The sequence below is a fragment of the Apium graveolens genome, chromosome 4 (assembly GCF_009905375.1).
Source record: "Apium graveolens cultivar Ventura chromosome 4, ASM990537v1, whole genome shotgun sequence".
NCBI classification, from domain to species: Eukaryota; Viridiplantae; Streptophyta; class Magnoliopsida; order Apiales; family Apiaceae; genus Apium; species Apium graveolens.
Window position 1 is genome coordinate 122,435,365 of NC_133650.1, and position 72,089 is coordinate 122,507,453.

The following is a 72,089-nucleotide window of genomic DNA, read 5'->3' on the forward strand; positions in this document are numbered from 1 at the left end:
GTAGGAGTGTGTATAGTTATGTGAGGACGTTTGAGCTCATATCGAGTTCATGTTGGACTATTGGATATAGTACCAACGAGTAAGTTAAGATAAGGCGTATTCGGTTGAGTTGGTTGTGTTGAGCTGGATAGAACTCCTGTCAGCTGCGAATATCTATTATGGAATCTTCCGAGGCTACTACGGTTCGATGACGATGAAGATTATCGATATCCTTGGAACATGAAGAAGTGTGTAAGTCATATGTCATAGACCTATTTGTATATTCGAGGATTCAACTCAACTCAAATAAGAATGTAATAAGTAAATAGTGGATCTACCGTCAGAGAGATCTCGCAAAGTAATATCTGTCAAAGGATTCAGAGACAATGTTCATCTACAGACTTGAGGAGTTAATTCACTGGAAGAAGTTCAAGAAATTGATCATGCCTCAGTGATATAAGTCAAGATTGTGGATTTATTCAAGTGACAGAGATCTCGTCAGAGTATCAATTAATTACAAGGATTTAATCTGAAGAAAATCAAAGTGTCAGAGTCAAGACATGAAGAAACGTCACGGAAGTTAGTCACTCATGAACCAGACAGTACATCGAGTGTCAACGTTGAAGTGGTGGAATTGATTCATAATTTTCAGTGATTTTCAGAAGATTTGCAGAAGATTGGTTGCTGCTCAAGACTAGAATTAATTCTCTATTAATTAATTAAGTCATCTAATTTAATTAAGAAAATAAATTATATCTGCGAAGAATAATTTATTTATTAATTGAATTAATTGATTAATTAATTCTGAATTAATTCTAGGAATTTTAGGAATTTTCAGAAGCTTAATTGGATTAAATTCAAGCATTAAATCAGCAAGACAATTGAAAATGAACTAGCATGACAATCTGGATTGTCATACCGATTGTCATGCTAGGCCATTTTCCATTGTCATACCGAAAGTTACTCTAGGAGGATGATTGTCTTGCTAGTTCATTCTGATTGTCATGCTAGTTCATTCTGATTGTCATGCTAGTTCATTCAGATTGTCTTGCTAGTTCATTCAATTGTCCTACCGAAAGTCTTGCCAGCTATAGGATTGTCATGCCAAGTCAATTCTATTGGTTTTGTTGATTTAAATAGAAGCAGATAAGCAGCATATCAATCTATCATTCAAACAGAAGAACAAAGAACAAGAAAAGCAGCCGCCTTGAAATATTACATTTTTCATCTGTTTAATTCAAGATCAATTTCTAGATTGTAAAGTTAAATCCAATCAACTAGAAATCTTTATCTTGTTCTTGTGTAACAATCTAGCGGATCAAAATCCCTAGAACTTAATCTCAAATTGCGTTTAGCATTTGAATCTTTTTATTACAAAAATAGAAAAAGTTCATGTCGAATTTATTCTAGATTTGTGATAATTAATTTGAGATTAATTCCTTGTAATCGATACAGTTGTTGTAACACCTTTCAAGTTTAATAATATTTTTATTTAACTTGAATTTTGTTTCACATTTTTTATTCCGCATTTAATTCGATTATTCGGTACTGTTTGTATTCAACCCCCCCTTCTACAAACACATTGGGACCCAACAATTGGTATCAGAGCCTTCTGATTAACGAACAAATCAAGATCCTAGACTTTTGTGATTTTTCAACTCCTTGAATTTTTATTTATTCAAAAATTCATAATGACTTCACATAAAGTTGGAACCGTTAAAATTCCACAATTTGATAAAGAGAATTATATCATGTGGAAGAAGAAGATGCTATTATTTTTACAAGTTGCAAATCCCAAATATTCAAACTTGTTAAAGAAGGGTATAAAAACTCCGATGGTTATTGAACCGGAGGTAATAATAGATGGTGTGGTGACTACTGAAGCTAGAACCTATCCAAAAGAGCCTGAAGATTTTACTCCTGCTGAGAAGGAAGAAGCCTCCTTGGATGCCAGCCTTCAATTAATATTAATTGATTCCCTTGATCCCTTGATGAACAGACATGTGATGAACTGTAAAAATTCCAAACACATGTGGGAAACTATTGAGGTGATTAATGAAGGCACAGAGGAAGTTAGGGAGAACAAGTTGGAAATCCTAACCTCTGAATATGAACATTTCAAATCAAATCCAGGAGAAGGAATTACTGAAGTGTTTGAGAGGTACAATGCGTTGATCAACAACCTGAACATCAATGGAAAGTATTATTCAATCAGGGAGGTCAACAAAAAGTTCCTTTTAACACTGCCAGCTCATCTTGAACATAGAATCACTGCCATTAGAGAAGCTAGAGATCTGAGTGAGATTTCTTTGGACAGGCTCTATGGAGTGTTAAAAACTTATGAGTTGGAGCAGATTCAACAGAAGGAAGTCTACGGGAAGGATAGAATGGTCAGCACATCTAATGCACTTGTAGCTGAAGGTCAACAACAACAACAATCTCAACAGTTAGAAAGAATGGTACAGTTTTCCAAGGGTGAGGAAAATGAGTTAGTAGCAGAATATGATCCTCCTACTACAAATCAATCAAGTGATGATTTTTATTCCTTGGAAGAGCTGGAGCAATTGGAAGACGAGTCAATGGCCCAAATTGTCAAGAGATTCTCCCATGTCAGATTCAAGAGGAATCCCAAGCTTAAGTACAAGTCCAACTACAACAAATTCCAGAAAGGTGGATCTTCATCCTCTAACACCAGCAGTGGTGGATACAAAACAGGGATGGTTGATCGAAGCACCATTAGATGCTATAACTGCAATGAGTTGGGACACTTTGCCACAGAATGTAGGAAGCCAAAGCAAGTAAGAAAGAACTCTGAAAGGGCTTATCTGGCAAAGGGAAGAAGCTGGGATGATACTGACAGTGAAGATGAAGATGAAGGAAATCTTGCTCTTATGGCTATTGATGGAAAAGCTTCATCGTCAAGAATAGAGGTAAAACTTTCTGATGCTGAAATGGTTTATCATCTAAGAGGTAACTTAGATTGTGCACGTCGTGATAATGAACTGTTAAGTTTACAGATCACAGACCTTGAGAAAGAGGTCAATGAATTAAGACTTGTGCACATTAATCAAGACAAATTAAAAGAACAGGTATCTTTTCTAGAGAATAGAGTTGACTGTTATAGAAAACTCGAAACTATTCTCAAAGACAAGATCACCGGTCTTGAGACTAAGGTTAGAGCCTACTTCAATTCTTGTTCGAAGGCTAAAGAGTTCTACAGTAAGCAAGCTGTTAATCAAACATCTGGAATAGGTTATGATTACAATGCTGCTATTGGAGAATTAGGCATAAACTCCCCTCCTCATGTCTGTGCTAAAGGGAGGGAAGTACCACATGTGCTTAAGGGTGTTGATGAACCCCTCTATAAAGCATCAATTGCTGAACCATTTGATGCGACCTCTTCTGTTATTCAAGAAGAAATACGTGCTGAGGATCATGCTTATGAGAAGATTGTTTCCAAGTCAAGTGAGTCGAAAGTTCCAGTCAAAGTTGTGAAAGCAACTGAGACTAACTCAGACACACATGAGTTGGATAACAATAATGCCATGTCTACCATGCATAAATTACCTGCTGTTAATCACTCTCATAAAGCATGTAGTGTTGCTAATTGTATGTCTTGTGCTTTTAATATGATGTATGCTTATTTTAATGGTAAGCATGTGTCTAATGATAAGACTACTCCTCGTCAGCATGTGAATAACAAGAAACATGATAGGTCTAAGACTGCTAGTCCTTCTAAGGCTAGAAAGGAGACATTTGTGCCTAAGCTTAAACAGAAATTTGTTAAGGCTGTTTACAAGGTCAAATGTTCAGTCATTGAGAAAGTTGAGACCATTAAGATTAAAAATGTTGTTTTGCCTGACAAAGGACAGTTCTACAAGTATGCCGGGCCCAACCAAGTTTGGGTTCCGAAGAAGGGTTAATCCATTTGTGTTGCAGGGCATTAAAACAGGTGAAACCGGAAGTGTGGATTCTTGACAATGGATCATCAAGACATATGACCGGAGATAGAGCCCTGCTATCAAATGTGGATTGAGAAAGCTGGCCCCCTGATTACCTTTGGAGATAACAGCAAAGGTTTATCTGAGGGATATGGCTGTTTGCAAGCTGGGAATGTTATCATTGTAATTTTGTATATTGTGCTAGGTTATTATCAGGAAGCAGTATCTAACATATAGCACCAGTGACGAGACTTGAGAATATTACGACATATCAGGCACCTGCTGCACATTACACTTGGAATTGGACTCTAGTAAGATGTGTACAAGTGTACTCCTGGTTGGTAAGTCAAAAGAGGAAGTCAATGCACCACAGTTCATGGACTTTGCAGCTGCAGATCTATTGGACTATGCAATTTCTTCTTCACAATCTCACTTCAGGTTGGTATGAACTAGTATACTGCTCAAGCAATCGTCAAGAACATGGTATGGCACTCTAACAGAAGTTATAATTTTATATGAATAAGTAGAGTCGTCATATTAATAACTATCTTATCACTAAGCACAATCATATTGTTTTATATGTGCAGTGATATATTGATTATGCAACATAACAATTAGTATCTAAAGTACTTGACAAGTATCGGTCAATGATATCTTGTTAACATTATGTTGCAGATATTTGTAAGCTTTTGACATGAATGAGAATTACTTAGACTTTACCCTAAGTGATCAATGTTTTATCAAAAACTCATTCATATTGAAAAACAAAATCAAACTTCTTTCTACATTAGTGATTTCTTATGTCATGTAAAATCTTTTGAAATCACTATTGTAAATCATTTTCTCTCTATTACCATATGTTCTATGATACAGGTTCAGTCTCCAATGACTTTCTTTCATTGACAGTCATGAGGTTGAAAACCCACAACGTCTATCCCAGACTGTAAAGACAAACACAAAAATAGAACCAACCAACACTCTTTTACCACTAAAAGTAGTATGAATGAGCGTGAGGGAGATAGTGCCTAGTGCACCACATAAGGAAGGTTCTGTAGTCAACCCAGTAGCTCTGTCTCCTACATAGATGAGTAGTATTTAAACCGAGACAACTGCTAGCCCCCATACATCTTCTCAAAAAGATGTAATGGCTGAAAAGGCACAAAAACAGTTACTAGATTCATTCTCTCAACAGGGTGAGTCTATTGAATTTTGCCTGTCGGCCAAGGTATCCGATGTAGTGTCACCACTTCAAACATAATCAATTCTTGATGCACAAGGAGAGGTTACACACACAAAGGATGAGTTGACGGAAACAAGAGTTTCGACCATTTTAAGGTCAGATTCGATTGTTCAAGGTTCGTTAGTGGACCAATTGCCTTTACAGGTGTTAGGAGAGGATACTGATCCAAAAGCCATATGTCAGTGGTCAGTGTCTACCTCCCCAGGCTTAAATCCCCTGGATGCATCTGCGGATAGTGGATCTGACATAGGTGCAGATCGGCAACTTGTTGACAATGATTCAGATATTACCTGATAAGTCACAAGGAAATGTCTTCACAGACATTAGAAGGGAACTTTGATCTTTATGCTAAATTCGTTGGATCATTGTTTACCTTCCCAGAATTCAAATCTGGAACCCTAAAAGGGAAACTAGCAACTTGTAGATTATGACTCAGATTTATCTGACGAGTTTAACAAGGATGGGGATTTGTGAACTCCCATTGCACCACCTGTGACCTCCTTAAGGATGGCTAAGGTGATTTTCCTTGCAGGTACAGCTGGATTATGGAGCTATGAGAGAAGAGTGATACACTTGTGAGAATGAGTGTAAACACGAGTGGAGAGAAGAGTGAAACACATGTGAGGTACACTAAACAGAATCACACACTCACAGTGAGGAAGAAAGAGAAACTACTTGTTATTTCTTTTCCAACCAAGTGAAATATGAGAACTCCTTCAGACGATGACATACATTCCTTCTTTAAGGGGGAGATAAAAGCTTAAGTAAAAGTTTGGAGGATTCCTCAACTAAGGGGGAGAAATAGCAGGGAGTAAGAAAAAGATCCTAAAAATGTACACTACACCACACCATTGTTGTTTGTAACTACGGATCCTATTGTACGGGAGAGGTGGTAAACACAAGGTGATTTCCTAGTAAGGGAAGAAGCTGTTAGGGGAGTACCATTGATTTTATCTGCGGATCCTATTGTACGGGAGAGGTGGTAAAACGAAGGTGATCTTCTTTAATCAGTTGATTCTCAAAGGGGGAGAAGCAAGAGATATGGGCTTCTCAACAGGAAATGTGGTTGTGCATGTGAAGATGGAACTACTTGAAGATATGTTCAGTCTAGAGGAACATCTACTTGGAATCTGGAAAATGTTAAATCTCATCCAGAAATTTTCTGCTATTTACTTTGCATGTATGTTTATATCTTTTTCTTATTTGTTAGTTGAGTTATCCTCTAGGTATTTGTGTGTTATTGTCTAACAAACAAATAGGGGGAGATTGTAAGTCATATGTCATAGACCTATTTGTATATTCGAGGATTCAACTCAACTCAAATAAGAATGTAATAAGTAAATAGTGGATCTACCGTCAGAGAGATCTCGCAAAGTAATATCTGTCAAAGGATTCAGAGACAATGTTCATCTACAGACTTGAGGAGTTAATTCACTGGAAGAAGTTCAAGAAATTGATCATGCCTCAGTGATATAAGTCAAGATTGTGGATTTATTCAAGTGACAGAGATCTCGTCAGAGTATCAATTAATTACAAGGATTTAATCTGAAGAAAATCAAAGTGTCAGAGTCAAGACATGAAGAAACGTCACGGAAGTTAGTCACTCATGAACCAGACAGTACATCGAGTGTCAACGTTGAAGTGGTGGAATTGATTCATAATTTTCAGTGATTTTCAGAAGATTTGCAGAAGATTGGTTGCTGCTCAAGACTAGAATTAATTCTCTATTAATTAATTAAGTCATCTAATTTAATTAAGAAAATAAATTATATCTGCGAAGAATAATTTATTTATTAATTGAATTAATTGATTAATTAATTCTGAATTAATTCTAGGAATTTTAGGAATTTTCAGAAGCTTAATTGGATTAAATTCAAGCATTAAATCAGCAAGACAATTGAAAATGAACTAGCATGACAATCTGGATTGTCATACCGATTGTCATGCTAGGCCATTTTCCATTTTCATACCGAAAGTTACTCTAGGAGGATGATTGTCTTGCTAGTTCATTCTGATTGTCATGCTAGTTCATTCTGATTGTCATGCTAGTTCATTCAGATTGTCTTGCTAGTTCATTCAATTGTCCTACCGAAAGTCTTGCCAGCTATAGGATTGTCATGCCAAGTCAATTCTATTGGTTTTGTTGATTTAAATAGAAGCAGAGAAGCAGCATATCAATCTATCATTCAAACAGAAGAACAAAGAACAAGAAAAGCAGCCGCCTTGAAATATTACATTTTTCATCTGTTTAATTCAAGATCAATTTCTAGATTGTAAAGTTAAATCCAATCAACTAGAAATCTTTATCTTGTTCTTGTGTAACAATCTAGCGGATCAAAATCCCTAGAACTTAATCTCAAATTGCGTTTAGCATTTAAATCTTTTTATTACAAAAATAGAAAAAGTTCATGTCGAATTTATTCTAGATTTGTGATAATTAATTTGAGATTAATTCCTTGTAATCGATACAGTTGTTGTAACACCTTTCAAGTTTAATAATATTTTTATTTAACTTGAATTTTGTTTCACATTTTTTATTCCGCATTTAATTCGATTATTCGGTACTGTTTGTATTCAACCCCCCCTTCTACAAACACATTGGGACCCAACAAAGTGTCTAGAATCGGATAGCGAGGCAACAGAAGAGTTCAAATAGAAGATAAGTATTAAAACTTTGGTAATACCTTCTATTTTTATAATTCCTTTTTGATATCTCTCAAAAAGAAGTAATTGTTAGAGGATATATTCCCTAACACTCATTTTCAATCATAACTGTGTTTTAAATATGCCAGAGGCTGTCATGAAGCCTATTTTTCAGGTTTTGATAGCTCTGCCAAATTATGATAATTTAACTTCCACTATTCTTATATGGCGGATAATTTATTGGTGATATGACACCGCTTGCTCATTTGGTGTTAAAATTTTTATTCTCTGGATTTCATTCCTTCAGAAATATCAGCTTTGAAATTTTTTCAGTTTTATTCATTTGATTTTGAATTCCTTTGATATTCTTTTATTCTGACTGAGATGAACAACCCTAACTATAGGGGACACAAGGTATACCTGTCTGTGTGATAGGAGTTGGATGGGATGCCATCACTTGTGTGTGTTGTGAATACATGAAGTTTAACAACCTTTAGTAGTGTCTTAATTTGGACACGCAATACCAAGTTCATTTGATCATATTGATCTCTCAGTTATTCTTTCATTTCGACAATACTTTCTAAAAAAAATCGAATTTTGGTAACCACAATCGTGGGACATCCGTTATGATATAAATTTCCTTTCTCTTTGAACTTCCATGATTATATTATTTCAAATATTCGAAGGTATGCCAATCAAGTTAAGCTGAGTTATCCTGGGCAAGTCAAAGCAGGGTTATGTGATGGGATTACCAAAAGCAGCAGTGGACTTAATGCAATCAAAATATCAGTGGTGTATAGCAAAGTCAACTCGTTTCTTCATTTCTCTCTCTATTTATCTTTATATCTCTTTCTCTCTGTTCTTCTTTCTCGCGATCAGTAAAAGCGATTCTATTGAGGAATTGGTCAAATGATATGTGGAAGGAACAATGGTAAGGAGGGAAGCTCCCGCGATCATTATGTTATATAAGGACTCCAAGCTTTATTTGAGATTTAAGAAAAGTTACTTTTGCAAGATTGGGAAGTTGGTTAGAAGACCCTTAGTGCTTTCTTCTGCTGATTCTGAGGACGGAATCCTTATAAGGGGGTAGATTGTAATATCCCATATTTTCAGATATTATTATTATTATTTGAAGTTGTTTATGTAATTTTTATATGAATTTTAGTGAATTATCTGATAATTGGAATTGATGTTTTGGATGTGTATATGTGATATTCTTTGAGTATTCTAATTATTATATGTCCAGAATAAAATATAGATAATTGTGATATTTTTCTGGTAATTTTTGGGCTGTTATATGATTTTATAATAATTTATGGATTTAATAATTATTTTCTGAGTAATTATAAAACTATTTTATAAAGCCGGGAATCGTCCAACTTCAACCGTTTTTGCGTTTTTACAACCTGGAACTCTTCGTAAAACTCCTTTCTAACCCAATTTGATTATTTAGAACATTTTCCGCGTTTTGACTTTTACGATCCGGAGTACGGTTTGACCCGTACGAGTCCCAACATAAAATTTTCGATACGATAATCATTTCGGTAGATCAATAAAACCCGTATTCTCGAGAGACGGGATATTTTTACATTATTTTCTCATATGGTGTTTTATAAGAAGCCCGGTTTTGATAATTATCCAAATCAGATATTAAATTATATCGTTTTATAGTTACTTAGCGGCTAAGTAATCTATTTTTGGATCCGATATGATCCAATGGGATACGGGGTATGTGTTTTAAATGAATCAATTCGTAATTTGGACGTGTGTTTATTAGCATCTTTATCGAAGTATTCGTTTTATCTCGGTTATGTGCATCTGAATGTATTTTATACGTGTTCGGGTTTTTCTGTTAATTTAAGTATCGTTTTTGTTTTTCAAAAATAAACAGACCGCGACCCCATCGGGACGTCAAAGCCAACAAAATTCACGTTTTTATTTTTAGAGAATTACTCTTATTTCAAATATCCCGTATTGTTGTATTTTTGAATTATTCGCGAATTTTAGGAAATTTCGATACAAATTTTTTATTCGTTCGCTTTTAAAATTATTTCCCCGAAATTAGTATTTTCGGGCCTAATTATTTTTATTAGGGGATAAAAACACCCTTGATTTATTTTACAGTATTATTTTTCTGAAAAATATAAATAGCTGCCCATATTTATTTTTATTCATTTTTTTAGCAAAAATTCAGAAAAATAGAAAATGTAAGAACAAGGGTTAGGGGTGTTCTTGAACAGCAAGAGTTAATCCAATCGCTTTCCTATGATTCTGATTTCCGTTTTCAAAACTCGAGTAACAGAATTAAAGCTCTCTTCGGGCTCTTTCTGTTCATACCAATATCTTCGAATAAGGTGGGATATTTTGAAAAATCATTTTTTTCATCGATATGAACAAAATTGGGATTTTGATTTTGGATAATTTTTGGATGTTTATGGTGTTATATTTAGCTTTATCTTGATTGTAGCAATCGATTCATATAATTCTTCATGTTGTTGTAGTCCCGGAGTATCCAAGTCGAGATAAGGAGTTTTATTTAGATTTTTAATTCGATTTTTCAACCGATTTGTTAATCGTATGATGCTATATGATCTTGGGATAGATTCTACATAGTTTTAGCTTTGATTTGCTATGTTGCTCGTCATTTTTAGTTAAGTTTTTGTCGAGTTGATTGTTGTCGTCGGAAAACCAACGAGTTCGCCGGTTTTTGGATGTTAATTGGCCGGAGTTTGTGATTAATTGACTGGTTGTTGGTGTTGTTTGCGTAAATAGATTGTAGGGATTGTATCGAAGTGATATGGGTTAAAAAATGACAGGATTCGAGTGATTTTGGAATGGGTGGAGAACTCACCGGCGCCGGGGGAAGGCTTCCGGATTTTGGGTTCATTCCCCAGTTTTCGGTAGGGTTCTTACCCGACCCGGTTTATTCATCTTTGACCTGATTAGTTTTTACCCGACCCGGTTTCGTTCTTTAATTCCCAAAACCTGTTTCCAAAACTTGTTTATGCCTTTTTCTGATTTAAAATAAAGACAAAAATCCATGTTCTATTTATAAAAATCATTTATTTTATGTTCAAAAATCATTTATTTATTATTTTAAATTCCAAAATTATTTACTTAATCATTTTCAATTCCTAAAATTATTTTTCTTTATTATTTTCAAAAAACATTAATTTCATTTAATTATTTATAATTTGTTTTAGGTAATTATTTATTAGTTTAATTAATTGATTAAATTATTTAATCAATTAATTTTATTTATAAATAGTTAAATAAATGTAAATTATCTACAATTAATTCAAATAAATCCTAAAAATTGTTTTTAAGCTTTTAAAAATTATATTTTGGTACTTATAAATCAATTAATGTTATTATTAATTGATTTATTCCCATTTAATTCTTATTTTATTCGTAATAAATAAAGCGTTCTTCTGTTTATATGAAACGAACGCGTATAGACTCAGAAAAATATTCCGCTTTTCGTAAAAATACTATTGAAACCTAAATTCTTTTGTTTCGAAAGGTCGCTTGATTTGCAAGTCAGTTCTGAGTTGTGTATTTATCGAAAAGTCATATTTTTGACCCGATTTTAGTTTTAAATGTATCGAGTCGAATCTTTTGGCGAACCAAGTCATGTGTTATATGAATTATGTGATACGTAGGATGTGTTTACATGCTATGTGAATTACATGCGTACGTGGGTCATGAGTCTTATCTTTGACTGTTTTCTTTATGTGTCGGCTATCGTATGGGTAGACGATAGGATTTTGACGCGCAGTTCGTCGAGTAATTATCGTTTAGACGATTAAAATGTTATTTTCTAATTATAGATACGAGTCTTTCGAGACGATCAGGACCAGATGGAATGGATGAAGACTAGAGTTAAATAGTACGGAATATAGGGTTGCAGCACTGCATGAGCAGCAAATCAAAGATTTAGCGAAGTAAAAGACGGTGATGTTTTGAGACAGGATGTTAGAATATATACGTTTTTGCAAGTGTGACTAACTGCTAAAACCCAAAGGCAAGTATCCCTATCATCACTTATTGTTCAAGCGATATTTATATTGTTTAAGTGATATTTATATTAAATCCTATTATGGAAGTATTGCTTTCCCTATTCTCTGTTCTGAATAGATAAATATTTTACATATCGCTGAAATAAATAATTTCGTTTATGCAAGTACCAATCTGCTATTCTATGTTCAGAATAGTCAAGTGTTTTACTTATCCAACTATCGGATTTATAAATGTTTTGGATTTTGAGAAAGATGACGTTGTTTTGGGTTTCCTGCCCAAGTAAATGGGCGAATAAAATTTATAAGGGTGTCGAGTATTATGACCCCTCTCAATAAAACATTTTAAGATTGGATGATCACAAAGTGCGTAAGAGGCCATGGAGGTGGTCCAGTGGAGATTTAGGTATTATACAGGATGCCCTGTTTGTTTAGTTGGATATGCTTTGACATACCGGTGTTGCTCTGCGGCTGATCACCGGCGGCAACACACCGTTGTTCGAGAATTCCAATCTAAATTATTATATTGTTTTCGATAATCAGAGAATAAATGATTTATTAACTGTTTATTTTTTGGATTAATGGTGAAATGCAGTTTTGATTTAGTTTCTGATTTATGCTGATTATACTTTGTTGTTAAATATCATAGGTGGTAATAGTATAGATGATTGATGTTGACTTCAGTATGGAATGTCGTGAGCATCAAAGTTCGTATTGATATCTAATTTGATATGACAACAAAATGAGTATTAATATCAAGAATTCAGTTTTGAATAAAGTTTGTGATTCAATCCATAATCATTGTTTCATATTATTGTTGTTTATGACATTTCCGTAAACACAGTTTTACGAGTTTTATTCTCGTCAAGAATCAAAGTATTGCTGAAGCATTTCGCTCGAAAATATCAAAAAGAGTTTTGAATACAGTGAGAAACAATTATCCGATTCGTTAATAAATTTATGTTTCAGCAATGATGATTTTAAAAGGTTTCTGCACTATTGCAGATGTCGGTTTAATATAAAAAAGACCCTATATATGTTATTATGATCTTGCTGAGCATTTCTTTCGCTCATACTTTCCTATTTTTAAATTTAACCCCCAGTGAGGATTAGCTTGCGCTGTTTAGCCGCGTAACTCGAGGAAGCAAAGAAGAAGCTTTGGAAAGGTGGTGGGTCCAGGGTTTACGGACTAGCGTAAGTTCTATTGTGTAAAGTTGTTTATATTATATTATATTATAGTTGTGTAATGTATAATTGGGCCTAGTATACTTCTTTTCAAAGTTATACTAGCGGGTTAGTATTGAATTGGAATTTGTTGAAAAGAGTTTTAAAAGAAAAAGAAAGTGAAAAATTATTTTTGGAATTTGGAATTCCTATTTCTAGAACTGTAACCTTAAAAGATCTTGGATTAGTGTGGGGTCATTTATGATAAATATCTTCCGCTGACATTTGCATTTTGATTTAACAGGTTGATTTGGATTGAGGTTTCATAGTGACGACCAAATCCTTTGACCCCGGATTTGGGGGCGTTACATCCTACCCCGTTCATACAGGCATTAGACTCAATAATAAATTCTTGGGAGAAGTCGGGAGTTGTCAAAACATGGGTCTGACTCATTGCCTTCTTTAAAATTTCGAAAGCGTCTTGTGCCTTATTATTCTAACAAAAATCCCCTTTTTCAGGAGGTCTGTTAATGGTTTGCAAATAATTCCATAGTTACGCACAAACCTACGGTAATAGCCTGTTAAGCCCAAGAAGCCACGAAGAGATTTAATATTGCGTGGAGTTGGCCAAGATGTCATGGCCACGACCTTTTTGCTATCAACTTCTACGCCATTAGTGCTGATGATATGGCCCAAGTAGTCAATAGATTTCTAACCAAAAGCACATTTACTAAGTTTGACGCAGAGTTGATTCTTTTGAAAAATCTCAAAAACTATCTTGAGATGATACATGTGCTTAGATTGTGTCTTGCTGTAAATGAGGATGTCGTCAAAAAAGACACAAATAAAGTTTCCCAAATACACACTAAAAATCTTATTCATTACACATTAAAACATGGATGGAGCGTTGGTGAGGCCAAAAGGCATCACCAAAAATTCGTAATGGCCCAAAGATATTTTAAACGCTGTCTTGTAAGTATCCTTCGCCTCAACACGTATTTGGTGGTACCCACTGCAGAGATCTAGTTTAGTGAATATAGTGCCTCCATGTAATTGATCTAACATTTCTTCGATCAATGGAATTGGAAAATGATTTTTAATAGTAATCACATTAAGGGCGGGATAATCAACGCAAAATCGCCAACTATTGTCTTTTTTCTTGACTAAAAGAATAAGGGAGGCATATGGCGACTGACTGTGCTTGATTATGCCACTCTCGAGCATTTCTTTGACCATTTTTTCAATTTACATCTTTTGCAGGTACGGGCATTTGTATGGATTGATGTTAACTGGTGCACTGCCTTCAACAATAGGAATGAGATGGTCTTGTGGCCTGTTGGGAGGCAGTTCTTTTGGTGGCTGAAACAACTGGGAGTATTGCTTAATTAGAGGTTGTATAGCTGGTGGAACAATGATTGATGGCTCCTGGTCAAAGGTGACTTCCAGAGCAGCTAGTTGTACCAAAAAATATGCTTATTCTCCGATTGGCCCCAACTTGTCATCGTCTAAAACCATGTCAGAATGGACTGCCAATTTCTTGGATTGTTTCAGCAAAACCTTCCTGTTTTCCCACCTCACTGTCATTTCTTGGTCTTTAAAGTCAAAGCATACAGGGCTGACTTCTTGCAGCCACTGGATTCCTAAGATAAAGCCATACCCACCCAAAGGTAATACTAAAAAGTCAGATTGGAAGATAGTGTTGCCTGATTTCCACTTTAAACTTGTCACTAGTTTGGTGCATTGAGAATGAGAGCCATCTGCTAATGTAACCTTCATTTTAGAGCATGTAGATGTTGGAAGGCCAAGTTTCTTGACAAAGGTTTGTGATATGAAGTTGTGGGTGGATCCCATATCAACTAACATGGTAAACGATTGTTGCTTGACTAACCCTTCCAATTTCAATGTATGTAACCATTGTGTTCCTTGCAAGGCATGAATAGATACCCCTATATATTCCTGGTCCTCCAGCTCAACTCCTAGTTATGGTTCCTCGTTATCATCTCCCACCATAAGGTATAGTTGGGGCCGTTGGAATTTGTGTGCCCTTGAATATACCTCATCACAAATATAACATAACCCCTTCTCTCGTCGTTTGGCCATTTCCTGGGGTGATATTTTTTTGATTTCAGGTACTTAAGAGAAGCTTGATGGATAAGTTACAGATAGTGAGGCACTTCAGACTGCTGCTTTGTGGCTTATCCAATCCGTAGAAGTCTTATAAGGGTTTTTGGTGGTATTTTTGTGTCGCTTCTCCATAATATCAACCAAGGTTTCCTGTTCCCTTGCTTTCTCCATAGCCTCAGTAAGAGACCTTGGTTTGTACACAGACAAAGCCTGTTGAATATTAGTTCACAACCCACTAAGAAAGCTAGAGAGTTAGAAATCCGGAGTATGAATGTTATGGTGCGTAAGGAGGTATCCCCTTAATTCTTCAAATTCAGCGATATATTCAGCCACAGTGCCCTTCTGCACTAGTTTATTAAATTTTCCCACTATATTTTCTTGGTTACCCAAAGAGAATCGTTACAAAAAAAGTCTACAAGGTTTTCCCAAGTGAGTTCGGGGTGCTCCACATGGATGGTCTGAAACCAATAATCTGCTGGGCCTTCGAAGTACAGTGAAGCAAATACAATTTTGGTGTAAGTATCCATTCTCGGATTTAACATGAAAAACTTTTTAGCTTTCACAACCCAGCTACGAGCGTTAGTACCATCAAATTTGGGAAACTCGACTTTGGGTAGTTTATACGGAGCTAAGGCGTTGGTTCTATGGGTATGATTATCAACAGAGTGTGTGTAAGATGGGTGGTAAGGTTGAGAATTTTGATGTTGATTCAAAAGGTGGAAAAGGTTAGTTGATGTTTAACCAATGGTGTTGGTGATGGAGGGTGTGTGGGGTTTGGGCAGCAGTGTAGTGACCTTGGGTAAATGGAAACAGGGTGGTTGGATTGGGAACGAACAAGATGGGTGGAGTTTGAGTATAAATTGGTGGTGGTGTCATGAACAACGGTGTTGAAGTAGCTGTGGTTCTATGAAGGATATTAGCACTATATTGTGCGTGTGGGGAGTTGACTTTAGGTGGTGTAGTATGGGTATTGGCAGATGAAAATGAATTATGCAAAGCACTACTGGATGAAGATGCATTACCTTGTTGTTGTAGCTTCACCGTTTCAAGGAGATCTCAAATCTGTGTTGTTTGATCCAATTTATCAGACCTCATCTCGGTTGCAAAGGAGTTAAACTTTCTACCCATATCCTGCATCTGTTTAATGAGATCTGATATCTGAGTTCGATATTGAGCCTCCTTTGTCACAGTACCTTGCCGTACCTTTTCGAGATGAGACTCTAGTTTTTGCAAATCTTTTTCATGTTTAGCTAGCGATGGCCCAGCCATGGCTCTGATACTAATTTGTAACATATCAACTTAGATTAAATTATTTAAATTCAATTAAAAAAGGAAGAAGATATTAACTAAGAAGATAAACTTTCAATATTTATTTTACTCCTCGTTCTGTTACAATGCGGAATGATAGTGGATTCACAAGCCCACTAACCGACTACTAAGCCCAATGAAATTAAAAATTAAATACATAATTGCTGGTAACTACTACTATTCAAAACAATATCGTTAGCTTTAGGATATGATTAGTCAGAAATAAAGTTATACGACGTCGTTATTCTTCAATTCTACTAGTACTTCGAATTACGGTTATCATTCCCAATTGTAACAAAGGACTTGCTTACGGGTGAGATTGTGGACAACGATATGAGTTCTCATTACAGAAAATGGGTCAACTTTGAAACCGAAGAATGCCAAAATGGAATAGAGGTAGGTGATGAGATATTAAGTTTGAATGAAATAACGATAGATAAAATAATGGTAGAATTATAGGCATACAGTCATGAAATCAATTAAAAGCTTTTGTTCAAGTTTATGATAATCAACAGCTTTATCTGCTTCAATTTTCTGATCCTCCCAGAATAGAATAAATATGTACTTAAACATACCTGACCCAATACATAATCATCTAGCTACAAGTCATATTTGCTTAGTACTTCTTTAGTGGTTCCCGGGGTCTCGGGTTCCGGTGATTGCTCGAATTTCTATAAGCCGGCTTACAACCTCTATCTTTTTTTTCACGCCACGCCCCCAACAAATTAGAAATATAAGTTTTTTTTATATATAGTCAAATTAGAAAGAAAATTGGTAAAGCCCCCCCCGTTAAATGGTCAAGCTTGGAAAAGACTATAATGCCCTCAACTAAATTAACAGTGTTAGACCGATTTGACGGAATCATGCACTTTGCAAGTTTTTTTTAATATCAGTATTGAAAATGATAGTTTTTGAATGTTAGTATCCGAAATGTCCGGCAACCTAAGTGTACGTTGATGATGTGCACTTTATTCTTATATTTTATTTTAATAACTTGTACAATGAGTATAAATACAACGAGTATATGAAAAATTAAATAACATGCTACAAATATTTAATAATTAAATTTCTAACGACATCATTAAAATTAAACTAATATTTCTTTTAAAACTAAAATTTAATCAAAGCATGTCCCTCCACATTTTTAAAGCTTTAATTACTTGTACAATCACAAGTACATTTAATTTACTTGTATAATAATAAATTGCAGCATATAAACTGTTGGGGCATGAAAGATAAATCTACTAGAGGATATTAAAATGGTGGTAGCCTGGGGGAGTGGCGGGGACACAAAAATCGAAAAATTACTTAAATAAAGGTAGTGTTAGAAAAAATTGGATTTTTAGATCATAGTTTTATTATGGTCTTGATGATAATCCTAAAATCTAATGATTGAAAGTTGTTCCATGATATGAGAACTTAAACTTTCATTTATGGTTTTAAAAAATTTTCTTAATAAAATTTATAGAGAATTGGAGTTAAACTTAATGGCTTGAAAGGGCTTGAAAAAAGAGAATGCCCACATTGAAAATAAATAAAGGGGGTATTGGCTTTATATAGTATCACACACATGGGTAGTGTACAACTACTAAGGTGTGTGATGGTGCATTATGTTCTTGTGTGCTTCCTGCCCCGCCACGCACCGCACCACACCGGACCAGGTCGAAAGGAGATTTAGGCGAATGTTTCGGCATCTCGTGAGGCGACCTGGGCGAGGATTTTATTTATTTGTGATTTAATATTTTAATTAGAATTTATTTATCAGTTTGGGCTGGGTTATTACTGTTGGGCTGGGTTCAGTTTCTGAATTGGGCTAGGTCACTTTGTAAGTAGGCTTAGTCAGATTCATTGAACCTGGACATTTGACAAATAACTTTGTAACTAATAATATATTCAAATTAAAATTAAATCTGAAATAATGTAAGGGATTAATGAATAAGCTCCTATAATTTTATTTTAAATTTAAATTATAAGTTTTGATTTATCTATTAATTGTACAGTTTAATTTTGATATTAAATGGGGTGGCCGATTACACTTAGTCTCTACTATAAATAGAGGACTAAGGTGCTGAGTTTTTTACACCATACCCCACATTCTTCTTCTCCTCTCCATACTCTCTGCTCTCCCATATTCAGATAGTGGTCTTCTGGCGAAGTGAGATTCCAGTCGAAGTTGAGTTTTCGAGGTGTTGTCAACTCAAAGTTCGGAGTTATTTTATCCTGGAGGAGTTGTTGCATAGCATCCCAACGCAGCCAGGTGGGGGCAACTATCTCTTCAAGAGCAGTCAGGGTTTCGAGCAAGACCTGACGACTCAACTGTTTCGTTACTTTCTGCATTGTACCAGTTGCACATCACTACTTTCTGTTCTTTCTTTATGTGTTAAAGCTATGGTTACTGGTACGCTCTCTTGTTTTTTTTTGTTCTTACAGTTTCTGACTTGCATGTTGTTTACCTACATGCTTTATTGCGTTAACTGTTATCTTGGCCTTGCCTTGCTAAATACAATATATAATAGTTTATATGTTGCTGTAATAGTTAGTATTATTTCCAACATTCTTGAAGAGATAGTTCGTTATATATTATTTAGCGTGATAATGGTTAGCGAAGCTGAGGTTCCCATTGGTGGTGGTAGTAGTTCTGGTGCAACTGCTGGGGTCATAGATTGGACCACTTATAGTTTTCCACAAGCTGTAGAATTAACTGGTTTACCGGAGAAATTCAACGGTGGCATCGGCTTTTCTCGCTAGCAGAAAAGCATGAAATTGTGGTTTCCTATAAAGGGTTTGTGGCCGGTTGTGGAATATGAGAAACCAGTTGTAGATCAAGAAAAGGCTGAAACGGTTAAGGCTTTTGCGAAGTGGGCTGAGAAGGATGGGGTGGCTAGGGCGGCCATTTTGGCTGCTCTAACAAATACTTTGTTTGATGTTTATTCTTCTGATGCCTACTCTGCAAAACTCTTATGGGAGAAGCTGGACTAAACACATAACACTGACTCATAAGGTATGAAAAAGTATTCTATGGCAAGGTTCCTTGAGTTCAAGCTGGTGGACAATAAGTCCATGACTGAGCAAGTGCATGAGTTCGAGATGATAGTGCATGCTTTGAAGGAGTCTGGAATGGACCTCCCTGAGAAGTTCAAGGTTATGAGCGTGATTGAAAAGCTCCCGAAGTCTTGGGAAGAGTTCTCTCTCTCCCTGAAAAGACAGAAATAAGAGATCACCTGGACCAACCTTATGCTGGACATCTCGGTCCAAGAACAACACAAGTCCAAACAGGGACATGTGATGCCAACTGAGCACGGTACCTCGAAGGTAAACGTAGCAACTGTAGGACAGAAAAGGAAGGTTGTTGCTAAGAAAGTGAATAGTAATAAACCTAAGAGTGACAAGGACAAGGCCAAGAAACCCAAGGCAAATAAACCATGTTGGTCTTGTGGGCAGGTTGGGCACTGGAGTAAGGACTGCCCTATAAATAAAGCGAAGAAAACCGAGGTGGTAGCGCAAGCGAATGTTGTGCTTGGAACTGCAAGTGGGCCCATAGTGAACATGGTTGTTGGTGAGGCTACGGCTTCTGAAACCAATGTTGACCGGTATGTATCCTACAACCCTGTCAAATGAATGGTTGATAGATACTGGAGCTAATGTGCATATTTGTGCTGATATTAGTTTATTTGTATCTTATCAACAGAGTCATAGCTTGACTGTGAAGATTGGGAATGCTAGTGCCGCTCAAGTACTTGGAATTGGAAACGTGGATCTGAAGTTCCTTTCAGGACGTATACTATCTCTGACTAGAGTGCATCATGATCCTGACATGCGTAGAAATATAATAAGTGGAAGCTGTTTAGTTTCTAGTGGTTTTGAAATTTCTTTCAAGTGTAATAAAGTAGTTCTTATTCATACTGGTACATTTTTTGGCAAGGGTTACTTGTTAAATGGTTTATTTGTTATTAATGCTGAACCCGTTTTGGGGAATTTAAATAATAATATTATTCATTTTGTTAACTATGTTGAATCCTCGGATATATGGCATGCTAGACTAGGTCACTTAAACTTTGGTGCTCTTAAGAATATGATAAACTTAGAGCTGATTCCAAAATATACCATAGAAAAAAATTCTAAATGTCAAGTATGTGTGTCTGCTAAACAAATAAGGAAACCTTTTCATAACATTGTTAGGGATTCGGACTTGTTAGATTTAGTACACACTGATATTTGTGAATTTGGTGGTGTGTTGACCAAGGACCAGTTTAGATACTTCATTACTTTTATAGATGATAGTAGTAGATATTGTTATGTTTATTTACTTAGACATAAGGATGAAGCACTTAGTAAATTCATTATATATAAAACTTAAGTAGAAAAATAAACTAGTAAGTTACTTAAACGGTTGAGATCTGATAGATGTGGTGAGTATACGAGTAACGCTTTCAATGAATTCTGTGCAAACAATGGTATAGTTCATGAAGTTACTCCACCATACACACCTGAGTCTAATGGGGTTGCTGAGCGAAAGAAAAGAACGTTTAAAGATATGATTAATAGTATGCTGATTAACTTTGGGTTTCCTAAATACATGTGGGGAGAGGCTTTAAATACGGCGTGCCATATTTTGAATAGAGTCCCTCTAAAACACATGGATAAGACACCCTTGGAGTTGTGTAAAGTCAGAATGACTAGTATTAAGTATCTTCGTGTGTGGGGGTACCTTGCTAAGGTACTTGTTCCTGAACACAAGAGAAAGAAACTAGGTCCGAAAACTGTTGACTGTATCTTTCTGGGCTATCTTGAAACCACTACAGCTATGAGATTTTTGGTATTAAAATCTGACGTAGATGGTATAGTGGCAAACACGATAGTTGAATTTCGAGATGCTACATTCTTTGAGGATGTCTACCCTATGAAGATTGGAATACCTGAAACGACTTCTAAGGAAGATCCTATGTTAGGTCACACACATACTGTAGAGGGGGGGTGAATACAGTGTATAGTACAATCAAATCGAACTTTAATAACTCAAGTAACAGAAAACAAACTTTATTGAAACAATAAACTCTGTTATAGTATGGAACTGTTCTCTCTCAGTGATGAACAAATATCACGAGAGCTGCTAGGGTTACAATGAATAATCTTCTCGATTGTGATAACACTTATAGTGTAAACCCTATGTCTGTGTTTATATACTACACAGTTACAAGATTATCGCTAATTGATATGGAATATAATTCTGCTTCCTAAAATATATCAATCAGATATCTTTTCTTCCAAGTATTCTATTCTTCATAGAATTCCTTCTTCATGCATATCTCTTCTTATGTTTGTCTCGATCTTCTTTCCTTTAACCCGCTGCCTTCCTTATCTGAACGTCCTTCAATACTTAAGTTCTGATATCCATCTTCTGATGATTATCTCCTGATAATATAAGTACCGATATCCTTAAGTCCTGACTTCCAGTAAGTACTAATTTATCCTGTTTAAGTAAGATCTGAAAACTAAACATAAATCACATTAGCCATAACATTATCAAATATATCTAACAATCTCCCCCAACTTATAAATTAGCATAATATACAAGTTTAACAAATATTTGATGATGTCAAAAACATTAAGTACAAATGCATGAGAATTTGACTAGATAACTACAATTTACAGTCCTTAAAGCTTTACCAATCTTTAACTTCTGATAACAACTTCAGTCTGTATTCATATCAGAATTTAAGCAGTTGTAGATCTTGACTTGGCTTCATCTTCTGATCTCTCTGATATCAGGAGTTGTTCTGAGATAGTTCTTCAACAAACATCTCTCAGCATATCTGAGTTCATCAATCATCCTCCTTTTAGCATCTTTAAGTTCTGCAGTACCTTCACCAATTTGAAAGATTGCAGCCCTGAGATCATTAATTTTAGCTTTCTTTATATCCTGATCCAGTCTGATCAAATATGCCTTGTCAGACTCAAGATTGAATTCCACAGCTCTGTAACCCAGAAATATAGTTATAATATTGGCAGTGTTGGGCTTCATCTCACCAATATCACCCTTGTGATCTCTGTACTTTGGAAGATATGAGCTTTCAGACTTAACAGAATAAAGCTTTTTCTGTTTCTGAATTTGACTCTTCAAAAAGTTTGCAGCACTTTCTGTTATTTTGTCATTCACTTGAAGTAAGAATAATACATGTTCCAGCTCTTCAAAATACTTCAGTGGAATGGCATTTTCCCTTATATGATAAACCCTACCATCTGTCATGAAATACAACAAGATGTGTTCTTTCAAGTAGGTATGGTAAACCATTTGTACAGATTCTAGTTGATTCAATCTCTCAGGAGTTGCTCCAATACATGGTTCACTTAAGGAAGTTGGATCATTGGTTGTGTTCTGTATTCTTCTTTCATCAGCACTTCCCAATCCAGTTTTATATCTTGCTTCCTTTCCAGTAACCACTCTTGCTTCAAAACCACTTGCAGCAGTCTTCAAAGGTTGAGTCTGTTTGGCTTTAGTGAATCCTGGTAGAGTATCTTTGAAGGTTTAACATGAGCAATGTTAGAGGTTTCCTTTGATTTATCTTCTGATATCAAGTTAACTTGAGCTATGTCAGAGGTTACTTGCTTCTTTGAGATATCAGAACTAACTATCTCTTGACTCTGAACAACTTGAACCATGTCAGAGGTTGTCTTAGAAACTTTTCTTGAAGTCAGAGCAAGATCAGCATCTTCATCAGAAATTTCTTCATTCACAGGAGGCACATAAACCTTGATAGGTTCACCAACTTTCTCTTTGCCCTTGGACCTTGGATCTATCTGCAGTTGTGATTTAGCCATGATTGCTTCAGGATTTGTCCTTTCTTTTATCACAATGCCTTTGAGTTTTGGAAGTTTCTTTTTACCAGAAGCTTCAGATTTAGATTTGACTTTTTCTGATTTAAGTGTGGCTTCTTCTTCCATCAGACTCTCCAAGTCCATTCCTGGATTTTCCTTAAGAAATAACTGTCTTGACATTTCTTCATCAAGGTCTAAAAGTTCATCAGAACTTATCCTTTTACCAGTAGCAGAAGTAATTCTTTTTCCAGCATCAGAACTTATCCGGTGACTTGTGATTTCAGCTTTTCTTGATGAGAAATCTCTACCTTGACTATGACCTCCACCCATTCCAGAGTTTCCTTGGTCATCTTTTTCATCATCCTTCCCCTTCAGTGTCTTATCAGTTTTGCATTTGGACTTAATTACTTTCTCCCCCTTTTTGGCATCAGCAGGTAAGAGAAGAGAGACAAGCAATTCCACTGAGGCTTGGATTTCATTAAGTTGAGATTGCTGAGAAGCTTGATTTTTCAAAATATCATCAATCTGAGATTGTTGTTTCTCTTGAGTCTTCTCAATATAAGCAACTCTATCAAAGGTAGGTTGGAAGAATTTTTTCTTGTCAAGTTTCTGAACTTGTTCTTGCTTGATTAATTCTTCCTGAATTTTATGTAACTCTGCATGAGTAGTGGAATGGAGACCTTGTATATGTTTAGTACTCAATGCAGTGACTCGAAGCTGTATTTTGAAATCATCAGTAATTAACATCTCATCAGCTTTTGTCAAGTGCTCAGCAAGATTCTTTGCAGATGGAACACAGGTAACTGAGTTCCATTCTTTAGTCCACTCCTGTCCTGCAGGAGTTTCACTCCAAGGCACTGGTATTTCTCTTGTAACAAACTTCTTAACTAGTTCAGATTTAGGAACAGTTTGTTGAGGTGCATGTCCTGAAGGACCTGCTTCATCAGCATCTGCAGTTAGAGCAGCATCACCAGTATCATCAGCATTTGCAGCATCAGAACTTATAGAATCAGCATCTTCTGATAAAACAACAGTATGAGAAGCAATTGAGGCATCAGCATCATCCTCTAAGTGCTGATCTGGTTCCAAGTTCTGATCAACAGCCATATCCTGATGCTCACCTATATTCTGATCATCATCATCTAGATGCAGAGAAGGTGTAGTAGATAATTCTGGAGTTTGAGTAGCATCAGTAACATGTGTTGTTGATGGATTAATTGCTGTTGGAGCTTCTAAGTAAAGTACCTCAGGCACAACCAGGTTCTGAATATCAATTTCAGCACTTGTGCCTGGATCAACAGGAAATACAGATGGTGTGTTGGCCTTTTCTGTAGCAGCTTCATGAGTTGGAGTCAATGGAGAAACAGTGGCTTTAGCAGATTCTGGTTCTTGTGAGATCAGAGATTCCTGATCTCCTTCCTTAGCTGCTGCTTCCTCATCATCTGAAACTGGCCTTTTAGCTCTCTGTTTCTTGTATCTCTTTGAAGGTGGGGATTCCTTGGGAGGTTCAGCAGAAGTCATTCTTCTAAGCCTTTTGAGAAGCTTAGATCCCCCAATTCCAGAATCCTTCTGAGAAGGAACTTTCTCAGCTTCTTTAACAACAGTAACTGATAAAGAAACCTGTTCCTCACTATCAGACTCATCTCTCAGAACAATCCTCCTTCTCTTCCTTGGTGTTTGAGAAACAGTCTTTGTCCTCTTGGGCTTGGAAGATGAAGACTTCACAGTAGGTGCTGAGGATGAAGGTTGAGCTGTCTGTGAAGTTGAGAGATATGATTTGAGATATGTTCTGAGGGAATGTTGAGGAATTGATGTATGAGTGGTATGTTCAGATGGTTGCTGTGGTGTTTGGATTGTGGTGGTGGGTTGGACATCAGGATAAACAGATCTATAGGTTTGAGGATCAGCATTTACCAAGATCTGTTTTACAGACTGAGGAATCTGTAAAGGTCTAACCACCTTTTTCTTAAGGTCAGCATTTACCAAGTCATTAAAGGCTCGTTTTGCAATTTTGAAAGGTGGAGTTAAGTCAGTGGTAGGTTGGGGTTTATCAACACAACAGAAAGTATATAAGCTGACAAAATCTAGCAAAGTAGACAACATTCCTATCTTCTGTCATCCTATCCCCAATAAAACCTATCACAGCATTTGCAAAATCAAAATGAGTTTGGTTAATAATAGAATACCCGATGTGCTGACTCATTATAGGAATGGCATCAAAGTTGGAACACTTATTCCCGAAGGCTTTAGTGATGCAGTCGAAGAAGAAGCTCCATTCCTTGCTGATATGATCCCGTTTCAACTGTCCAAGCTTAGCCAAACTCTGCTCATACCCCAAACTTGCCATTAACTCTTGTAGAGCTGATTCCTACGGTGTTGAGAAAATACAGCCTTCTGGTAAGTGTAAGGCCTTGCGTATTTACCAGGAGTTACCACATGTTCAGAATCATCCACTTCAAAAACAATACTGGGAGTACCAGTTGTACCACCATTATCAAAATGACCAGTCCGCCAAAACGTCAGAACTTGTTGGCTTGAAAAGACTGAAGGCTGGGTCAATGCATACCCAATTTCACTGTGTGCAAGAAGATCTTGCACAAAATGCAACTCAGACGGAGCTTCAGCATGATCGAGAATTGCAGCATAGTTATTTGGAACGAACTTAGCTCCATCAATGATCAAATCCTTAGGTGCCATGAGAATAATTGAAATTTAAGATTTGCCTGTTAGGTTTTTGATAAAATGTCTGTATGAAAAACCAATGTCAGGAGATGAGAGAGAGTAAAAGCAAAGAAAAAGAGATAAAGCGTAAAAGTAAATAAAAGATTGTATAATCTTCTCTCTTTCTTACTTATACTTGGTAAAAAAATATAACCGTTGGACACTTGTCAGACATGCAGCAATAATGAATAGTTAATGGGCATGGGAAAACAGTAATCATTACTTACCCACTTGCAGTTTTTCAAGGAAAAATCGTTCCACTTACCCAGTAATTCCATGAATTGAGGTAAATCAGTTTTAATTCAAAATTTAAACTGTTCCCACTTATCAATTATTTTCACTACAACACCAATATTCTAGAAAAACAAAAATTCGAGTGTGAGAATGACCAAAATAAATCAAATAAACAAGTACTGATATTTTAAGATCAGAACTTAATTTAAATAAAAAATGAAATGGTTATCAGAATATATCAGGATTTATCAGTGCATTTAAATTACAAACATCTCAGAGACAAAAACTTACAAAAAGTAAAAATTCCATTAATATATTTAGAGAATACATTCATGAAATTTAAATTACATCAGAGCATTACAAGATTGTCCTAAGCTTCTAAACCTAACATCAACAGCCTTAGTCCTAGCTCAAGAAGCAGGGCAAGGCTGACGATGAAGAAAAACAGGAAGAAGAAAATAAATTATTTCTTCTTCCTACTCTCTACAAAAAGAATAGCGAGTCTGATTTCTTAACAGTTATCAGAACATGATTTCTTAACTCAAAAAATGAATGCCTACCTTTGTAATTCTTCACAAAAATTCTGATATAGATTCTTCATAACTTAATCATCAGAACGTTCAATAGAACTTGTCCTCAGAATTTATGCAATCTGACACATAAACTGTTCATCTAAAATAACATAGATCATCACAGTAATTTTCATCATTCATATGAAGTGTTTAGTGTGTGCATTAAGCTAAATATCAGACAAAGAGTAAAGTCTGATTCACTTCAGTACATCTTAGAAATAAGTCATAACTAAAACTTTACTAAAAATCTGTCATTATTCTGAAGCCTACTATTGAATGAGTTCATGCTTGAGTCCACCTCAACTGTTTTGTGCTAATTTTGTGCATCTTTTTAAATTCCATTTTACAGTGGCTTCTCAGTGTAAGTGAGTCACGACTGCTTATCAGAATTTATGCTATTATCAGAGTATTTCTGCAGTAATCATAGAGTGTGAAAAGTCACCAAGAAAATATTTTGCTTTTCTGATGCATATTACTTAATACCAGCAATGCACTTGGATCGTCCCTTCCATATTTTTACTCTATACCTCAAAGGAGTACCTAATTTTATTTCTTTTTCTTTTGATAAGTGAGGTTTATCAGCACTTAGTACATTCAGTAGATTTACTAACACCAGAACTTAACAGATGAGAAACATTATTCTAGTTTTTGACTTAGTAATAAGATAGACAGAGTAAACTTAACTAAGCTCAATATCAGAATTTGCTTGTGTCAATGGATTTCCACATAAATAATTACTTCTAACATGGGATCTCTAGTGTATTGAAGACTACTAGGTCAGTATCTAGCACATATATCCTCATAGGATTGAATAGTTACAAAAACAGACATATCACTATCAGAGTTTAGAAAGTCACATCAGTCAACAGTCAGTACTTAAGCAATTTTCAATTAAGCACAGAATACACAAAGAGAGTAATTTCTGTAAATACTGATCATAAAGTCTGATGCATCAGAACAAAACTAAGCAGATTTAGAAAAAGAACCTGAAACCATTCCAAGTTTATTTACCAATCTTGTAAAAGTAGCTTCACACAGTGGTTTTGTGAAGATATCTGCTAGTTGTTGATCTGTTGGAACAACGTGCAATTCCACTGTACCTTCATCCATATATTCCCTTATGAAGTGGTACCTGATGCTGATGTGCTTTGTCATTGAGTGTTGAACTAGATTACCTGTCATAGCAATAGCACTTTGATTATCACAGTAAATAGGGATTTTAAAATATGTTAACCCATAATCCAGTAACTGATTCTTCATCCAAAGAATCTATGCACAACAGCTTCATGCAGCAATGTACTCTGCTTCTGCAGTTGATGTGGAAATTGACTATTGTTTCTTGCTAAACCAAGAAACCAATCTGCCTCCAAGAAATTGGCAGCTTCCACTTGTGCTTTTCCTGTCAATTTTGCAACCTACAAAATCTGCATCTGAGTAACCTATTAGTTTAAAATCTGATTCTCTGGGATACCATAATCCCAGATCAGCTGTTCCCTTAAGATACTTGAAAATTCTTTTCACAGCTGTTAAGTGAGGTTCTCTTGGATCTGCTTGAAATCTTGCACAAAGACAGGTAGCATACATGATATCAGGTCTACTAGCAGTTAGATAGAGTAGTGAGCCAATCATACCTCTGTAATCAGTAATATCTACTGATTTAACAGTATCCATGTCCAGTTTTGTTGCGGTGGTTATGGGAGTGGATGCACTTGAACAATCTTGCATTCCAAATTTCTTCAGCAAGTTTCTGGTGTACTTAGTTTGACAAATAAAAGTGCCTTCTTTATTCTGCTTGACTTGAAGGCCCAGAAAATAGCTAAGTTCCCCCATCATACTCATCTGATACCTTGACTGTATCAGTTTGGCAAACTTCTTGCAAAGTCTGTCATTTGTAGAACCAAAGATGATATCATCAACATAAATCTGGACCAGAAGTAAGTCATTTCCATGGTTGAGGTAGAACAGTGTTTTATCTATAGTTCCTCTATTAAATCCACTTTCCAGAAGAAACTGAGTTAAAGTCTCATACCATGCTCTTGGAGCTTGCTTAAGTCCATAAAGTGCTTTATCAAGACTGTAGCCATAATCTGGATATTTGGAATCTACAAAGCCTGGAGGTTGTTCAACATATACTTCTTCCTCCAATTCTCCATTGAGAAAAGCACTTTTCACATCCATTTGAAAGACAGTAAACTTTTTGTGAGCAGCATAAGCCAAAAATATCCTTATGGCTTCCAATCTAGCAACTGGTGCAAATGTTTCATCATAATCGATTCCCTCCTGTTGAGAATATCCTTTTGCAACCAGCCTTGCCTTATTCCTTGTAATTATGCCATCACTATCAGTTTTGTTTCTGAATACCCATTTTGTACCAACAACAGATCTGTTCTTTGGTCTTGGCACTAGGGTCTAGACTTTGTTTATTTCAAATTCATTTAACTCTTCCTGCATTGCTTGCACCCAATCAGCATCTTGAAGAGCTTCTTCCACTTTCTTTGGCTCAGTATGAGAAAGAAAAGAATTGTAAAGATATTCACTTGAAGTAGCTGTTCTAGTTCTGACACCTGCATCAGGATTTCCAATTATCAAATCAGGTGTATGTGATTTAGTCCACTTCCTTGCAGATGGAAGGTTTTCTCTAGAACTGGATGCTCCCCCATGATCCATGCTGTCTTCATTAACATTTTCTGATGCTCCCCTGAAACTATGCTCTCTGAGTTGGATTCTTCAGATTTTAGATTTTCCGAACTATCAGAACTTGGCTTATCAGAACTTGACGAATCAGAACTTGAAGAGCCAGATGTATGTTCTGATGCTTCTTGAGATGTGGTTAGATCTTGAGTATGCTCCCCCTGCATAGGTGCAACTTCCTTTGGCGTAGTCACCACAATTTCAATAACATCAGAGTTTGATCCATCAGTGTTTGCAGTATCAGGATTTAGATTGTCAGGATTTTCAGTATCAGAATTTGAGTCTTCATTTTTAAATCTCAGCTGATCATGATCAATAAAATCTTCAAGTCCAGTAATCTTCTTATCATCAAAAGAGACATTGATAGATTCCATGACCACTCTTGTTCGCAAGTTATAGACTCTGAAGGATTTTGTGGAAAGTGGATATCCAACAAAGATCCCTTCATCAACTTTTAAATCAAACTTGGATAGCTGTTCAAGATGAGTCTTAAGAACAAAACACTTGCATTCAAATACATGAAAATACTTCAGATTTGGCTTCTTTTTCTTCACCATCTCATATGGTGTCTTTCCTTGCTTGTTGATGAGTGTTGCATTCTGAGTAAAATAAGCAGTCTGCACAGCTTCAGCCCAGAAATAGGTTGGAAGCTTTGCTTCATCAAGCATTGTACGTGAAACTTCAATGAGAGTTCTATTCTTCCTTTCAACAACTTCATTTTGCTGTGGAGTTCCAGGAGCAGAAAATTCCTGCTTGATTCCATGGTTTTTGCAGAACTCTTCCATTTTCAAATTCTTGAACTCAGTACCATTATCACTTCTTATTATCTTCACTGAGTCCTTGACCAATTTATCCAGTTGCTTGACATGATCAATCAAGATAGATGCAGTTTCATTTTTTGTGTGCAAAAAATACACCCATGTGTATCTGGTGAACTCATCCACTATGACCATAACATATTTCTTCTTTGCAATAGACATGACATTTACTGGACCAAATAGATCAACATGTAGTAGGTGATAAGGCTCAAGAATTGATGATTCAGTCTTGCTCTTGAATGAAGATTTTCTTTGTTTGGCCTTCTGACAAGAATTACAAAGGTCATCAGGAGCAAATACTGACTTTGGCAGTCCTCTCACAAGATCTTTCTTGACCAACTCATTTATATTGTTGAAATTTAAATGAGAGAGTTTCTTGTGCCAATTCCAGCTTTCTTCAATTGATGCTCTACTCATCAGACAGATTGCAAAACCATCAGTATTTGTTGAAAGCTTGGCTTCATAAATTTTACCATGCCTGTATCCTTTCAGAACAACTTTGCCTGTAGATTTACTTACAACTTCACAGTGTTCTTCAAAGAAATCCACATGATAACCTCTGTCACATATTTGACTGACACTCAGCAGATTGTGTTTAAGTCCTGAGACCAGAGCTACTTCTTTAATAATGACATTCCCAAGATTGATATTTTCATATCCCAATGTTTTTCCAATGTTGCCATCTCCATAAGAAACACTTGGGTCAGCCTTCTCCACAAAGTCTAATAGCAGGGCTTTATTTCAAGACATATGTCCTGAACATCCACTGTCCAGAACTAGGATGTTTTTCCTGTTGCCCTGCAATCACAAAGACCACTAATGATTAGTTTTAAGGACCCAGACTTGCTTGGATCCTTTGGCCTTATTAAGTTTGTTAACATTTACAGCGGATTTAGCATCAGAGTTTATGTTAACATTTTTCTTATCAGAATTTACACTATCAGACTTTGAATCAGAACTTACACTAGAAGGAACAATGCTAACTTTCTTTAAAGAAGGTTTTATTTGATAATAATCATAGTATAGACTATGATATTCCTTACAAGTATAAATGGAATGCCATAAACTACCACAATGAAAACAAGGATTTTGTGGCTTATATCTAACAGACCGACTCTTAACTCCTGACTTTGAAGGTAAGGAGTTTATGTTCTTATTTTTCGTACAAAAAGAAGCCAGATGGTTAGAACTTCCACAGTTATGACACATTTTCCTAGGAGCTTCAGGAACAGGCTTATAATCATTGCTTTTATTCACACCTTCCTTTCCATTCCTATTTTTCCTAGGTAATTTTACCTTGTTTGCATTCTTAACATCTTTCAGCTTATGCTTAAGCTGCTTCTTAGTCATTAAGCCTACGTTTACTTCAGTTGTCTTTTCCTGTTTTAGTTTGTCAGAAGTTAATTCCTTTTTAACTTCTAATTTCTCATTATTAGACTTTACAGCTACAAACTTAACATGTTTTAACTTTAACTTTTGTTTAACAACTACAGGCTTATCTACAGTTCCTTTATCATTCTTATCCTCTCCATAACCGAAGCCCTCTTTCCAGTTTTCACTATTTAACAAATTCTGAGTTGTTCTGCCAGAGTTAGTCCAAATCCTGATAATCTCTCTTTCCTTTTCTAACTCAGCTTTTAGAGATTCATTCATTTTAAGCACTTCATCCCTAACATAGAAAGCATCATCTCTATCTTTCTGAGTTTGATGGAACATGACTAACTCTTTTTTTAAATAATCATTCCTCTTTTTGCAAGCAAGATTTTCAGAAGTTAATCTTTCACATGTTAAAGTTTGATCTCTATAACTAATGAACATGGTTTTAAGATATCGTCTCAACTCATTAATATCATCAGTATGAAAAGCATAAGTAGTTTGAGGTACCTTTAATTCAGCAGCTTCAGAACTGCTTTCAGCACTTGCCTTATCAGCATTTGCCATCAAGGCATAATTCTCCTCACTTTCAGAATCTGTGGTGTCTGTCCAGCTTTTCTTCTTTGTGACAAGAGCCTTGCCTTTGTCACTCTTCACTTTCTTGCAATCAGGAGATATGTGGCCTTTCTCACCACAGTTGTAGCATTTGACATTTGTATAATCTCCTCTGTCAGACTTTCCTCCTCTTCCCTCAGATTTTCTGAAATTCTTCTTATCAGAACTTGTGCCTTTCCTGGAAAACTTCTTTCCCTTCCTGAACTTCCTGTATGCAATCTTTGTGATCCCTTTCACCATAAGAGCACACAGCTTCATCATCTCTTCATCAGCATCCGTCTCAGGCAAGCTTTCAGATTCTGAGTCATCATCACTTTCAGAACTTGATGACTCAGTATCAGACTTTGTGAAGAGAGCTTTACCCTTGTCTTTCCTTGAGGTAGCTGCCTTGGGGGATTCTTCTTCATCCTTAAGAGCAACTGTCCTTGACTTTCCTCCTTTCCTCTTGCTTCTTTGTTCCATCTCAAGTTCATGAGTCTTGAGCATTCCATAAATTTCATCAAGAGTTGTTTCATCAAGATTATAGTTGTCTCTTATTGTTGTTGCCTTCAAATCCCAACATTCAGGAAGAGCTAACAGGAATTTAAGGTTTGAATCTTCAAGATCATACTCCTTATTAACCAGTGACAAATCATTCAAGAGTTTGACAAATCTATCATATAAATCAGTCAATGACTCATTAGCCTTTGAGTCAAAGTGTTCATACTCTTGAGTGAGTATTGTCTTCTTGTTCTTCTTGATCGTATCCGTTCCCTGACATCTTGTTTCCAAAGCATCCCATATCTCCTTTGCAGTCTTGCAGTTTATTACCCTGTTTGACATTACATTATCAATAGCACTATGAAGTAAGTGTCGTACCTTAGCATCCTTAGCAATTGATGCGATATCTTCAGCAGTGTAATCACTCTTCTCCTTTGGTACAGACTTTGCTGCTTCACCTGCAACTGCAACAGCGAGCTTGGTTGGTTTGTGAGGCCCTTCCTTGATTCTATCAAGATATTCTGGATCTGTAGCTTCCAGAAACATGGTCATCCTCACCTTCCATATGGCATATTCAGATGGTCTCAATATGGGAACTCTAATAGTCTCATATCGGGTTTGAATTTGTGTCTTTGGAGGTTCTTCAGCTTTGGTGGGCTTAGTTGGAATTTCTGCTTCAGACATGATTGTGTTTGGATCTTAAACTGTTTGTGTGTTAACAGATAGGCTCTGATACCACTTGTTAGGTCACACACACACTGTAGAGGGGGGTGAATACAGTGTATAGTACAATCAAATCGAACTTTAATAACTCAAGTAACAGAAAACAAACTTTATTGAAACAATAAACTCTGTTATAGTATGGAACTGTTCTCTCTCAGTGATGAACAAATATCACGAGAGCTGCTAGGGTTACAATGAATAATCTTCTCGATTGTGATAACACTTATAGTGTAAACCCTATGTCTGTGTTTATATACTACACAGTTACAAGATAATCGCTAATTGATATGGAATATAATTCTGCTTCCTAAAATATATCAATCAGATATCTTTTCTTCCAAGTATACTATTCTTCATAGAATTCCTTCTTCATGCATATCTCTTCTTATGTTTGTCTCGATCTTCTTTCCTTTAACCAGTTGCTTTCCTTATCTGAACGTCCTTCAGTACTTAAGTTCTGATATCCATCTTCTGATGATTATCTCCTGATAATATAAGTACTGATATCCTTAAGTCCTGACTTCCAGTAAGTACTGATTTATCCTGTTTAAGTAAGATCTGAAAACTAAACATAAATCACATTAGCCATGACATTATCAAATATATCTAACATCCTACTCACACATCGAGTTCTATTCCTGATCATGTGGAAAAGATGATAAATATGGGGGCGGAACCTAGTAGTAGCTCTATTCCTAAGAAAGTAGAGGAACCAAGGAGAAGTAAGCGTGCAAAGGTAGTTAAGGACTTTGGAGGTGATTTTATCACTTACAATGTCGAGGACGAACCTTTAACTTTCCGGCAAGCTATGGATTTTTTGGAGTCAAGGCATTGGAAGGGCGCTGTGAAGAGTGAAATTGACTCTATTATTTCTAATGGAACATGGGAGTTGGTTGATCTCCCTCCTGGATGTTCTACTATTGGGTGCAAATGGGTCTTTAAGAGGAAGTTCAACTCTGAAGGCTCAATAGATAAGTACAAAGCTAGACTGGTAGCTGAGGGTTTTAAGTAGAGGGAAGGAATTGATTACTTTGATACATACTCTCCGGTTGCTAGGATGGTAAAAATCCGAATGCTTATAGCATTGGCTTCCGTCCATGGTCTTATCATCCATCAGATGGATGTAAAGACCGTTTTTCTTCATGGTGAACTTGAAGAAGAGATTTATATGGACCAGCCTAAGGGATTTGTTGTATCTGGCAATGAAAGGAAAGTATGTAAGTTGATCAAGTCCATCTATGGCTTGAAACAAGCTCCCAAGGATTGGCATAAAAAGTTTGATGAAACTGTATTGTCATTCAGTTAATGAAAGTGACAAGTGTGTCTATACCAAAGTTAAAGGTAGTGAGTGTATTATCATGTGCCTATATGTGGGTGACATCTTATTGTTTGGAACCAATATTGAGATTATTAACGAGACAAAAGAATTCTTGAAAAGGCATTTTGTATGAAGGATATGGGTGAGGCTAGTTTGATTCTTGGAATCAAACTGATTCAGTCAGCTGAGGGAATAACCTTGACTCAATCTCATTATATAGAGAAACCTATACTTGAGAAATATGGTTATTCACAGTATAGAATCGCTAGTACACCTTATGATTCTAAAGTTGCCCTTGTCAAGAATACTTTAGGAGTGACTGTGTCTCAGTTAAGGTAATCTCAGATTATTGGGAGTTTGCAGTATCTTGCTAACTGTACTAGACCAGATATTTCATATCTTGTGTCTAAGTTGGCTAGATATGCAAGTTGTCCAAACAGAACTCACTGGGATGCTCTTGATAGAGTACTTAGATATCTAAAAGGCACAATGTACCATAGTTTACATTACAAGAGATTTCCTGGTGTGCTTGAAGGGTATAGTGATGCAAGTTGGATAGCTAAGAAGTCCGATTCTAATGGAGTGACCAGATATGTGTTCACCTTGGCAGGTGGAGCAATATCCTGGAAGTCAAGCAGACAGACTATAGTGACTCGGTCTATATTTGAGGCTGAGTTGTGTGCATTAGATGCCACGAGGACGGAGACTGAATGGTTACATGAACTTATGTCTGCGATACCTGTAGTAAGCAGACCGCTTCCTGCTATTACTATTCATTGTGATAGTCGAACAACTATCGACAAGATTAGAAGTAAAAAGCATAATGCTAAAACAAAGAGACGCATCCAAGTTAGACTCAAGTCTATAAGGGGTCTAGTGATTGATAGGATTAAAGCTATAGAGTTCATAGGAACTCAGAATAATATAGCTGATCCTTTGACTAAAGGACTGGAACCTGCAGTGGTCCTCAAGTCAAGGTTGGGGATGGGACTGTTAACCCATCATAATTTATCAACAGTGGGAACCCAATATACATGAGAGGAGATCCCTCGAAGTGTATTCAATGTGGTAATAACAAACTGTAAGGATGAATTGGTAGTACCTTTGCTACGTAGATGATACTGTTATATCTGAGTCTATCCCCTGTAAACCTAGAAGGTACTGACACTGCTAGAAAATTAAGAGTGTTAAAACTCTGAATGGGATCAAGTCATTTGACGAGATAGAGGCAGTATATCTCTGGAGATGCCCCGCTAAGCGAATGTAATTGTGTGGTCGCAATTAGAGGAAAGGTTATTCCTTGAAGCATTCGACGAACAGGATCGAGACAAGACCATTAATGTCTCAAAGCCGTAGATTGGCAACATAGCCGTTGACTTGTCGTTGTCTATGGAACATGGTTATACTAAACGAATTAAGATTCAAGGTGAAAGATTTCATCTAAATCCGATAGACATTGAAGTAGAGGACTTAGGAGGGTTCAAACCCGGAAGGGTACCGACTCTGAAAAACAAGTCATGATGAAAAACCTGATCGCATTTCTGTATGTATTTGTGGGGGATTGTTAGAAAAAATTAGATTTTAGATCATAGTTTTATTATGGTCTTGATGATAATCCTAAAATCTAATGATTGAAAGTTGTTCTATGATATGTGAACTTAAACTTTCATGTATGTTTTTAAGAATTTTTCTTAACAAAATTTATAGAGAATTAGAGTTAAACTTAATGGCTTGAAAGAGCTTGAAAAAAGAGAATGTGTTTTGTCCCACATTGAAAATAAATAAAGGGGGTATTGGCTTTATATAGTATCACACACATGGGTAGTGTACAACCACCAAGGTGTGTGATGGTGCATTGTGTTCTTGTGTGCTTTACACGCGCACGCCGCCGCCCCACCCCGCCACGCCACGCACCGCACCGGGTCGGGTCGGGTCGAAGGGCGATTTGGGCGAATGTCTCGGCGTCTCGCGTACGCGAGGTGACCTGGGCGAGGATTTTATTTATTTGTGAATTAATATTTTAATTAGAATTTATTTATCAGTTTGGACTGGGTTATTACTATTGGGTTGGGTTCGGTTTCTGAATTGGGCTAAGTCACTTTGTAAATGGGCTTAGTCAGATTCATTGAACCTGGACATTTGAAAAATAACTTTGTAACTGATAATATATTCAAATTAAAATTAAATTTAAAATAATGTGAGGGATTAATGAATAGGCTGTTACAATTTTATTTTAAATTCAAATTATCAGTTTTGATTTGGGTGGCCAGTTACACTTAGTCTCTACTATAAATAGAGGACTAAGGTGCTAAGTTTTTACACCACACCCTACATTCTTCTTCTCCTCTCTATACTCTCTGCTCTCCCATATTCAGATAGTGGTTTTTCGGCGAAGTGATGTTTCAGTCGAAGTTGAGCTTTCGAGGTGCTGTTAACTCAAAGTTCAGAACTGTTTTATCCTGGAGTAGTTGTTGCATAGCATCCCAATGCAGCCAGGTGGGGGCAACTATCTTTTCAAGAGCAATCAGGGCTTCGAATAAGGTCTGGCGACTCAGCTGTTTCGTTACTTTCTGCATTGTACCAGTTGCACATCACTGCTTTCTGTTCTTTCTTTATGTGTTAAAGCTATGGTTACTGGTACGCTCTCTTATTTTTCTTTGTTTTTAAATTTTTGACTTGCATGTTGTTTACCTAAATGTTTTGTTACGTTAACTGTTATCGTGGTCTTGTCTTGCCAAATAGAATATATAATTGCCTCTATCTTGCTGTAATAGTTAATATTATTTACGACAGTTAAAACAACCCAAAGAGGAAGGAATAATCAAAAAGAAAAATAACTAATTTTGGCAAGTAGTAGGCAGTTGCAAGTTGCAACTAGTGAATGGAGACTCGTAAAAAGAAAACTTGGGATTGAAGTTTTGAGTAGACAGTATGTCTTCAGTCGCACACTGTCCGTAGGAAAACACTCCAGATTGTAGAAAGCTGCAGCATCCATATATATTTATTTAATAATTCACGAGATGCACACATTTTGCCTCGATTTCCCGTATATATATAATGGTGATTTGAATCGATACGAAACGAAATCTGTAAACAAATGAGATTTGCACGTGCAGAACAGCTCAGTGATAAAGGTTGCTTAAATTCCAAAATGGAAAAAAATCAACAAGTCTCAGAAAGAATATAAAGGATAAGATGATAATGCTGCAACTTGCTTTCTTTGCAAGTGGAGGACAAGAGTGGAGTGGAGCTGTGGCCATGCCTAGATACTTCATCTTCCGACTAAAGTGTATTTGGTCCTGTGTCTTTAACTCTTTAATCTTTATGGATCACCATGCTTTCAGTTTATAGTTACACAGAAATATCAGTTTATAAGTTACACGGAAATATCGGAATACTAAGCAACTTTTTGATCAATGCGATCACGAGAGCTTGAAAGTTAAACAAGACAACTAAGCCCACCTGACTTCTCGTGTGTTGTTTATTGACTTCTATGCTAAACATTTTACACACGTCAAATGATCCATAGTTACATATTTAAGGAAGATCGGAATCTGACTTTAAATTTAAAGACATTTGTAAGAACTGGAATTTACACATTTTAACATGCATAACAAACATGTAAATGTTGATGCAGTATAGATGTGTAATTATCAATTTAAGCATTGATATCATACTGGATATGTCGGACAATCACAGGAACAGTAATCTCTGGAGAGCTCAACTGTGGTAAGTGACCCTCAGTGGCAATGATCTCAACAACAGACTTTCCGCCAATGTTCTGGTGCAGGAACTCGGAGACAGATACTGGTACGGCCAAGTCCTTGGAGCTTTGTATTATATGGCAAGGCACAGTGACTTGGCCTAGTAGCTCTCTCAAGTCATTGGTAAATATAGTGCGGAACACACTCAATGCTATATCCGGTCTCATGTTAAACAAAGTCCTGCTGAACTCCTGGACTGCCACTGAATCCATATCGCCTCCAACCACTAATGGCGCAAATCCACAGACCCATGAGTTGTAATTTGATTCTATGGCATTGCAGAGTTGATCAATTTCTTCTAATTCAAATCCTCCAAAGTAATCACCGGTGTTCAAAAACCTATCAAATGCATAATATAATATATATTCATGTCTCATACAGAAAAGTCGTAAAAAGTACACCAGACTTCCACATTAGTAGAGTCCAGATTCGGATCTCCGTGACCTAACTAAAAGCAAATAGACGTATACTTAACCTGATCAAACAAGTTAAGTAATAAGATTACTAGTAATAATTACCTGGGTGAAGCAGAAAGCGTGACGACTTTAGAGAAGAGATCAGGACGAAGGATAGAAGCATACAAACCAACCATAGAGGACAAGGAATGGCCAACAAATATGCAAGACTGAATTTCAAATTCTTCTAAAATGGCAAGAAGATCATAGGTGTAACCTTCGAGATTTGAGTAGCGTTCGAAACTAAAATAATCAGGATTCGTGGTTCCAGCGCCCATATTATCAAAGAGTAAGACTTTGTAAACATCAATCAAGTGAGGAACAAGATGTTTCCACACTGACTGATCAGTGCCAAAGCCGTGGCCTAACACTACCGTCTTCTCACCTGATCCAACTACCTTCACATTATGGGCTTTTTCAGCTATCCCCATTTCTTCCTCCCCTCTATTTACTTACTACTTGACTACTTGTTTACTGTGCTTTTAAACATACAACCATACAAGTACGCAACTAAAGAAAATACATTGCTTTATATGGCATCAACTATTCAATTTGCATGCTTGCTTTGACTACTAAAAATATCTTACGGGACTATAGATGCACCAAGTATATATGCCACTTGGATACTCTGTTGTTTTCTAATGATTATACCTTTAATCTTGAAACTTGTTAATCATGGACATATGTATACTGGCCCTTATCCTTGGAACAAATAATGAGCAACTGTAATGACGGGGGCTGTGTGGACAGCCAGTCCCGATTTGGCGCCATAACAACCAACAGAAACACATTCTTTTGCTTGCTCAGATCAGAATAATGGACTCGGATAGCTAACACGTTTTCTGTATTTGGTGGTTTTCTGTTGGCAGCAGAATTCCTGAATTTGGGGTTTTCTTCAGAAAACACCTAACAATCTGCGAGTTCGTTTAACAGCCAAGCACGCAGACCAACATTTTGTAGTTACAAGACAGCTCATAAGGGCTAAATCTCTGTGCAGAAAACGAAATATTTTTTTAAAAAAAATATTTACACGCAAAGTTACATGGTCATCTGCCTCTCAAGACATTTCGTGTGAACCAAAACACAGAAAATGATATCAAAACTAAAGCTTAAGAGAAAGCCTTTGACTATTGTTTCTTCACCTACAACATGTACAAAAAACACTCGCGTTCTCCGATTATTAAAGTGAACTCCCATCTAAAGACTGTTTGAGGCTCCTGTCCTGCAAAATTTATTGCATATTCACGAGCAGTGCAGGGTATTTGGCCGACACAAGTTCATTCAAGAAGGAATGTACGGAATACTTTCCCCTTCTGAATTAAACGAGTAGATGTCCATTGGGGCACTGGTGCAGTCCGCAACAAGATGATCTGTGGGATTACCATTAGGAAAAGTTTGTTGTTGGTCCAGATATATTACAACAACTGTTATATCATCGTGGAAGTGACGTCTGATCCCTTTCTCAAGTCTTCTAATGTCGTCGTATCTCATTTGCCTCTTCCTTGCCGCCTCCTCAATGGCCGCTCGCACCAATCGCTTGGCTATTCCCTAAAGTGCCAAAAGTAAGAATATATGCATTCAGTACCATGTCCTTTAAAAATGGGACTACAGACTTTGAAATGGCTAATGAAGAAAGTAATAGCCGTAAACAATAAATTAAACGCAACTCGTGCTAAAAGCTAACAGAGTAAAAAACAAAATGATAAGAGAGACGGAGCCTCACGGTTCTTGGATGTTTCAAGACTATTTCAACTGCTGCCTGATCAGTAAGTTGCTCCCAGAGGCCATCCGATGCAAAAATAATGAATAAATCTTCTGGCCTTAATTTGTGGGTTATTATTGAGGGCTCTGCTGTCATAACAGCTTTTTTCAAAGGAACACGTGATGCATACTGCAGAGGAAAAGGATCTCTAACAAGTTCTGGTTTTTTCAAATAAACATCTCCGATTGATCTGGACACCTAATAAGAAAGCATGTTAATAAAAAAAAGGAACTGGGGCTGGATCACAAGTTAAAGTCATGCAAAACAAATAACTTCTTAAAGAACAAATGAGATTACGCTAAACATCAACACAAGATAATGACAAGATCATATAGGACCCCTTGAAGTTTAGACCCCTATTGGGTCACATTTTTTCCCTTATAAGAAGAAAGAAAAAGCTAAACTGAACACCCCATTAAATAGGGGAAATGTCATATCCTAAACAGATAGTGTTACAATCATAGACCAAAAAGAAGTCACCAAGCAGAGAGTTATCATGATGCAAATAAAACAAATTAAACAGAAAAGGAAAATAACGCAAAATAAACTGAAAAAATTTAAAAATTGTGACTGACATAGAGGAGGGGGGGGGTGGCATTGCAAAGAATTGAGGAAGTGAAGATTATGCATATATGTACATCCTTTTAGCTGATGGCTAACGAACAGAAAAAGGTATTTAATCAGGAAACAAACTGAAGAACACTATGTTGCATCAAGAAAAGAATACATCACATATACAAAAAATGAACCATAAAGCATGTAGAGAATTTTCATGTTTCAAGGACCAGTTATAAGGTCAAAGTATTCACCCGAGAAATCTATGCAGAATAATATTAATTGCAAAGGGAAAGGGATGATAATGGAGCGATAAGTATGAAGAGATTGGAGGTGATGAAGCAAGGATGAAAAATTTGACATGACGGGAGAGTAAAGGAGATAACGCAGTTTAAGCAAAATAAAAACAAAAGTGTGAATGTATTGATGGGAAACAAATGAACTTGTGAAATGAAAGACATGGTTGAGCTTAGTTCATACCAGCTCAGAGGAATTAGCAGGAAGTGATTTTATGCACACATGTGTATGCATAGTAGTTAATCTTTTATTTCTTTCATTTACCAAATCCAACATTGATTAGCTGCATTAAACTAACAGAAGTACAAATAAATGATCAGGAGACAAACTGCAGGCCACTAGTTTGCATCCAGACAAAAGATACATCACAGCTACACAAATAACCCAGCAAGCATGTAGAAGAGAATCCTAATGATCTAGCTATAGGTCTAAGGTTAAAGTATCTACTAAAGAAATCTCAAGTGGAAAATAGTAATTCTGTTGGAAGTAATGGAAAAGGGGGTGAATGGAATGAAAATTATGAAAAAAATTAGCTGCGCGGAAAAAAGATGAACATGACCTAAGGTGACGGTGAAGGAGAAAGCATCGTCAGCGGAAATTAATACAATTTTGTTAAAAAAAATGAGTGGGAAAAAAGAAACAAGTGAAGATTTAGCTAAACTATGCATATGTACGAAATAGATTAAGTTCAGTTCCTACCTGCATGGCCAATTCACTTAATAACAGACAGATAATCAGGGTAAAAATTGTAGAGCACGGATCCCTCTCTTTCAAAATAATAGTTGTTTGACTTTTTGGTATGCACTTTTAAGTGCTTTGACAACATAGTTAGAACTATAAATTTATTTATTTATTTCTAAATTATTATATTAATTAAAAAAAATTCAGAAAAAAAATTCTTAAAAATTTAACTTTATGTAATCAAAGCACTTGGAAAAAAAATTCTTAAAAATTTAACTTTATGTAATCAACGCACTTGGAAGTGTGTACGAAAAAGTCAAACTACTATAATTTTTGAAGGGAGGGAACAATTTGCATCAACAAAAGAAATACATCAAAATTAAGGAGATAACCCACTAAACATGTTAGAAAAGAAATATTAGAGCTGGCAATTTCATATACGATACGAAAACGACACAATAATTACGGGTTTGGGTTGACATTTTTGGTACACGAAACGACATGAAAACGACACGATAATTACGGGTTTGGGTTGACATTTTTGGTACACGAACACGAAAGTACACGGACGAATTTAGTGTCGGTTTTGTGTTTATCCTTGTGTACACGACACAAAACGAAAGTACACAAAATAAGTAAATATTTAAATAAATTTAGTAAAATTATATGAATACATATATCTTACAATAATATTTTACATATAATTTTTACAAAAAATAAATTCAAATTTAAATTTCACAAGTGACTGCAGTTGAGTATTTATGACTTATTGACTTAAGACTCGACTTGTAAAAACTTAATATTTAAATATATATTATAATTATCTTTATTTTTAAATTACACGAAACACGACATGAAACGTACACAAAATGATGGTACACGAACACAAAACGAAACGAATCCTTAACGGTTCGGGTTTGGGTTAGGCATTCATGACACGAAACACGAAAGTACACGAATCAAACGAATTGCCAGCTCTAAGAAATATCATGCTTTAACTTGTAGTAATAAATTTTCAGTTAATACCTTGCAAAAATCTTACGTTGTACTCTATTGGGTGTAGTGGGAACAATAGAATGAAAATATGAAGATATAAGACATCTGGTATAAACAATGACTAATATGACATGAATGACCACTTAAAAAGATTAAAAAATTGTAGGCAGAAATTAATAAAATTTGTAAATAAAATGAATGAGAAAAGGAATGTAAGCAGTGAAATGAAAGAAATGCGCATAGTTTGAACAACTAAATAGGAATGATAAAGGATGTAAAGAGAACACACATGCACATAAAAATAATACCTGCATGATAGGTTAAACATAATTCCTTTCCATCCCAATAAACACAAAATCAATTTTAGCTGCATGACAAAGTTACCAACAAACAGAAGTGCAGATATATGACCACGGGACATCTTCTAGTGAACTAATTACAAAAATACATCATAATTATAAAAAAATATTTAAATATGATTTTCAGAAAAAAGTTTGCAATGTCTTACAAGCTAAATGCCTACACTTCATTCATAATTCCCTCGGCTTCAGAAATTATGTAAAATTTCAAAACGAAGGTCAAAGAGAGATACATAAGATGGCACACAATAAAAAGTAAACATAAACACAAGTGCACAACTTTCTTGCCCGTTGCTTTTATTATCAAAGGAAGAAGATGTGACACCATCTGGCTTTTATTATCAAACGAAGAAGATGTGACACCATCTGGGTAGAATCACATCCATATTAAACAGCCTGGTGCTAATTGGTTAGAATAATCAAATATCAGTTACCAGTAACTTGTTAAAAAAACTCAGTTACCGATTGACATGGTCAACGATTGTATGTTTCCAATAATATCAAGATAAGTTAAGCAAGCATTACTGTCAAAATTTTGTGCTTGGTCAATTTAAAATACTATCACATTTCTAAGAACCACACAAGAAGAAAGGAAAGAATTACTTGAATTATGCCCTTGATTCGCCAAACCCCACGAGTGTACACCACAATGGTTGAATCATCAGGATGCATTGCCCTGACCTCCTTTCTAACCTCCTCAAATGCAACATTATGATCTGTTGATAACCTTTCTGCGAGGACAGTTGAAGAACTAGTCATCCGCCGACCAAGCACAGCCCTGGAGTCTCCAAGATTTGCAACATACAGAACACCATTTGAAATCGCGCCAACAAGACAACATGAACCAACTGAAGCAATATGAGGCTGCTCCAACCAAGATTGCTTTACCAAACGCAAAAAATCGTTTTCTGTTGCACCAAAAGCCCTCTTGATAACTTCAGCAGACAAACCCCCTAGTTCCGAAGTAAACTCTATAATCACAATAATTTCGTCAGATTAAAAAATTTATTGACTTAAGGAGAAAACAATGATATCAAATAGAAGCGGCAATGCAATAAGTGAAACCCTCAATTAGATTTCTTCCATTTATAACGATAGATTAAAGAAAATACAAATCAACTATGCTTATGGATGACTAGTAAATCAAGTAAGGGCAACTCAGATCTCTTAGTTGGAAGAGTGTACTGACTGAGCAACTCCTTCACCAATAAGTGAAACCCTCAATTAGATTTCTTCCATTTATAACGATTAAAGTAAATACAAATCGACTATGCTTATGGATGACTAGTAAATCAAGTAAGAGCAACTCAGATCTCTTAGTTGGAAGAGTGTACTGACGACTGAGCCACTCCTTCACCAAAGTATTAGAGTTTCGCTTGGTGAAAGAGTAGGTTTTCAGCTTAGTATACAATCTTCTTATATTCAGACGTGATAAACAGAATCATCAATATACACACTCATATCATAAATAGTAAATACACACACCCCAATTTACAAATATGCTTTATTTGGAGGGGAATGGGATAAAATTTACTATTTCATGTGTTATTGTTAATATCGTAATTTCATTAATTCCTCCATTCCATCCAAAGCAATTTAAACTGGGGGTGAATGCTACTTCACACTTCCTAGTTCCTACACATTTTCATCACAAACCTCATCATATAAAATCCACATCACCAATTTTAACTCTTTCCTCGTACATCATTCACTCCGCCTTTAATTATATTCCCAATTCCCCATTCCTTCCAAAATTATAACAACCTGCTTCTCCGGTTGTCCCTATTTACAAATCCTAAATATCGAAACCCAAAGCTTCAAATTACTACTATACTTTCTTCAATTACGCAAACAATAAAAAAATCACATGGCCACTACACATTCGATTACATAACATCCACAAATCACAATTACTACCCAACAAACACTAAAAAAATAAAAATAAAAAGGCTAGGGTTTAAGAAAATAGAAGACATACTGTGAAGATAAGCAAAGAGATGATTAGTAATAAAGCGAGAAGCCTCGGGGCCACCATGACCGTCATAAACACCAACAAAAGTAGCCTGAGGAGAAGTAAAGACTTGAGCTTGATCTTCAAGACAAGAATTAGCTTGAACTACAGCAATTGAGTAATCACCACAAGCATGTTGTTTCAAATCCATGTGCCATAACAATGCATCACACCCACTTAGTTCTGTCCCGAAGCAGCGTTCCAGTGGCCTGTAACAACACTCCAACATTTTCACTGGTCTCTCTCTCTCTAGATATTGTATTGATCTCGATCTGCTTTGTGCTTCTCTCTCTAGGAAAAAAAACTGAATCCTGGAGAAACGTAACATGAACGTACTGTAGGAGACTACTTGACCATGTTTGTTTAGTGGGATTTTAATCCGGGATAATAATCCGGGCATAGCTAATCTCATCAAAATTATTTATATGGATTAAATAATCTTATTCTAAATTTGTTTGGAAGGATTAATTGTAAGATTGGAATATAATTCTTTAAAATTTTATCTTATTTTTGTTTTGTGGGATATGTATTTTTGTTTTGTGGGATAGTTGTAATATAGTCCTTTAAATTTTTCAATCCTATGTTTATTTAATATGGGATAACAATGATGAGGTTATAATTTTTTAAAAAATGACTTGTAGGAGGGGATAAAACAATACCTCCGCCCACTAAGCATTAGATGTGATTATAGTCTATTCTCTTCTCAAACAAAACAAACATGAGATATTTAAAGGATTATAATTTTTGAATAACTATTCACTATTTTTTTACAAAACAAATATGGGATTGGAAAATTTAAAAGATTATAATCATATCCTCTGCTTAATATCATTAAACAAATATGGCCCTTGGTAAATGCAAATTGCTTAATACCATTAAACAAATATGGGATTGGAAAATTTAAAAGATTATAATCATATCCTCTGCTTAATACCATTAAACAAATATGGCCCTTGGTAAATGCAAATTGCTTAATACCATTAAACAAATATGGCACTTGGTAAATGCAAATTTTAGGCCTTACTGTCAAAGTCTTTAAAATGGAAGTTTATTAAAAGGGAACGAAGCGATTAGGTGATAATTTTTTATCTTGTTTTTGACTGAAATTATGTTAAATTTATATTTATTTTCACTTTTTTTTTGTTTTTTTAAAATTTGTGAGCACGCATGAGTGAATGAAAGTAAAATTATTTTATTTATTTTACTCTAGTTGAACCTCGATTAAATAATAATCATTAAAGTAATAATTTTATTAAAATAATATTTTTTTTCGATTCCAACATGATAGCCACAGTATATTCTCGTTAAAATAATATTTTTTATCGATCCCAACTTTATTACTTTAAAGAGGTTTAACTGTATCTTCTTTTTTTTTTAAATTCGGAAATGGGTTAAAGTAGATTGTACTACTATGATTAGGGTGAAAGTTTTCTTTCTCAATCTCTTGATTTGTGGTACAAAGACTCTTAATAAGTTCAATTCCTGTAAAAAATGTAGAATTACTTATTAAGATATTTATTTTCTGAAAATATAAAAATTAAAAATATTTGAATTTTTTAAAGAAAATGAGAATAATAAAATATATATATAATAAATGTGATGAGAATGCATAAGTTTTCTATCTACTATAGAATATGTGTGGGGTTTTATTACAGGGGATAATGAATGAGTTATTAATTATTTGATAAGGACATAAACTTATAAACAAAAGCTGTTTTTTTTGTGTTTGGTTTTTGTATTTGTTTTTGAGGACAGAGGGGAGCATTTTATTTTATTCTCAGAAATGAGGAATATTCAGTCGATAACGGAGATGGAACGGGGAAGCAAAGCCGCGGGAGTTACGTGTATAGACTATAGAGTGAATAAAATAAGATTAAAATACAGTGGGAGTGATGACTTTGAGGAAGTTGTAGCAGTACTTTAAATATACTAGCATTTCCCATTAATATTTTAAATTTTTATTTATTCAATTATATTATATTTTTAAAATATTTATATAAATATATAATGATTGTAAATTTATAATAAAAATAATAGAATAACATGTGGTCATAATTTAGTAGAATAAATAGACTATTTCTAGTAGTTTAACAATTTAGTAGTTTAGCAGATATATAACACTATTATTTATATCTTTTAATAATATGATAAGTTGTATTCCTAGTTTAGTAGGATAAGTATATTATATCTAGTAGTAGTTTAATAATTTAGTAGTTTATTAGATATATAACACTATTTATCTATTTTTGTAATAATCAAAATTAGGGAATTATCGTTGAACCAAACCGTTGAACCAAATTATCTCTATTCCGGCTATTATATTATAGTATAGATTTATCTAGTTAGTTAGGTAGTTCAATAAAATATATTCTTTCGGGAATATAGATTTTCTTATTAGTTAGCATTGGTTTTGAGTAGATAGACTTTATTTCGTTGGATAAAATTTCTGAAATTATATCAAGTAGGGTAGTTTATCTCGAGTCTTTGTAAGGCTTATATAGTCATTTATTTTTGCTGATTAATATACATTCCCTTGAGTACTATATTTTTTATTCCTCTAATTTCTAACATGGTATCAAAGCTTTGAAAGTAACCTGATTAAAAAGGAGTGTGAGAGTGAGTGATTGACATAAGAGTGTGAGTAAAATATGTCAACTTTAGAGAATTTTGTGGTGCCGAAATTTGATGGTCATTATGATCATTGGTCGATGTTGATGGAAATTTTTTTAAGGAGCAAAGAGATGTGGAGTCTGGTGGATGATGAGATTTCTCCAGCAAGTGAGGTGTCATAAACAAAAGAGACCGAAAGCTCGACCGGTGGTGAGACAGAAAAGAAGAGCACGGAAGAATATAAACTCAAAGATCTGAAGGTAAAGAACTTTATCTTCCAAGCAATTGAAAGAGAAATTATTAAAACTATCCTTGACAAGAGCACATCAAAGGCAATTTGGGTTTCTATGAAAAGAAAATATCATGGATCCAGCAAGGTAAAAATAGCACAACTCCAAACATTGAGAATGGAATTTGAGATTTAACAATGAAAGAAGGAGAAAAGATTGATAGCTTCCTTGCGCGAACTCTGACGGTTTTGAACAAGATGAGGGTGAATGGTGAAGATATGAAATCAAGCACAGTGGTATGTAAAGTTTGTAGATCTCTCAGTCCCAAGTACAATTATGTAGTTTGCTCAATTGAGGAATCAAATGATATAGATAATATGACTATTAATGAGCTCCATGAAAGTTTTCTTGTTCAAGAACAAAGAATGCAGGGGAGTCAATAGGAAGAACAAGTCTTACGGATTTCGTATGATGAGAAGTTAATGAGAGGAAGAGGAAAAAGCTCATTTCGAGGAGTCCGAGGTAGAGGAATGGGAGGGATTCCTCTGAACAAAGCTACCGTGGAATGTTTTAAGTGCCATCAATTGGGAAATTATCAGTACGAGTGTCCGAAATGGAAGAAAAAAGCCAATTATGCTGAATTTGAATAAAGAGAGATTCTATTAATGGCTAATGTAGGAGTTCAGCCAACTAAAAGAGAAAAGTGTGGTATCTCGATTCTGGATGTTTCAACCACATGACTGGAAATAAAGAATAGTTTTCAGAATTAGAGGAAGGGTTTCGACAAACAGTAAATCTTGGTAATGACTTCAGGATGGCAGTTATGGCTAAAGGAAGCGTGCGACTCCAAATGAATGGTATGATTCAGGTTATATCAGATGTTTATTACAAACCTGAGTTGAAAAGTAATTTACAGAGTATTGGACAACTTCAGCAGAAAGGTTTAGCTATATTAATTTAGCAGGGAACGCATAAAGTTTATCATTCTACCAAGGGGATAATTATGCAAACTTGAATGCGCGGAAATAGAATGTATTATGTGTTAGCATCTATGACTCCAAAGAATTCTTTGTGTCTTCAAGCTGAAGTTGCATCTGAGAAGGAATCACAATTATGGCATCATCGCTTTGGCCATATGAATTATCAAGGTCTGAAGACACTTGCTTACAGAAAACTAGTGGATAGTGTACCGTTACTTAAAGTTCCTTAAAAATTATGTGAAACTTGCTTTGTCAGGAAACAACTAGAGAATCAATGCCAAAACAGAGTTCGTGGAGAGCATCGAAACAACTCCAACTGATATATTCTGACTAATATGGACCAATCAAACCGGCCTCAACAACAATAAAAGGCACTTCATTAGTTTTATTGATGATTTTTCACGTAAAACTTGGGTTTACTTTTTATAAGAAAAATCATAGGCTTTTGTTGCATTTAAGAACTTTAAAGCTTGTGTTGAGAAGGAGGCATGGGCAGTGACGGAGCCAGACAGGAAATTTAGAGGGGGCCAGTTTATAATTTTAAAAATTAAAAAAATAAAGTTTAATTATAAAAAATATAAAATTAAAAAAATTAACTTACATGACTTTTTTATAAACGATAAAATTTACTTGAATAATGATTAGAAATATAATTATTAGAAATGCGTATCATTTTTAGAGATTGATACTCCTAAGTACGTACTCACCTAACTTAGATGAGTACAAAGTATTTTTTAATGTAAATGCAGGAGGGGTATTATTGTAATTTTAGATTTTATTCAAGAAATTACATGTTTACCATTAAAAATACACTAAGTACTTTAGTAAGTCACCTAAATACGTACTTAGGGCCGTTTTTCTCTAATTTTAAACCATTAAAGGTGAAAACTAAAAAAATTATAAGAAATAATGGTAAAAGTTGAAAAATATATAAAAATTATTCTAGAAAAACCATGAGTGGGATTCAAACCATGGTGTCTTCGATTGTATAAATGCACTTCAAACACCTGATCTACAAGTACATATGCTACAAAACTGTTACTAGAAAGCTTATATTTGGAAATTTAGGGGGCCAGGGCTCCCTCTGGACCCCCTTGTCTCCGTCTCTGAGCATGGGCTTCTGTTACTTGTTTAAGAACTGATAGAGGAGGAGAATTTAATTCAACTGAATTTAAAGAGTTTTGCAAAGTTCATGGAATAAGAAGACAATTGAGTTGCATACACTCCTCAGCTAAATGGAGCCGCTGAATGAAAGAATAGAACAATCATGAATTATGTGCGCTCAATATTAGCTGATAAGAGTGTTCCAAAAATGTTTTGGCCTGAGGCTGTGAAATGGTGTGTACACATTCAGAACAGAAGTTTAACTGCTGCAATGCAAGATAAAACCCCGGAAGAAGTGTATAGTGATTTGAAGCCAAATGTGGAGTATTTTGGGTCTTTGGGTGTATAGCACATGTTCACATTCCAGACCAAAATAGAAGTAAGTTGGACTCTAAAAGCAATAAGCGCGATTTTTGGGTTTTAATGATGAAACAAAGGGTTATACATTATATGATCTGACCAAAAAAAGGATCATCATTAGCAAAGATGTTATGTTTGAAGAAGGTGAGAGTTAGGATTGGGACAAAACTGATGAAGAATCAAAGTTCGATGTTTTGGAAGATGATAAAAAAAGTGTATTGGGGAGGAAGATATTAAGACACCTTCAGGTACCAGTAGTTCGCCTTCAAATGATTTAAACACACATGAAGTTGAAGTTAAAGAAAGGGGTGAAAGAATTAGAAAATAACCAGCATGGATGAGAAATTATGAAACAGGTGAAGGAATTTTTGAAGAAGAGGAAGAAGAATGCTTGCAATGATGATAACAAAGCAGTCAAAAGCAAGAAATGGAGAGAAGCAATAGAAATAGAAATTGACGCCATAGAAAAGAAACAGACATGGGAGTTGACTTATCTGCCAAAGGGTGCTAAATGTATTGGAGTTAAGTGGGTTTATAAGACCAAACTTAACAAAAATGGTGATGTTAATAAATATAAGGCACGATTAGTAGCTAAGGGCTATGTACAATGTTATGGCGTGGATTATACTGAAGTATTTTCCCCAGTTGCAAGACTCGATACTATTCGAGTAATTCTGGCAGTAGCAATACAATATTGTTGAGAAGTTTTTCAACTTGATGTTAAGAGTGCTTTCCTTCACGGTGAGCTTAAGGAGGAAGTGCTTGTTAAATAACCTGATGGATTCGTTAGAAAGGGGTAACAGAAAAGGGTTTACAAATTAAAGAAAGCTTTGTACGGTCTCAAGCAAGCTCCACGTGCATGATACAAGAGGCTTGCAGCTTATTTCTTTCTTGTAGGCTTTCAGAAGTGTCTTAGTGAGCATACTTTGTTCAAGAAATCAGCTGCAAGTAAAATTTTAATAGTCAGTCTTTACGTAGATGATTTAATTTTTAATGGGAATAATATGCACTTGTGTAATGAGTTCAAAAGTCAAATGATGCTGGAGTTTGATATGTCTGAGTTGGGAAAAATGAAACATTTTCTTGGAATAGAGGTGTAGCAGAATTCGAATGGCATTTTTATTTGTCAGAGAAGATATGCACAAGAGATATTGGAAAGGTTTGAGATGGCAAGTAGCAATGCAATAAAAAACCAATTATACCAGGAACAAAGTTGTCAAAGGACGGGGGGGGGACTAAAGTCGATGCAACCTTGTTCAAACATGCAGTTGGAAGTCTCATGTATCCAACTGCAACTCGGCCTGATTTAATTTATTGTGCAAGCCTTATTAGTAGGTACATGTCAGGGCCAACTACTTTGCATTGGCTGGAAACTAAGAGGATCTTAAAGTATTTAAAAGGGACAACTGATCTTGGTATTTTTTACAAGAGAGAAGAAGGAAATACAACATTTGTGGCGTTCATAGACAACGGGTATATTGGTGACATTGATGATCGACGATGTACTTTTGGATATGTGTTCAAGATAGGAAATGGGGTTGTGTCATGATCCTCTTAAAAACAACATGTGGTGACTCTATCAATAACTTAAGCGGAGTACATTACGGCAGCTCTTTGTGCGTGTCAATGCATTTGGCTTAAAAGGATTCTGGGAGAAAATGGGATTATGGAAGATGGTGCTACTGTGATTTCTTGTGATAGAAGCTCTGCTATTCAGTTGTCCCTAAATCCAGTTTTTCATGGGAAAAGTACACATTAATGTGGGATTCCATTTCTTGAGGGACTTAGTGAATGCAAGAGTTATTGAACTAAATTATTATAGTACTGAAAAGCAAGTTGCAGATTTGATGACCAAACCTCTAAATCTCGAACAGTTTGAAATAATTCGTGTCATGCTTGGTATGGTTAGCGTGTCAGAAGTAAGCTAAATATACATGTTTAGCTTAAAGGAGGGAATGCTATGTTTGGTTTCTAAACAAATGTTTATCTAGTTATTTAGGTAGTTTGATAAGATATATTTTTTCGGGAAAATAGAGTTTCTTATTAGTTATGATTTGTTTTTGAGTAGATAGACTTTGTTTCGTTGGATAGAGTTTCTGAAATTTTATCAAGTAGGGTAATTTATCTCGAGTCTTTTTAAGGCTAATAGCCATCTATTTTTGCTGATTAATATACATTCCCTTTAGTACTGTAACTTTTATTCTTCTAATTTCCAACAATCAACAATAACAACCAAGCTATTACGAGCAATCCTACCAAAGGGATCAAAGATACTATAATCATATTCGTAATATGAGAAAAAAATTGAATCTCGCTCACCCCTTTTGTACAAAAGAATGAAATAACGATTATTGGATGATTTTTTTTGAAATATTGAAATTAAGAAAAAAAACACAAGAAAAAACATAATTTTGTTTGTAACATGATTCATGATATTCAAATTTCGAATCTCGAGGTTGAGATTGGAACAAACTTTTTTTTTTCTCTAAAAAATTTCCATTCATTATAAATTAAGAATACAATCCAAAAATTAAGAATAAAATTAGTGTAATATGATATGAGAAAATATTAGGTATTCAAAATTGTGAATTTCAAAATGTCACGTGGCATGTCCTGATTGGATAATTATATAATTCATAAGATAGACTGTCATGCATTCACATCATTCTCATCAATTAATGTAGAAGTTAAATGGAGTGGCATGTTCTGATTGATGACCAAATTACAAGTTTGATGCTAGTTGAGTGACCAAAATGCGCTTCAGCTGACTGTACAAGCCACAGTAAATTTATTTAAGCCAAGTCACCAACCTTAGTCAGCATTCCGTCAAGTTTTTAACAGAATGCAACGACGAGTGACCTGGATGAACACTTTTAAGAGTAAAATGATGTAAGTAAAAGTTTTTTGAGTTAGATGACCCAACTGCAAGTTTTCGGTCAATTGAGTGACCAAAATGTCATTTAACCCATTAAAATAGTCTAAAGCGAAAAATTACCCATGTCACATCATTTTGAAACTATTTTTTGTACCCAAATTTGAATCTCTATCACTCATCTTTTTATAGTTATGGGGACTCGGAAGTTCCTCGTATCGTCAAAATTGTAGTTATATTGTCTTGTACTCTGAAATTTCTAGTAGATAATTGTACTTTAAAGTTTGATAAAAGAACCCCCCCCATTAAATCTCTTTTAAACAAGGGCGGAGCCACAATTTTTTTTTTCATTTGTGATATGAGACATACAACTACTAATAACATTAAATTTGAGCTACCTGGGATAACTCTAAAATATATGGGCTGTGCTATAGACAAAATTTGAATATATTTTTTTTCACCTGGGCTACAGCCCACCACAGTTTGGTTGTGGTTCCGCCTCTGCTTTCAAGCATCCTGAAAATTAGAAAAAATAAAACAAGATGAGCATATGTATTATCTATTATTTAATATCTATCTCTTATTTATATAATTGGAGAACAAGTGAATAAATTAGTGAGATTTTTTATTTTCAGTGAAATGACTAACTTAACCCTGTACTTAATATTTAAATCGAAATTCTTGTTTTGAGGATTTGAACATGAATTTTTACATTCACTAATCTTCTTACCACTACATTACATTGTTACTTAGGTTTTTTTTTATCATATGCATTATATGTGAGTGTCGTAAATAATGATAATTTATTTAAATTTAAATATAATTACTGAAATATTTGTGGAGTTAGTTTTAAACAATTGAATTTGAGATATAAAATCAAGCATAGTACATAAAAGGATCATTAGCTTATTTATTAAATATTTTTTAGTTTGAAAAGTATGTCTCGTACATTTTTAATATATATTTTAATAAAAAAATTAAATTATACATATATTTAATTTTTTTTAATGTAAATAGATACACTTATATAAATATTATATATATATATATATCTGTGTGTGTGTGCAACATATTTAGATAAGTTAGGGTCCTATATAATTAGTCAGTATATTTTGGTTTATTTCGAATTCGAAATCAGAAATTTACTCATTTTTCAAAAAATACATGAATTATGACTACATGACTTGGCCAAAAATACAATGTCACTATCTAGGTTTAAAATAAATTACGAGTTCGGCTAAAAATCGTACAAATAAGAAGAATTTTTGTGATATCTTATATTGAAATAAATTAATATTTTTGAGGTCTTTATAGGATAAATTCAACTGATAATATGTATCAAAATTACTAACTTCGAAATCAGAACTTTACCCATTTTGAAAAAATACTCAAAATTTGACTAAATGACTCGGCCGAAAATAACTATCTAGTTATAGTAAATTAAAATTACGATCTCGACAAGAATATCTTACGGATAAAGATAAATCTTGTAATATATTATATTAATAAAAATCAATATTTTTGAGGTCTTTATATGATCAAGTCGGTTAATATTATGTAACAAAATTAGTAAATGCCCAGTTGCATATTATTGTTTCTGGGGCTTAGTCCAATATTTAAATATATTCGGATTTTGACATGAGATGTCATAAAATCCGTTAAAACTATGAAGATATACTAAATCGATTTATTTTTTAATGTTTCACTTTAAAATAAGAAATTAGGCTTATAATATTATTCAATGATGGTGAATTTGTAAAGAAGTGATCTCAAAATCATACCTTTTTCAATCTCTTTAGAAACAATTAAACTACAACGATAAAGTAAAATTTAGAATTTTCATTAACATGTTATTTGAAAAATGGTAAGACATTTGATGCTTCTTCATAAAAAATATAGTTTATTTATTACACTATTTAATTAAAAATACATTTGTATTCAAATATTTGTGAAATAAATCTTAAATTTTAAAATTTTCAATTTGATATGGTTATTATAAGTAATCATATCCATGACATCCCTATTTATTTTTTGGAATCCTGAAATCCAAAATTTTAACTTTATATTACGATCTAATCTAATGGTTCAGGTTTTATGTTTTTTTTATAATTTTAAAGATAAAATAATAAACTACATGATATAAACGTTTATTACGGTGTTATATCATTAATATTCAATAAGTTGAACATGTACGCGTTCTATAATGTGAACATGTATGTTCCGCAAACTAATCATGTTCTATAAAATTATATGTTCTGCAATGTTTAACTTGTCAAATATATGAGATTTGTAAGATTTTCATTAGAATAGTGATGTTCATAGAACATGATTCATGTTATAATACATTTTACAAAAAAAATTGTATTATTTTACTTGCAGAACATATGTGAACTCTCGTACTTAACAAAAAACAAGGACTCAATAGAACTTAACCCCTTGCTCCCGAGTTTTAAAAAGGAAGGAAAGCAAGTTTAGGGTAAGTAAAGTAGTCATTCCCTCCGGAATTGTGCTCCCAAGTTTATAAAACGAGCGAAAGCAAGTGTTAATGAATGCAAATTTGACAATCTTTCACTCCAAAACTTTCACTCCAAAAATGGGATGAAAGTACTTTACCTCCTAATCACTTTCTTCCTTTAAAAAACTCGGGAGCAATCCCTAACTCTCTCTCTCTCTCACACACACATACACACACACAAAACTTGAAAAATTATAGAATTCTGTCTTTTGAAAAAATATTTAAGATGAGCAATAATAATTTTACGAAAATAATATTTAATGCTGAAAAACATCGTGCAACTATTTTGAATTATTTGTAAAAAGGTTAAAACTATAATTCCATTTGACTTAATCCATGTTATGCTATCTAAATAAAAAAAATATTAGTCAATAATTTGATAGGATTAACAAGTTTAACTAATATTCAAAAAATGTTTATCCAAATGAAAAATATTTATTTTAGGAAAATTATATACAATCTTATCAAAGTATTATAAAAGAAAGATTATAATTTGATATGGACAGAATAGACATCCTAAAGACACATTAAATGTCGCATTAATTACGCTTGGAAATCTTGTCCAAAGCCCAATACGAACCAGGTTGATCAAAGCATGTTATAGGCTAAAGACGACCCAACTCGTCAACGCCCATAAGCCAAGTGCGTCAAGGTTCACGAACACAAGTTGTCCATGGACTAGGCCCAATATGGCTGAAAGACCAGAGACATGACGTCCAACATGGACACTAACTCCTACAAGGAAGGATCTAGAATCCCTTGCCTTACGGGAATCTTAATTGCCATCTAAGTTGGAGACTGTCCACCAAGTCTCCCAACACAAGTCTAACCCTAGAATCACCTCTATATAAAGGGATCTACCCTTCAACCTAGAACTATGTTTTGACTTGATTTTCTACAACACAGAGATACGTAGGCATCTTGCAAGGACGGCTAGTCCCCACTGCGAGAATAACCATTAAAGTTTAAATCTCACAAACCCTAGCTTTAAATCCTAACAAACTCTAATTTTTATTCCACAACATTTGGCGCCATCTGTTGAAAAACAACAACCATGGTACTTACACGGAGCAAAAACAACAGTGGAACTAACGATCCCGTCCCATCACAAACAATCTCATCAAGAGTTGAGATACCCCCGCACTCAACCCATGCCACCACCCAAGGAGGAACCCTTACGGGGGAATTTAAGATTCAACATCAGGGGACGAATCCCCAAATCTAAGATCCACCCCTAGGGACAAATCCCATGGCTACTCAAGGGACGAATCCTCAATTTCAGCAACTACAGGAAACGATAAACCCTCAACTCGTTGGGTATGAATACTCAAAGATCGTGATTCCAAGGACTACCAATCTACCTTATGGGATGCCACTATACCCCGTGGTTGGAGGAAGTCTGTTGGGTAATGAATACAACATAGGGGGGTGAATGTGTTTTGAATAATTTTAATAACTTTTTGAACTTTTAAGAATGATGAATAAAGTAATCTGTATTGTAGAGATAATATGCTTTAACAAAATAATTAAAACATGCACATGAACACACTTATCTTTCAAAACTCACTTAATTTTATATTAAAATCAAGCTAGTATTTTGTTACAAAATTCTGGGTTTTTTGTTGATAAAGAACTCAGCTTCTCTCTTGAGAGTTACAAAATTTTTCAGATCTATTTGTTACCATTTAAAACAAAGCATCCAGTATTTACTTTATAGAACAGTAAACACTGGTTTTTACACAGCATGCAACAACATGTACTAAACCCTACTTTTGGATAACTAAATCTTTCTATTTCTGGCTTAGTGTATCTTTGTAAATCGTGCATGTCTGTGACTTTACTTTGTCAGTTAATCTTGGTCTTTGATCTTGATAGGTCACACACACTGTAGAAAGGGGTTGAATACAGTGTTTACTACAATCAAATCGAATATAAGAACTCAAGTAACAAAATACAGATTTTAATTAACACAATAAATTCTGTTACAAAGAACTGTTCTCTCTCAGTGATGAAGAAATTATCACGAGAGCTGCTAGGGTTATAATGAATAATAAACTCGATTAAGATAACACATATAGTGTAAACCCTATGTTGTGTTTATATAGACACACAGTTACAAGATAATCTTCTAATTGATATCAAATATAATTCTGCTTCCTAATATATATCAATCAGTTATCTTTTCTTCCAAGTATTATATTCCTTATAGAATTCTTCTCCATGCATATCTCTTCTTATGTTTATCTTGATCTTCTTTTCTTTCAATCAGCCGCCTTTCTTATCTGAACGCCTCCTTAAGTCCTGATATTATCTCCTGATAACTTAAGTTCTGATAACTTAAGTTCTGATATCTTAAGTCCTGACTTCAGTATAAGTACTGATTTCCAGCTAAGTACTGATTTGTCTTGTTAAGTAAGATCTGAAAACTAAACACAAATCATATTAGACATGACATCGCAAATATATCTAACAATCTCCCCCAACTTGTAAATTAGCATAATATACAAGTTTAACAGATATTTGATGATGTCAAAAACATTAAGTACAAATGTATGAGAATTTGACTAGATAACTACAACTTACAGTCCTTGTAGCTTTATCATCCTTAAAATTTGATATCAGCTTCAGTCTGTGTATCCTTCAGAATTTAAGCAGTTGTAGATCTTTGACTTGGCTTCAATTTCTGATCTCTTTGATATCAGGAGTTGTTCTGAGATAGTTCTTCAACATACATCTCTCAGCATATTCAAGTTCATTGACCATCCTCCTTTTAGCATTCTTCAGTTCAACTGTATCTTCACCAGTTTGAAAAATAGCAGCCCTGAGATCATTTATTTTAGCTTTCCTTATATCCTGATCTAGTCTGATGATATAGGCTTTATCAGATTCTAGATTGAATTCAAGTCCCTTAATACCAGCAAATGTAGTGATGATTTTAGCAATATTAGGCTTCATTTCAACAATTTCTCCACTGTGAGATCTGTACTTAGGACAGTATGGGCTGTCAGACTTTACAGAGTAAAGCTTCTTCTGTTTTTGAATATTTGATTTTAAACACCCTGAAACACCATCTGTTGATCTGATTTTCACTTGAATCAGAAATAGAACATGTTCCAGTTCTTCAAAATACTTCAATGAAATTGCATTCTCCCTGATCAAGAATACCCTCCCATCTGTCATAAAATATAACATGATATCTTCTTTCAAAACAGAGTGGTAAACCATTTGTACAGATTCAAGTTGATTCAATATCTCAGGAGTTGCTCCTACACCTGGTTCACTTAAGGAAGTTGGATCATTGGTAGTATTGTGTACTCTCTTCTCTTTAGAACTACCCAATCCTGATTTTTCTCTTGTTTCCTTTCCTGTTACAACTCTTGCTTCAAAACCACTTGATGTAGTCTTCAAAGGTTGAGTCTGTTGAGCTTTGGTGAATCCTGGTAGTAGAATCTTTGAAGGTTTAACATGAGCAATGTCAGAGGTTTCCTTTTCCTTATCTTCTGATATCAAGCCAACTTGAGTTATGTCAGAGGTTGCTTGCTTCACTTTCATATCAGAACTTACTACATCTTGACTCTGAACAACTTGAGCCATGTCAGAGGTTTGTTGAGAAATCTTCTTTTTCATCAGAGTAAGACTAGCATCTTCATCAGATATTTCTTCATCCATGACTGGCACATATACCTTTAAAGGTTCATCAATTTTTTCTTTGCCCTTGGATCTTGGATCTACCTCCACTTGTGATTTGGCTTTGGTTGCCTCAAAATTTGTCCTTTCCTTAATCACAATACCCTTAGGTTTTGGAAGTTTCTTTTCAAAAACAGAAGCTTTAGACTTGGAGTTGACTTTTTCTGCTTTAAGTCTAGCTTCTTCTTCCTTTAGACTTTCAAAGTCCATTCCAGGATTTTCTTTGAGAAATAATCTCTTTGAAATATTTTCATCAAGTTCCAGATGTTCAGTAGAACTTATCCTTTTACCAGTATCAGAACTTATTCTTCTCCCAGTATCAGAACTTGTTCTTTGACTTGTAGTTCTAGCTTTGCTTGATAAAAAACCTTTACCTTGACCATGACCTCTACCCATTCCAGAGTTTCCCTGGTCATCATTTCCATCATCCTTACCCTTCAGTGATTGAGTAGATTTGCATTTGGACTTAATTACTTTCTCCCCCTTTTTGGCATCAACAGGTAAAAGAAGAGAGACAAACAATTCCACTGAGGATTGGATCTCATTGAGTTGAGTTTGCTGAGAAGCTTGATTCTTTAGAATTTCAGAAATTTGATCTTGTTGCTTATCCTGAGTTTTTTCAATATACCCAATTCTGTCAAAGACTGGCTTGAAAAATCTGTTCTTTTCCAATTTTATATTCATATCTTGCTGGATCAGAGATTCTTGAATTTTATTCACCTTGTCATGAGTTATGGAGTGTTGACCTTGAAGGTGCCTTGTACTCATTGCAGTAACTCTCAGCTGTGCCTTGAAATCATCATTTATCAGCATTTTATCAGCTTTGACAAGGTGCTCAGCAAGAATTTTTTCAATAGGAACAAAACTAACTGTATTCCATTCCTTAGTCTACTCCTTTCCTCTAGGAGTTTCACTCCAAGGTACTGGGGCATCCTCTCTAACAAACTTCTTGATTAAATCAGCTTTGTTAACTGTTTGTTGAGGTGCATATCCTAAAGGACCAGCTGTATCAACATCTAGATTAGTAGCAGCTTCACCAGTAATTTCAGCATTGTCAGCATCAGAACTTACAGATCCTGTAGTATTAGCATCCTCTAATAAAATTACAATATGTGAGGCTATAGAGGCTTCAACATCATCCTCTAAATTCTGATCTGCAACTAAGTTCTGATCAACATCCAAATGTTGATGTCCACCTAAAATCTGATTTTCATCATCCAGATTCAGAATTGGTGTTGTTGGAATATCTTCATTGAAATCAGCATCTAAAATTGGTATTGTTGGTGGAGTGAGTTGATTTGGTGGAGCTTCCAAGTACAGAACCTCAGGCACAATCAAGTTATGTATATCTATTTCATCACTTGTACCTGGGTCTTCAGTATGTACTGGATCAATTACAGGAGACACAGGAGGTGTAGGCACTTTCTCTGGAATATCCTCTTGTTCTTGAATAGGAGACTTGTAAGCTGATTCAGCAGTAGGAAGTAATTCAATGACTATAGCTTCTATTGGGATCAGAGATTCCTGACCCCTTCCTTTGCTGCTGCTTCCTGAATTTCTTCAGAGTGAGATGATTCACTTACAGCCCTCTTAGCTCTTTGCTTTTTAAGTCTCTTTGCAGAATTAGAGACTTTGGGAGCTTCATCATCAGAATTTAGCTTTCTAAGCCTTTTGAGGGGCCTAGAACTCCCAGTTTCAGTATCTTTCTGAGAAGAGATCTTCTCAGCTTCTATAACAACGTGTTCTGATATTGGAACATGTTCCTCAGTATCTGACTCATCTCTCAGAACTATTCTCCTTCTCTTCTGTTGAGTCTGAGGTACTATCTTAGTCCTCTTGGGTTTTGAAGATGAAGGCTTCACAGGATGTGCTGAAGGTTGAGGTTGAGATGACTATGATGGTTTGAAATATGTCCTGATGGAGGGTTGAGTTGGTTGAGATTGAGAAGTTTGAGGTTGGTGAGAGATGGTATGTTCTGATGGCTGTTGTGTTGGCTGTGATGTGTTGGTGGGTTGGACATCAGGGTAAACAGATGTGTATATTTGTGGATCAGCATTTACCAAGATTTGTTTTTAAGACTGAGGAATTTGTAAGGGTCTCTGCACTTGTTTCTTAATGTCAGCATTTAACAAATCATTAAAAGCGCTTTTTGCAAGCTTAAAGGGTGGAATTAAATCACTGGTAGGTTGGGGTTCATTAGCACAACAGAAAGTATATATAAGTTGACAGAATCTAGCAAAGTATACTACATTTCTATCCTCTGTCATCCTATCCCCTATGAAACCTAGCACAACACTTGCAAAATCAAAATGAGTTTGATGAATAAAGGCATTCCCGATTTGCCGACTCATGATGGGAATAACATCAAAGTTGGAGCATTTATTGGCGAATGCCTTAGTGATACAATCAAACAAAAAGCTCCATTCCTTTATGATATTTGCTCTTTTCAGTTGACCCAGCTTTCCCAAACTTTTCTTATAGCCCAAACTGGCCATAAGCTGCTGTAAGACAGGATCCTCCACTGTTGAGAATGTGCATCCTTCAGGTAAGTGGAGAGCTTTACGAACTGCTCCAGGAGTAACCACATGCTTGACATCTCCTGATGTGAAAACAATGCTTGGAGTACCAGTAGCACCACTATCATTAAATAGCCCAGTTCGCCAAAATATCAGCACTTGTTGGCTTGAAATAGTTTGAGGTTGGGTCAAAGCATACTCAATCTCACTATTGGCCGATAAATCTTGCACAAAGTGCAGATCTGATGGAGCTTCAGCCTTATTCAAGATTGCAGCATAGTTATTCGGTACAAACTTAGCTCCATCAACAATTAAATCCTTGGGCGCCCTCAGAAATAAGTGAGAAATAAAATTGCCTGAAAGGTGTTTGATGAAATGTCTGTATAGAAACCGTCAGAAAAAGTGAGAGAAAATAAGAAAAGAGAGAGAGTGAGTAGAATAAAAAATGAAAATAAAAGATTTTAAAATCTTTTATCTCTTTTACTTAGACACCCCACGTGACAGCAGTTAATGAGAAGTGGAACAGACCTTTACACCTGTCAGACATGCAGCAGTTAAGGAAAAAGTTAATGGGCACAGTAAATAAGTAATAATTACATTGCACGCTCAGTTAAAAAAAAACTGTTCCCACTAAACAAATGATTATTACTACTTTATCTCACATAAACCAATATTCTGAGAAAATATGACCGTTCAAGTAATGACCAAAAATAAACCAAGTAAATAAATACTGCCACGTCAACATCAGAACTTGATTATTACCAGAATTTAAAAGTCATCAGAATATGGCTCCTTAACTCAAAAAGTGAATGTTTATTCTGTAATTCTTCACATGAATACTGATATAGTTTCATCAGAACTTAATCATCAGGACTTCCATCAGAACTTGTCCTCAGAATTTATGCAACTGACACTTAGACTGTTCATCTGAAACAACATTTATCACCACAGTAATTTTCATCATTCATATGGAGTGTATGTGTATGTAATAAGCTAAATATCAGACAAAGAGTAAAGTCTGATTCACTTCAGTACATCTTAGAAATAAGGCATAACTAAGAACTTTGCTTAAAATCTGTCATTAGTCTGAAGCCTACTATAGAATGAGTTCATGCATAAGTCCACCTCAACTGTTTTGTGCTCATTTTATGCATCTTTTGATATTCCTTTTTACAATGGCTTCTCAGTGTAAGTGAGTCACAACTGCTTATCAGAATTTATGCTATTATCAGAGTATTTCTCCAGTAATCAGAGAATGTGAAAAGTCACCAAGAAAATTTTATTTTGCTTTTCTAATGCATATCACTTAATACCAGCAATGCACTTGGGTCTTCCCTTCCACATTTTTACTCTAGATCTCAAAGGAGTACCTGATATTTATTTCTTTTCTTTTCTTTTTCTTTTGATAAGTGAGGCTTATCAACACTTAGTACATCCATCAGATTTACTAACATCAGAACTTAACAGATAAGAAGCACTATTCTAGTTTTTGACTTAGTAATAAGATACACAAAGTAAACATAACTAAGCTCAATATCAGAATTTGCTCGTGTTAAAAGATTTCCACATAAACAATTACTTCATATATGAGATCATCAGTATGTTAAAGACTACTAGGTCAGCATCTAGCACAGTTATCCTCATTGGATTGAATAGTCACAGAAACATTCATATCACTATCAGAGTTTAGAAATTCACATCAGACAACAATCAGCACATAGAAAATTTCAATTTTAAGCACAGAATACACAAAGATAGTAATATCTGTAAATACTGATCATAAAGTCTGATGTATCAGAACATAAACTAAGCAGATTTAGAGAAAGAACCTGAAACCATTCCAAGTTCATTTACCAATCTTGTAAAAGTAGCTTCATACAGTGGTTTTGTGAAGATATCTGCTAGTTGTTGATCTGTTGGAACAAAATCCAATTCCACTGTACTTTCATTTACATGTTCCCTTATGAAGTGGTACCTAATGCTGATGTGCTTTGTCATTGAGTGCTGAACAGGATTATCTGTCATAGCAATAACACTTTGATTATCACAGTAAATAGGGATTTTAGAATATGTTAACCTAGAATCCAGTAACTGATTCTTCATCCAAAGAATCTGTGCACAACAGCTTCTTGCAGCAATGTATTCTGCTTCTGCAGTTGATGTAGAAATTGACTTCTGTTTCTTGCTAAACCAAGAAACCAATTTGCCTCCAAGAAATTGGCAACTTCCACTTGTGCTTTTCCTGTCAATTTTGCATCCTGCAAAATCTGCATCTGAGTAACCTATTAGCTTAAAGTTTGATTCCTTAGGATACCACAATCCTAGATCAGTTGTACCCTTAAGGTACTTGAAAATTCTTTTTACAGCTGTTAAGTGAGGTTCTCTTGGATCTGCTTGAAATCTTGTACAAAGACAAGTAGCATATATGATATCAGGTCTACTTGCAGTTAGATAGAGTAGTAAGCCAATCATACCTCTGTAATCAGTAATATCTACTGATGTACCATTATCTTTATCCAATTTTATTGCAGTAGTCATAGGAGTGGATGCACTTGAACAATCTTGCATTCCAAATTTCTTCAACAAATTTCTGGTGTACTTAGATTGACAATTAAAAGTTCCTTCTTCATTCTGCTTGACTTGAAGGCCCAAAAAATAGCTAAGTTCTCCCATCATACTCATTTGATATCTTGATTGCATTAGCTTGGCAAACCTTTTGCAAAGTCTGTCATTTGTAGAACAAAAAATGATATCATCAACATATATTTGCACCAAAAGTAAGTGCTTTCCATGGTTGAGATAAAACAATGTTTTGTCAATAGTCCCTCTGTTAAATCCACTTTCTAGAAGAAACTGAGCTAATGTCTCATACCATGCTCTTGGAGCTTGCTTAAGGCCATAAAGTGCTCTATCAAGTCTGTAGACTTGATTAGGAAATTTTGAATCTACAAAACCTGGAGGTTGTTCAACAGATACTTCTTCTTCCAATTCTCCATTAAGAAAAGCACTTTTTACATCCATTTAAAAGACTGTAAACTTTTTGAGAGCAGCATAAGCCAAAAATATCCTTATGGCTTCCAATCTAGCAATTGGTGCAAATGTTTCATCATAATCAATTCCCTCCTGTTGAGAATATCCTTTTGCAACCAGCCTTGCTTTATTCCTTGTAATTATGCCATTACTATCAGTTTTATTTCTGAACACTGTTGTGAATATGTTGTGTACTTGATGATCACTTAAACAAAATGTCTAAGTAGATCTTACTTAGTGAAATAATGTAGCACTCGACGGATAAGAGTTTTAGTCCCGACGGATAACTCATTATAGTCCCGACGGATGATTAACTTATTATCCATTGAGTGAGTAGCTTATGTAATAATAAGTTTGTAGCACAGTAATGTATGCACCTTTGTATAGAATCTGTAGTAGCATATAAGTCATGTTGACTTTAACTAGATATGCAGAATAGGTTGATTAACTGTACATAAGCAATGTCTTGTAATTCTGTATAAGTGAAATGAAGTCAAGTGCCAAAATAGCTACCGACGGATGATTAACAAAGCTTCGACAGATGATCAAATGACTATCAACTGGTGTTTAACATAGCAGTCGATGGATGATCAATTAAGTCATCGACGAATGATCTGAAAGTCGATGGATGATCATATCAAGATTCAAACATCAGTTGAACAGTGAAAGCTGACACACAGCCGTCGAGTTAGATACAAACACACTGTGGAAGCCCATTAACTGGGTAATAGAGGACGAAAAGCAGCAAAGATCAAAACTGTTAGATTTTATATTTGTTCAGTTCTTTTGACTTTGTAATCTTGGTAATATATAAACCAAGAGAGTAGCAAATAGAAAAAGAACTGAGATAGCGGAGAAACATACAAACAGAGAAATCTTTGTAAGCACAATCTTTAGCATTTCCTGTATTCTCAGCAGTTCTATTTTGTAAGCAGTTGTGAGCATCTCTGCACACAGAGTCCTCTCGATATATTATATATATCTCTGGTGGAATTGTTTAAATCCACCAGAAAGTTTTTAAAGACTCTTGTTTTTAATTACTTATGTTTTGATTCATTCAAGTTTACATTCCGCATTGTGCTAATCAAAACAAATATATCCATAATCGAGTTGAACATTTTTATCTCAAGAAAAAGTTTCAAGAATTCCATTCAACCCCCCTTCTGTAATTCTTGCTATATTGTTAAGGGACTAACAATTGGTATCAGAGCAAGCTCTTAATCTACAAAGAGTTTAAAGATCAAAACAATTCAGCAAGATGAACAAGAAAGATGTTGGAGTCAAGATTCCTTTTCTTGATAAAGATAATTACCATCATTGGAAGGTAAAGATGCATCTTCATATGCTTTCTCAAGATGAGGCCTATGTGGACTGCATAGAAAGAGGCCCTCATGTTCCAATGAGAGCTGCAACAGGAAATGAACCATCTGTTCCAAAGCCAAGGCATGAATGGTCTGATCCTGATATTGAACAAGTCAGGAAAGATAAAAAGACCATGAACATTCTGTTCAATGGTGTTGATGCAGACATGTTTGATAACATTATCAACTGCAAGACTGCCAAGGAAGTTTGGGACACAATACAGATAATCTGTGATGGTACTGAGCAAGTAAGAGAAAATAAAATGCAGCTCCTGATTCAGCAATATGAACAATGAAGAAAGTGAGTCACTCACTGACATTTTTAGTAGATTCCAAAAGCTACTAAATGCTCTTAAATTGCATGGAAGAGTCTATCAGACTAAAGACTCCAATATGAAATTTCTCAGATCTCTTCCAAAGGAATGGAAACCAATGACAGTCTCATTGAGAAACTCACAAGATTATAAGGAGTTTACTTTGGAGAGACTGTATGGCATTCTGAAGACCTATGAGCTTGAAATAGAGCAGGATGAAAGAATGGAGAGAGGAAAGAAGAAAGGAGGATCCATTGCACTAGTTGCTGATCTGGAAAAGGAGAAGGAAGTGAAGATGGAAGCTGTGGAATCAACTTCAAAGGCCTGTGAAAGCAAGGGTAAAGGGCTAGCTGCAGAAAATGAAGATTCATTGAGCCAAGATGACATGGAGGACATTGATGAGCACCTAGCATTCCTTTCAAGAAGATTTTCCAAGCTCAAGTTCAAGAAGAACTTTGGAGCTGCCAAGCCAAATAGAAACATGGTGGATAAATCAAAATTCAAGTGTTTCAAATGTTGCTTGGCAGGGCATTTTGCAAATGAGTGTAAAAGGTCAGATTCCAGCAAGAAAAGATTTGAGTCTGTAGATTACAAGCAAAAATACTTTGATCTACTCAAACAAAAGGAAAGGGCTTTTATCACACAGGAGAATGACTGGGCAGCTGATGGCTTGGATGAAGATGAAGATGTCAGCTATGTCAATCTAGCCCTTATGGCCAAGTCTGATGAAATAGAGACAAGTTCCTCAAGCAATCAGGTAATCACTACAAACCTTGCATATTTATCTAAAGCTGAGTGTAATGATGCAATAAATGACATGTCTACAGAATTATATCATTTGCGTGTTACACTTAAGTCCCTCACTAAAGAAAATGCTAAAATCAAAGAAAACAACTTGTTTTTGAGTGAGAGGAATAATGTGCTTAAGTCTCAGTTTGTTGAGTTTGAGAAACTAAAAATTGAGTGTAGAATTGCCAAGGAGGAATTAACTGAGTCCTTGAAAAAGGAAGAAATTTTAAAGAAGCAGCTCGATCGTGAACAAGAGGTGATTAAAGCATGGAAAACATCCAGAGATGTTCATGCTCAAATCACCAAGGTTCAAGGAATTGAGTCTTTTTGTGATGAAGCCTGGAAAAAGAATAAGGAGAAACTAAAACCTATTTTGGTAGATGGGTTGCTGACAGATGTAGACTCGACAGATGATGAGGACTATCCGTCGGATAACAAAAAGTGTTATCCGTCGAATGATAAAAATCCTCATCCGTCGGCTGTAAGCAAACCCATTAGCAAAGCCAAATTAACCAAGCTAAATGATAAGTATGGGTTTGTTTCCAAGAACTTTGTTTTAGGAGAGTCAAGTCAAGCCAAGAAAGGGAAGAAGGCTAATGTTGGTCACATGACTGTCAAACAGTTAAGTGACAGACTTGAGAAGATAGAGGTAAAAACAGAGACTAAAAGGAAAAACAATAGGAATGGTAAAGTAGGGATTAACAAACACAATAACTACACACCTGACAAATATGCTCCTAGAAAAATCTGTGTCAAATGTGGTAGTGTAAATCATTTGTCTGTTAATTGCAAATCTGCCATGCCTACTCCCATGTCTGTTCAGCCTCAATTCTCTAACATGAATGCCATGCCTCTCATGCCTGTTAATGCTATGCCTACACATAACATGAATGCACAGTTTGCTAATATGCCATTTGCACCTAATTCATATTATGCTACATACAATATGCCTCAAATGCCATTTAGCTTGCCTTACTGGAATAACATGTTTGCACCAAGCATGCCATTTCCTGTTAGCCATAACATGCATGATAATTTTGTTGCATCTAGTGGTTTCAAAGGCCCAACCCAAATGACTAAGGAAGAATCTGAAATTCCTAAGTCAAATGAGTTAAGACCTAAGAAACAGAAGAAGAAAGCTAACAAGGCAGGACCCAAGGAAACTTGGGTACCAAAATCAACTTGATTTGATTTTGATGTGTGCAAGGAAACAGAAGGAATCTTTGGTACTTGGATAGTGGTTGTTCAAGACACATGACTGGTGATTCTACCCTGCTCACAGAGTTTGAAGAGAGAGCTGGCCCAAGTATCACTTTTGGAGATGACAGCAAAGGTTATACTGTGGGATATGGCTTGATTTCAAAGGACAATGTCATCATTGAAGAGGTTGCCTTAGTGGATGGTCTCAAACACAATCTGTTGAGTATCAGCCAGCTTTGTGACAAAGGCAACTCAGTAACCTTTAACAAAGAAACCTGTGTTGTGATTAATAATCAAAACAACAAAGTGGTTCTCACTAGTGTGAGAAGAGGAAATGTGTACCTAGATGACTTCAACTCAACTAAAGCAGAATCTGTAACTTGTCTTCTTAGTAAAGCAAGTCAAGATGAAAGTTGGCTATGGCACAAGAAGCTATCCCATTTGAACTTCAAGACCATGAATGAGCTGGTAAAGAAAGAGCTAGTTAGAGGCATTCCTCTGGTGGAGTTTACAAAGGATGGACTGTGTGATGCCTGCCAAAAAGGGAAGCAGATTAAAGCATCATTCAGAAAGAAACTTGATTCAGCAATTGAAGAGCCTCTGCAACTGCTTCACATGGATTTGTTTGGACCAGTCAATGTATTGTCAATTTCAAAGAAAAGATTTTGCCTAGTAATTGTAGATGATTTCTCAAAGTTCTCTTGGACCTATTTCCTAAAGTCCAAAGATGAGGCTAGTGAAATCATCATCAATCACATAAGGCAAGTTAACAATCATCCTGATTTCACAGTTAGAAGAATCAGGAGTGACAATGGAACTGAGTTCAAGAACTATGTCATGAGAGTATTTTGTGAGGAAAATGGGATCTTGCATGAGTTTTCAGCAGCAAGGACTCCACAACAGAATGGAGTAGTGGAAAGAAAGAATAGATCTCTTATTAAAGCTGCAAGGACAATGCTTGAAGAATCAAAATTACCAACTTATTTCTGGGCTGAAGCTGTAAACACTGCATGCTACACTCAGAATATGTCTCTGATTAATCAAGCAAGATGCATGACACCTTATCAATTGTTCAAGAACAAGAAGCCAACTCTAAACTTTCTTCATGTCTTTGGCTGTAAATGCTATATTCTGAGAAATCAAACTGATCAAAATGGGAAGTTTGATGCTAAAGCAGATGAAGGAATTTTTGTTGGATATGTTGTTGGTAAAGCATATAGAGTCTACAATCTAAGAACCAACATTGTTGTTGAATCTATACATGTTGTGTTTGATGATAAAAGATTGAAGGACTAAAAGATAGAGATTACCATGAAAGCCTCAAATTCGACAATGTTGAGATGGTCAGTGATGAAAGTGATGATGAGAGTGATCAAGAAACAGTGTCTAAGGATAATGCAGACAAATCTACCATAAATGAAGCACAAAACTCAACATCCGTCGAGTTACATAATGCTTCATCCGTCGGAAGGCAATCTGCATTATCCGTCGGAAGACAACCTGCCTCATCCGTCGGTACTCAAAATTCACCATCCGTCGGGTTATCAAAAGGAGCAGGAAGTCAAGGCAGATCACCCATAGAAAGTACCCCTATCTCAAATCAAAGATCCACAAACTCAGGGGGAGTTTCTAGCAATCAAAACTCAATCACACATCAAGACAACCTTGAGGTCTCTTCATCTAGGGCTAATTTACCTCAACCAAGAAAATAGACAAAAGATCACCCCTTTGAACTGATTATTGGTGATGTTTCTTCCAGAGTTCAAACCAGGAGAGCAACTCAAGAAGAATGTCTATATAGCAGCTTCCTGTCTAAGGAAGAACCAAAGAAGGTAGAAGAAGCCTTGTTAGATCCAGATTGGATTTTAGCTATGCAAGAGGAGCTAAACCAATTTGAAAGGAATAAAGTATGGAAGCTGGTACCCAAGCCTACAGGAAAGAATCCAATAGACACCAAATGGGTATTCAGAAACAAGATGGATGAAAATGGCATAGTAGTAAGGAACAAAGCAAGATTGGTTGCTAAAGGCTATTGTCAGCAAGAAGGGATAGATTTTGATGAAATATTTGCTCCTGTTGCAAGACTTGAAGCCATCAGAATCTTCTTAGCCTATGCAGCCCATGCCAATTTCAAGGTCTATCAAATGGATGTCAAAAGTGCCTTTTTGAATGGAGATTTGGAGGAAGAAGTGTATGTAAGTCAACCTCCTGGCTTTGAAGATCCAAATTTCCCAGAGTATGTCTATTATCTACTGAAAGCACTTTATGGACTGAAGCAAGCACCTAGAGCCTGGTATCACACTTTATCAAAGTTCCTTTTGGAAAATTACTTCACAAGAGGTACTGTAGATAAAACTTTATTTTTCAGAAATGTTAATGGCTCTAGCATACTTGTTCAAATTTATGTAGATGATATTATATTTGGCTCTACAGATGAGAAACTTTGTAAAAAGTTTGCCAAACTGATGCAAAGTAAGTATGAAATGAGTATGATGGGAGAACTAACTTACTTTCTTGGTTTACAAGTTAAGCAAGTTAGTGATGGAATATTCATTAGTCAAACTAAATATATTTTTGATCTTTTAAAGAAGTTTGATCTAATGAATTGCACATCTGCAAAAACTCCCATGGCCACTGCAACTAAGCTTGAACTAAACACTACTGAAAAGTCTGTGGATATTTCAAGTTATAGAGGCATGGTTGGCTCACTTCTGTACTTAACAGCTAGTAGGCCGGATATAATGTTTGCTACATGTTTATGTGCTAGATTTCAGGCTGATCCTAGAGAGTCTCACTTAATAGCTATTAAGAGAATTTTCAGATTTCTCAAAGGACCACCAAAACTTGGCATTTGGTATCCTAGA

The 72,089-nt window shown here is 35.3% G+C and overlaps 2 protein-coding genes across 2 annotated transcripts; both read right to left on the bottom strand.

The window, feature by feature from the left end:
• Positions 1-38,176: 38,176 nt before the first annotated feature.
• LOC141719420 (karrikin insensitive 2 receptor IA-like) lies at positions 38,177-39,574 on the bottom strand. The gene is made up of 2 exons (XM_074521798.1): positions 39,060-39,574; positions 38,177-38,880 (listed from the first exon to the last, which is right to left on the bottom strand). Exons 1-2 carry the CDS (start codon positions 39,425-39,427, stop codon positions 38,436-38,438), a joined length of 813 nt encoding a protein of 270 aa, XP_074377899.1. The 5' UTR covers positions 39,428-39,574; the 3' UTR covers positions 38,177-38,435.
• A 412-nt stretch (positions 39,575-39,986) lies between these two features.
• Positions 39,987-46,003, bottom strand: LOC141719419 (putative protein phosphatase 2C 63). Its single transcript, XM_074521797.1, has 4 exons — positions 45,625-46,003; positions 44,250-44,617; positions 40,720-40,956; positions 39,987-40,544 (listed from the first exon to the last, which is right to left on the bottom strand). The coding sequence occupies exons 1-4, from the start codon at positions 45,983-45,985 to the stop codon at positions 40,278-40,280; spliced, it is 1,233 nt and encodes a 410-aa protein (XP_074377898.1). The 5' UTR covers positions 45,986-46,003; the 3' UTR covers positions 39,987-40,277.
• Positions 46,004-72,089: the final 26,086 nt, after the last annotated feature.

Excerpts from the sequence above, each read along its gene's own strand:
- LOC141719420 (XM_074521798.1), bottom strand. The coding sequence starts at position 39,427 with ATGGGGATAGCTGAAAAAGCCCATAATGTGAAGGTAGTTGGATCAGGT. Across the intron at positions 38,881-39,059 it reads ACGCTTTCTGCTTCACCCAG|GTTTTTGAACACCGGTGATT; the intron begins GTAATTATTACT and ends TGCATTTGATAG.
- LOC141719419 (XM_074521797.1), bottom strand. The coding sequence starts at position 45,985 with ATGTTACGTTTCTCCAGGATTCAGTTTTTTTTCCTAGAGAGAGAAGCA. Across the intron at positions 40,957-44,249 it reads GAATCAAGGGCATAATTCAA|GTGTCCAGATCAATCGGAGA; the intron begins GTAATTCTTTCC and ends CTTTCTTATTAG. Across the intron at positions 40,545-40,719 it reads TCTTGAAACATCCAAGAACC|GGAATAGCCAAGCGATTGGT; the intron begins GTGAGGCTCCGT and ends TTGGCACTTTAG.